Source organism: Hevea brasiliensis, chromosome 11 (genome assembly GCF_030052815.1).
Source record: "Hevea brasiliensis isolate MT/VB/25A 57/8 chromosome 11, ASM3005281v1, whole genome shotgun sequence".
NCBI lineage: Eukaryota > Viridiplantae > Streptophyta > Magnoliopsida > Malpighiales > Euphorbiaceae > Hevea > Hevea brasiliensis.
Window position 1 is genome coordinate 73524212 of NC_079503.1, and position 72089 is coordinate 73596300.

Consider the following 72089-nt stretch of genomic DNA (forward strand, 5'->3'; position numbering starts at 1 on the left):
TAAGTATTTATATAAATGAATTTAAATAGCAAATACCTAATATATATCAAACTCGAATTCGTTCTAAATCTGATTCTATATTACTCAAAGTTGTCATATTAAAATTTGATTAGATTAAATACTTATAAAAATTAGACCCATTATCATTTTATATAAGATTAAGAGGGTGTTTGGTTTATCTGTTGGGTTCAGCTGATAGCTGATAGACACCCAAACAGGTAAATTGTGGTGTTGTGATTTAAAAAATAGAGTGATAGGCGATGGGCAAGCGATATGATACCCATCAGTGCGGTTTGTATCGACTCTATTTTTAGAGTTTGTTTCTCATCGGTGATAAATGATCTGGTTTTATTTTTTTATTTTGACCATATTATCCTTTTTTATTTAACTTGAAAATTAATATTATTAATATTTTTATTTTTTTATTTATAATTTTAATATTTTAATTAATGTATTTCAACTTTGTTAAAATATTTTTTATTAATAACATAAAACATAAAATATAAAATATTTATTTATATCTAAAAACTTAAAATTAATTATAAATTTTTCTATTAACAATAATAATTATTTTATTATTTTACCTATATTTTTAAAATTATTTAATTATCTTAAAAAAATAATTATTTTTGTCACGACCCAACCTATGGGCCGGACCGGCACTAGGACCTGGGCCAGCCTAAAGCCCCCGAGGCCCGTAGTAAGCCTAACTGTTCATTAACCCAACTGTAAGGCCCATTTGGGCCCAATTTCAAGAAAACAAACGGACAGAGTCCGGCCATAAAATGGACTTACCAACGGGGAGTTTTCGACTCACCCGACCTGTAAACACAATATATAGTCAATTGGGGAGCTCAGCTCACCCTCCACATACTCATCAATATAATAATAAATGGGAGCTCAACTCCCTCATCAAATCCATCAAACATACTTAGCATATTAAGTTTACAGGTCCCAAAATAATAATTTAGTTTACAGACCTAAATCAAATAAACATTTCTAACACATGTGAAAATTCTAAGATTTAACAAGATTATATAAACATTAATAATCGACCTGCGAGGAAGAAAGCAGGTTAACCTCAAAATATCCTCCTGTGGCCTGAAAAAATATTGAACAGGAGTGAGCGTTCGACTCAGAGAGTAAAATATCAATTTTAACCATAATCTCTATAACTATCTAAAACTAATGCAACCTGTGGAATGAAGTGCAACATCAGCAATAAATTCACATCATAGCATCAAAAAGGTAATTTGGAGCACTCACACACCCTGTAGTATCAATCATAACATATGGGGTGATCCCTATCTGACTCTCTTAAATCCAACCAGTGCGGCCGAATTACTCAAGCTCGGACTTCCACTTAATAACCAAATCGAGGTCCCATGAATTACTCAAGCCGTGACTACCCCTCGAAGGATCGGGTCCCAAATTACTCAAGCGTGACTACCCGTCCTATCCATAGTCCACACCACATCACACGCGCACGCCAACGCACGCACCTGCTGCTCCAAATTACCACAACAACATCCATGGCACATCAACAGTTATGAATGCAACATAAATCGTGCCTAGAGTTTAACTACATAAATATATGCATATAAGTGATGCATGGGCATGCTTGAACATATAATAATATCGAAATTACAATTAAAATTAATATTCTACTCACAGACTTGACGATGGTCACTGAGGCGGCTGGGCGGAGGAAGAAGGCTGTCCCGGCTCACCTGACAATTTTATTACAATCATTTAATAAATTTGACTCAATACAAACAAAGAAAAAGACCAATAGGTGCTATGTCGTGCTGAAAATCCGGCTGAGTCTCTCCTATAGCTAGGACCTACCCAACCTGCAAAATGGTTCAAAACACACTTCTATATTCACAATCCATATATCCACAGTTCAATCATATCACACAACCTCTCCTGGGCTCATCAAATCAGTCATCCATCACAATACGCAAAATTTCAATTTAGTCCTTATTATTGATCATTTTTGGCAAAAACTGCCCAAACAAGCTCTAAAAATTATAAAACTTTGCCCCGCGGTCTTTAGCAATATTACTAAGCTATTGCAAAAAGAATCGTAATTTTCTAAGCTACCACGAATATTTTATGGATTTTTAATCATATTTAAGCACTAGAAAATTACGAAAAAGCAAGGTTCGGGTTTACCTTTGCCGATTCCGACTTTGGGGGCCTTTCGGGCGTCGACAATGGGGGCTAGCCAAAACCTCGGTCCAATTCGGAGACTTTTCCAGAACAGTGCATGCGGCGAAATTTGCAGACCTGGTCAACTGTCGAATTTCCGCAAATCGAGGATACCTACACGAAGCCCATAACACGGGGGTTAGTACATAAATTTTTCAGAATTTTCTAAGCTCATTAAATGCTCGGAAAAATACTGCAAAGTTTCGTGGGACCCACCGAAAAACGGTGTCGGAAAAATTCGAAATTTATGTCGTTGCGAAGCTCTCGACGAGTGGAGCGTGCTGGTAGCCTCGGTTTTCTCGTGGGATTCACGGTTTTCGAGAAATCTAGCCCAAAAGTCGAAATGGGCTAAAAACTTCCCGAGCAAAAATTGGACAAACCGCTTGATAGATTTCGGCGTTCTTGGTGTCTATGGAAAGTTCTCGCCGAGTAGATGATTTTAGACACAAGACCCAGTCCAATTGGTGGCCGGATCGGCCGGATTTTGGCCGGGTAAGCCGAAACGTCGTGCGCGCAGGGGAGGGGCATTCGCGCGCGTTTCCGGCCGTTTGGGGCGGCGGCCGGTCGGCTGGGACAGCTGGGAGGTGGCGCCGGCGTGGGGGGGGGACGCTGGGGAGGCGGCTGGCCGACGGCTGGGGAGGGGAGGAGAGTGAAAAGAGAGAGAATAGGGAGAGGGAACGACGCGCGCGGGGAAGAAAAAGGGAAGTAGGAAAAGGCCGGTCCGATTCGACAGGTTCGATCCGGTCCGGTTTGATTCGGCCGGTTCGATTCAGAATACAAAATTTTGAATTTTTACTCTGCCTCGGGACCGAAAACGAGGTCCAAAAATTCCGAAAAAATTTCAGAAAACTCAGAAAAATACATAGACTCCAAATATATTTTTAGTTTTGCCACGTGGTCTTTAAATTAATTTTTAAAAATCATCAAAATTTATATATTCGGAAAATCGAACCCGATTTTTAAAATCCAAAAAATCTCAAAAAAATTCCTAAAATTTAAATAAAATTAAAATACCAAAAATGCTCATAAAATTTAAAATTTTGGGGTGTTACAATTTTCTTATTTCAATAATAAAATAAATAATATAATATAAAAGATTAATAATTATATATTTATTTAAATAATATAATATATTAATTTAATAATTATATATTTTATTTAATAATAAAATAAATAATATAATGTAATAAATTTATAATTTTATATTTATTTAAATAATAAAATAAATTATATGATATATACCCTTATTAGTCATTTCACATATTAACAGCAACAGCTAAATATAATTTTACCAAACACTTAATATAAAACAGCTATCATTAGCTATCAGTTATCAGCTATCAGCTAACAGTAACAACTATCAGCTAACAGCTATCAGTTGTATTCAACAGTTAATCCAAACAGCCCGTAAGTTTATATTAAATATGCCCATAATTGAAATATTGCTATAATTACTACCTAACAATATTCTATTCTATTTTCATATCCCATATTATTTAATTATTATTATTATTATTATTAATAAACTTTAATTTAATTATATCGAGATTGGGTTTAGAAATATGAGATTTTAGTTAAAAAAATTAGTAGATTTTAAATTTAAATTCAAATTAAATTTAATTATATAAAAAATAATAATTAAATAAACAAAATCGTTTCCAATTCGATAACCTTCTAGAAACAATTCTTATCTTGTGAATAAGAAAATAAAGTAAAACTTTTAACTTGTGAGTAAGGAAACAAAATAAAATTTTAAACAAATAAATTAAATATAATATCCCTCTTTTCACTTTTTAACATCTCTCCTCGTAAATTAAATAAAAATAAATAAATAATTAATTAAACAATAAAATTTCAAATGGAATTGAGTTCAACCAAAAAGAATTTTAAAGAATAGTATTATAAATAAATGAATATTTTAATTTAGTAAATTTTATTTCTTTATTAAAAATATTTGATTTATTCATGGTTAAATGTTTAATTTCATCTTATTAATAATGTTTTATTTAGGGCCTGTTTGGCATTTATTTAGCGCTCGTTTGGTATTGCTATTAAAACTGCAATTAAAAAAATTATTTTTTTTAGATATATTAGTTAGAGAGTATTAAAAAATAATTTAAAATTAAATAAAAAATAATTTAAAATTAAATTTAATAAATTTTAGTCATAAAAATACTAAAATAATAAAATAATTTTTTTCAAACTGTTCTTTTTAACAACAAATGATGCTTTTATTCAGAAAAGTAATTTCAAACATTCAAATGCAATGCTAAATAGGTATTTAAAGGATATTTATCTTAACTTATAAGCTGGTCAAAATCACCTTCTAAGATTTAAACATAAGCCAACTTTTTTATTTATTGTAATTTTTGAACTTATAAGTCGCTTATAAACTAAAAAAATTTAACCTTTTTATTTTAGTATTTATAAGTTCTGTACTTAAAAACTAGTTTCATAAAATATTTTATTATATTATTCTCATTTAATTTTTAAAATTTTATTATAAATTTTATTTAATATCATTTTAGTTATTTTAATAATAAATGTAATTATAAGTTATTTTTTATAAAACACACTAATTGTTTATCAATTACTTAAAGTATATTTTTACTAAATATATAACTGTTTAAAATTTTAAATACTTATAAATTCAAATTAACTTATAAGCGTTAGCTGATTTTCTTAAGTTAAGCCAAATATTTTCTTAGTTCATTTTTAATTTTTAGTCCAAATTAATCTCAAAAAATTTAAGCTCAGTTAAGCCTGAAAATTAAAATTTCTAGATTAACTTTCTTATTTTCTTGATTTAAATCAAAAATTAAGAATTTCACTTTCTTTATTGTTTAGCTAAATTTATTCATTTAGTTCAAAAATTAAAAAACTCATTTTCTTAATTTTTTTTATGTTAAATTGAATTTAAATTAATTTATATAAAAATTAAAAATAAACCAAATTCAGCATTACCAATAAATACAAGAATGAAAATTAAGCATTGTTCATATCTGCACAATGAGTGAGTTATTACATTATATTTTATAAAATATAAATAAATAAATTATTAAAAATAAAATGAAATAGAATAGAAATTCAACAAGCAAAATCTTACAAATTTCTATTAATAAGAAAATAATCATTACATTAATTTTTATACAAATAAAATTAAATTCAAATTAACTAAATTTCAATTCATTAAATTAGAGTTGAAATTTTTAATTTAATGAGATGAAAATGGCTAACACCTTCTTCTGCTTTGAAATTATTATTATTATTATTACTATTGATATTGTTATTGTTATTATTTTTATTGTAATTGTGGCTATTATTATTGCTATTATAAGATAAATCAAAATATAACTTATCTATCAGTGATTTATTGCTTTTTTTTTCCTCTTGATGCTTTCAAATTAATGGGAAGTAAAATAAATGGGAAAATAGAAAGAAATAGAAATTAGAAAAATAAAATATGATCATCTTTAGTTGTGGGAAATTATTTTATTTTTATTTTTTAGTTTTATTCTTTATTTTTAATTTCCAATTAGCCATCCACCCACATATTTTGTGATAATAATTTAAATTTTTATTTTTAATTTTTATTTAACTTATATTAAGTAAACTTTAATTAACCATTTAAATTATTTATTTTTTCTATATATTAATAAAAAATTAGTTATTATATTAATATATATATATAATTTATTCACATACCTAATAAATTATTAAATATTATCTAATACCAATAATTAAATTTATAATTATTAAAAGATAGGTTAAAAAATTTTAAATAAAATTATTAGTTTTTAATTATTCCAAATGTCTATTAATGGTATACATAAGTGTCAAATTTTGATTAATAAGTTTTTGGTTATATATATAACAAATGTTTTATATTCATTTATATATTGAAAAATGTCAAAATCCAAAAACTTTTGAGGTATGTAATAAATATAATTTTGATTCATATTAATCATATCTTACATTTACTATATATAAATTAAATTATTTATTTCCTTTAAAAGATATATAATTCTTAAATTTTAATTAATATATATATATATATATTTTTTAAATAAACTTTAATTACATTTATATTAAATATATTATTTTATATTTTTTCATATATTTCAAATTTAAATAATGATATTAATTATTAGGTTAAGCATTATTTAAATAAATAATTAAATTTTTAATTAAAAAAATAAATTAAAATGAATTTTTTATAAAAATTATTATTTTTAATTATGTAATATGTCAAATAATGGTAGATACAAGTATCAAAATTTTAGTTATTAAATAGTCTTTATATATATATATAAAGCTTTTGTAATATTTAATGAATATAATTTTTATAATTTTTTGAAATTAAAATTGATATTTATAGTAATTATATCTTATATGTACTTATTAAATAAATTATTAATTTCTTATATATATAAAATGAAATTATATTTATATTATAAATATTACCTTTCATTTTTATCGTATATTTTAAATTTAAATAATTATATATTTTAAAATAAAATTATTAAATTAGCTATTATCTAAACTAATATTAAATTTATAAAGAAGATAAATTAAAAAAAATAAATATTTTGAAATTTATAAATTCTAAATATTTTATATTTATTATTTTTAATTTTTCTATTTGTCAATTACAGATGAATGCAAGTGTCAATTTTTTATTAACCATATTTGAATTTTTAGCTTTCATATAAATATATTATATTAAATTATATTTTTTGTTATATAAATCTATATGTTTAATTTTATAAATTTTTATTTTCCAATTCATTTTATGTAATATTTTATTTAGACTTTATAAATTAAATATTTATATATAAATAATATAAAAAATTTCGTATTATAATCATATATAATAGTCTTTTGTTTAATCAGAAGTTATAAGGTATTAAAAAAATTAATAAAAAACAAAAATTTACATTTATTTTTTTTTTCAAGAGATATAAATTCTATAAAACTGTACAAATTTTAAAAATAAAAAAAAAACTAAGTGGAATATAACTATTAGTTTTGTGTTTTCTTCTGTTAGAAATACTAACTATTAGTTTAGACTACATTTATTAATAGAGGAATATATAAAGTATTAAATGAGAGTGAGCACTATTTAATTTGAATCAAATAAATTAAATCTAATTGTGTCACGACCCAACCTATGGGCCGGACCGGCACTAGGACCTGGGCCAGCCTAAAGCCCCCGAGGCCCGTAGTAAGCCTTAACTATTCATTTACCCAACTCTAAGGCCCATTTGGGCCCAATATCAAGAAAACAAACGGACAGAGTCCGGCCATAAAATGGACTTTCCAACGGGGAGTTTTCGACTCACCCGACCTGTAAACATAATAAATACTCAATTGGGGAGCTCAGCTCACCCTCCACATACTCATATCCTCATAAAATAAATGGGAGCTCAGCTCCCTCATCCAATCCATCAAACATGCATATCATTATACGTTTACAGGTCCAACATGATAATAATATTACAGACCATAATCAAATAAATACTTCTAACACATGCGGAAATTCTAGGAGTAAATAAAATTACAAAATTATCGATAAACAACCTGCGAAGGAGAAAAGCAGGTTAACCAAAATAAAATCCTCCTGTAGCCTGAAAAATATTGAACAGGAGTGAGCGTTAGCTTCGAGAGTAAAATATCAATTTTAACCATAATCTCTATAACTATCTAAAACTAATGCACTCGTAGAGTGAAATGCAACATCAACAACATTTTCACATCATAACATCAAAAAGGTAATTTGGAGCACTCACGCACCCTGTAGCATCAATCATAACATATGGGAGCTGATCCCCTATACAGCTCTCTTAAATCCAACCTGGTGCCAGCGAAGAACTCAAGCCGGACTTTCGCTTAATAAACCAAATCGAGGGTCCCAGCAAAGAACTCAAGCCGTGACTACCCCTCGAAGGATCGGGTCCCAGCGAAGAACTCAAGCCGTGACTACCCGTCCTATCCATAGTCCACACCACATCACACGCACGCCAACGCACGCACACTGCTCCAAATTACCACAACAACATCCATGGCACTTTAACAGTTATCAATGCAACATAAATCGTGCCTAGAGTTTAACTACATAAATATATGCATATAAGTGATGCATGGGCATGCTTGAACATATAATAATAGTGAAATTACAATTAAAATTAATATTTTACTCACAGACTTGACGATGGTCACTGAGGCGGCTGGGCGGAGGAAGAAGGCATCGGCTCACCTGACAATTATATTACAATTATTTAATACAAATGACCCAATACAGATCAAGAAAAGACCCAATACGTCCTAAGTCGTGCCGAAAATCCGGCAGAGTCTCCCCTATACCTAGGACCTACCCAACCTGCAAAAGAGCTCAAAACACACTTCTATATCTACAATCCATATATCCACAACTCAATCACATCACACAGCCCCTCCTGGGCCCATCAAATCAATCATTCATCACAATATGTAAAATTTCAATTTAGTCCTTATAATTGATCATTTTTGCAAAACCGCTCAAATAAGCTCTAAAAATTATAAAACTCGCCTTGCGGTCCTTAGAAATATTACTAAGCTATTGCAAAAGAATCATAATTTTCTAAGCTACCACGAATATTTTATGGATTTTTAATCCTATTTAAGCACTAGAAAATTACGAAAAAGCAAGGTTCGGTTTACTTTGCCGATTCCGACTTCGAACGCGCTCGGGATGCTGACAATGGTGGGGTAGCCAAAACCTCGATCCAATTCGGAGACTTTTCCGAGTCGGTTCATGCGCCGTAAATTCACGATCCGACAACCGTTGAATTTCCGCGAATTGAGGATACCTACACGAAGCCCAATAATAATATATAAAAATCAGGGTGTTACATTCTTCCCTCTTACGTAAAATTCGTCCTCGAATTTTTCACAAGGCGTAATAAAGTACATGATTACACATTGAATGTATATGGTACTTGCTACGCATGTCCCGCTCGACTCCAGTGCACTCTTCCACCGATCGCTCCTCCACAAAACCTTAACTATAGGGATCTGCTTTGATCTTAATCGTCTCACTTGGTAGTCCACTATGGCTACAGGTTGCTCCTCAAATGTCAAGTTCTCCTTTAGTTCTATTACATCCGATCGTAGTACATGAGAAGGATCGAGAATGTATTTCCGAGCATGGAGATGTGAAACACGGATGAACGTGAGAAAGGTTGGGTGGTAGCTCCAACCGGTAGGCAATCGCTCCAACTCTATCAAGAACCTCAAAAGGTCCAATATACCGAGGTGCCAACTTGCCCTTCTTTCCAAATCTCATAACTCCTTCATTGGAGAAACCTTCAGAATACATAGTAGCCCATCGCAAACTCCACATCCTCCGTCTGGGTCCGTGATAACTCTTACGCCATCTTGAAAGTCAGTTTCTGCTCCTCGATTAAAGGAACTATCTCTCAAGTGTATTGCACTAGGTCTACATCATGCACCTTCGCTTCCCATTTTCATCCAACACAGAGGAGACCTACACTTTCTTCCATATAGTGCCTCATAGGGTGGCATCCCTATGCCGGAGTGATAATCGTTGTTGTAGGCAAACTCCACCAAAGCTAGCCGCTCATCCCATTGACCTCCAAAATCCAAAACACTCATGCGAAGCATGTCTTCCGATGTTTGGATTGTCCTTTCGACTGTCCATGCATGCGAGGGTGGAAAGCCGCATCAAGTTCAATCAGGTGCCAAGTGCCTCCTGCAACTTTCTCCAAAACCGAAGTGAATCAGCCCTCTGCCGAGATATTATGAAAGCCGAACTCCATGCAATCGACTATTTCTCGAATGTAGAGCCGCGCATCTTGTGCCACGTAATATGTAGTCTTCACAGGCAAGAAGTGAGCTGATTTGGTTAGGCGGTCTACAATTACCCATATCGAATCATATCCTCGAGTGGTACGAGGCAACCCAGTCACAAAATCTATAGAAATCATTTCCCACTTTCATTCTGGGATAGGGAGCTCTTGCAACTTCCCTGACGGACTCTGGTGTTCAAACTTCACCTTCTGACAAGTCAAGCACTTGGACACAAAGTCTGCTATGTCTCTCTTCATGCCATTCCACCAATAGCTATCTTTCACATCATGGTACATCTTGGTGGAACCTGGGTGGACATTGTACAGTGTATAGTGTGCCTCTCGCATGATTTCATCTCTGAGATTGTCCACATCGGGCACATACATCCTAGAACCTTGCACTAGGGCACCATCATTGGCAAATCCAACTCACCACCTTCACCTTGCTGTACTCTTTCTATGATCTTCATTAATTGTTGGTCTCTGTATTGGGAAACTCTAACTCTATCTCGCAAGTCCGCCTCACCAAAAATGAGCCAACAAGACTCCTCATCCGAAAGATCTAGGATTAAACCTTGATCCATTAACTCATGTACTTCCGAATCAACGGTCTCTTCTCTCACGAAATGTGCGCCAAACCGCGTAAGATTTTCTGCTTAAAGCATCTGCTACTACATTGGCCTTCCCAGGGTGGTACTGGATGGTGCAATCATAGTTTTCCAGAAGCTCCATCCATCTCCTCTGTCTCAAGTTTAAATCCCTCTGTTGGAAGATGTACTTCAAACTCTTATGGTCGGTGTATATCTCACACACTTCACCATACAAGTAGTGTCTCCAGATTTTTAGTGCAAAGACTACAGTCGCCATTTCCAAATCATGGGTGGGATAGTTCTGCTCATGCCTCTTCAGCTGCCTTGAAGCATAAGCCACTATTTTTCCATTCTGCATCAAACACACCCTAGGCCAACTCAAGGCGTCACAAGACACCGGTGTATCCTTCACCGCTCATAGGTAGTGTTAACACAGGGGCAGTGGTTAGACACTCCTTATCCTCATCATTATAACTGACTCTATCGAGCTCTCTTCCTGTCCTTTGGATCTTATCCACTTCCCTTTTCCTATTTTTAGTATTGTTGGTATCTTTTCAACCTGCTGTACTTATTCCTTAAATTTAGTCCTATCTCATCCTTACACCTTTTCCTTCAAAGATGTCTATCCCATCATCAACTTTAACTTTCTTTTTATTTCTTAGTCTTATCTTGATTACTAGTTTCATTACTTCGAGAATTCTAACCCTATGATTTACTCCTATCAGCACATTCTTCACCTTATGTAACACTTATAATTACCCATAGAGAATTTTTTTTTTTGTACCCCCTTTTTTCCAACTTAACTATCAGAACATTATCATTCCCTACCAGCCTTAGTAGGAAATTGCTTATCCTGGATGAATATGAGCCCCATAAACTATAAGTTCCATCTGAACTAACACGGCTGTAGGAAATATGTGTCATGCCTTAATTCCAAACAAGATACTTCACGTGTTCATTCTCCTTAATATAATCATATATACTGCCCATAGCTTTCTAAACTTCAACCTCAAATTACCCATCAGCAACAATTTCATCTATTGAAACTCATCCATAAATAGTACTTCATCTAGCTCATAGTTTAAAACAGTCGCAAGCCTTAGTAGCTAACTCAATTTAACTCCTGTCATTACTCTGATCGTCCTCTCATACTTAACACTAGGTATGCACTTACTGTCATTCTCATATCAGGAAATTGTATATGAATTGGTGCCTATCAAAATCTCAAATAACTAGGTCTCCTTGCCTCAGTCTCTGCTACTTATATAATGCTCTGGAATCAAAAACACGAGCTAAACTTGAAAAGAAAGAAAAATATCCTTTATATTCAACTACGCCCGATTGTCCATATAATAACGTTTAACCTATGTTTCTTAGTCTTTCTTTTCAAATTTCATCATCTCCTAGCACAATTGTGCTCTACCTATAAGGTATCAACTGCATGAACCCTTTACTGTACCATCGTCCTTCCTGACATAATATTTTATAATTTATTAACTTTACTTATACTCGACCTATGATTCATATCTATCATCGTTTATATTGTGCCCTTAACCCTTGTTGAATCCTGAAAGATTTCTCTCGCTAATAGATTCTTCCAACACTAATTCCACCCTTATCTATGGTCATTAATTTGATCCTTAAACTTTCTAGTGATTTATTACCATCCATACTTGTCATTTTTTATTCTACCCCTACTGCTGTTCACTGCTATTGCTTCACTGCAAAGTGATTCTGTTGATCACACTAAAAATGTTTGCCTGACATTCATAACAAACCTCTAACTACCTTCTCACTATCTCAAAAGTCTAACCTAAAACCTATGTGTCATTATCTATCATTCTTTTCCTCTCATCATACCTATTTGATCCCTTAGACTGACTTTTATTCAACTTACTGCTTACTAACTTCTCTTTCTCTACCTATTTAGGTAGTCCGCAATACCATCGCACACCTTCTAACATTTACTCATTATTATTGTATTCCATACCTCCATCACTTTTCTCACTAATGTGGTCCCATTTTGGGTTTTCCATCCTTGTCATTCTCCTTGCCAAGAATAACACTTAGCCTATCCTATATCTTAACTTTGTTCCTTTTATTATGCGCTCTTTAGGTTGTCCTTTCATTTATTTCCTTTGTCTTACCCAAAATAGAACTTGACTATTCTATCCCTGGTTCCATTCTTCTTCCTAACATAATAGTCAGATTTGCTAACTATATCTTCGAGTCTCTATCGCGTTATCATATGTCTGTGCTACTCAGATTTGGTCCTTTGACCACTCTAGCTAGTACTTCCACTAGCATTTAGATTATATTGCATCTGCAATCAATTGTCCAAACTTTCATTCTGCACTTTCTTTATCTATTGGCATTATGTGATTTATCTTCGCTAATTTATTACTCTTAACACTATTATAATTAGATTATACTATTGTTTTGAATAATTTGAAATTAGAAAGGAACTCAGCAAATTACAGTCATACTTTTATTGTATGATCTCTATTCTTATCCTTTAGCTTACATAATACCCTTACCACCTCGAGAACTGATTCTGTAGTAATTTTATTTATTTGTTATTATTATTATTATCCATGTTTACTCAATTAGCCAAAACTTAAGGTTCCGGGCACCCAAACCCGTCATCCAATTCAAAGGATTTACATCCATCGTGATCTGATTATATATGATTCCTATAATAGAACTTGCATCCTCCGCAGGATACCTGAGCCAACTTCTCTCTACCACACTCTACAGTCCCATCTGGGGCACTATTTTGTTGGTCACCATTATTAGTAATAACTTTCGATCCCTTCTGAAAAGATAGGACTATACCCTAACTTGCTGCAACAAAAATACTACATTTACCACCTTGCCCAAAACCATGTCAAATTAATGACTCTCCTATCATATTATAGCTCTGTGAATCATCAATTCATAGTTCCGACTTTCCCTAGGTAGTAGGGTTGTACTTTATTTCATACTGATACACACAAGGTATACTATTCTCACTAAGTTCTAACCAAATGTTTGTCATCTTGCAAATACCATCCAAAATTCCATACTGAATACTAGATAATCTCACTCTATAGGTGTCACCTTTACTTTGCAACTAATCCGAAACCTCTGGTCTGATGGCAATTCTTATTGTAACTCTAGCTCATGCTAGGGTAACTGAGTCACTGACTCTAGTTATCACCCCACTGTGACCTTCGATATTCTAGCTCTAGATCCCTAACCAGGAGTTCCCAACTCCTTTGCAGATATAGAACTGCTCGCTCGCATTATCAGTACCAAAACAGTAGACCGCCGCAACATCCTCATCATAAGCACTACAGGAAGTACGCACTATACACAATAATCTCATGCCTGCATCAGAACTGCAGCTTACGATGCAGGACATCGAGAATATTGTATAGTTACTACGATACGTCCTGGCAGACTAGGTCTCTTAATCTCTTATCTAGGGCAACTGTACTTTCAAGACTCACTTTTATGTACTCGTGCCTTGCACGAAATGGGCACACCATTTAAACCCATACTGACGAAAATATAGTATTTATTGGAGTACGTGTTTCCAACGTAGACCTCAATAAGTTTGCTAAATCTATTTCATGTTTCTATGTACTCCACGAAAATCAAGACACTAACTGAGGTAATCTTATATTTCCCGAGGTATAACGTAGAATCTAGAAACAAAGAATTACAGAAAAGACGAAATGTAATCTTATACTCCGCATGTGACTCTAGTAGACTCTTCCCAACACTTAGATAATTTTTCCTATGAATCTGAGCCTAAGCTCTGATACCACATTTGTCACGACCCAACCTATGGGCCGGACCGGCACTAGGACCTGGGCCAGCCTAAAGCCCCCGAGGCCCGTAGTAAGCCTTAACTATTCATTTATCCAACTCTAAGGCCCATTTGGGCCCAATATCAAGAAAACAAATGGACAAAGTCTAGCCATAAAATGGACTTTCCAACGGAGAGTTTTCGACTCACCCGACCTGTAAACATAATAAATACTCAATTGGGGAGCTCAGCTCACCCTCCACATACTCATATCCTCATAAAATAAATGGGAGCTCCTCATCCAATCCATCAAACATGCATATCATTATACGTTTACGTGTCCAACATGATAATAATATTACAGACCATAATCAAATAAATACTTCTAACACATGCGGAAATTCTAGGAGTAAATAAAATTACACAAATATCGATAATCAACTGCGAAGGAGAAAAGCGAGTTAACCAAAATAAAATCCTCCTGTGCTGAAAAATATTGAACAGAGTGAGCGTCGACTCAGAGAGTAAAATATCAATTTTAACCATAATCTCTATAACTATCTAAAACTAATGCACTCGTAGAGTGAAATGCAACATCAACAACATTTTCACATCATAACATCAAAAAGGTAATTTGGAGCACTCACGCACCCTGTAGCATCAATCATAACATATGGGAGCTGATCCCCTATACAGCTCTCTTAAATCCAACCTGGTGCCAGCGAAGAACTCAAGCCGGACTTTCGCTTAATAAACCAAATCGAGGGTCCCAAATAAGAACTCAAGCCGTGACTACCCTCGAAGGATTGGGTCCCAATGAAGAACTCAAGCCGTGACTACCCGCCCTATCCATAGTCCACACCACATCACACGCACGCCAACGCACGCACCGCTCCAAATTACCACATCAAGATCAATGGCACTTGAAGTGTTGTCAATGCAAGATAAATCTTGCCTAGATTTTAACTACATATATATATGCATATAAGTGATGCATGGGCATGCTTGAACATATAATAATAGTGAAATTACAATTAAAATTAATATTTTACTCACAGACTTGACGATGGTCACTGAGGCGGCTGGGCGGAGGAAGAAGGCTGTCCCGGCTCACCTGACAATTATATTACAATTATTTAATACAAATGACCCAATACAGATCAAGAAAAGACCCAATACGTCCTAAGTCGTGTAAAATCCAGCAGAGTCTCCCTATACCTAGGACCTACCCAACTCGCAAAAGAGCTCAAAACACACTTCTATATCTACAATCCATATATCCACAACTCAATCACATCACACAGCTCCCGGGCCCATCAAATCAATCATTCATCACAATATGTAAAATTTCAATTTAGTCCTTATAATTGATCATTTTTGCAAAACTGCTCAAATAAGCTCTAAAAATTATAAAACTCGCCTGCGGTCCTTAGAAATATTACTAAGCTATTGCAAAAAGAATCGTAATTTTCTAAGCTACCACGAATATTTTATGGATTTTTAATCCTATTTAAGCACTAGAAAATTACGAAAAAGCAAGGTTCGGGTTTACCTTTGCCGATTCCGACTTCGGGAACGCGCTCGGGATGCCTGACAATGGTGGGGTAGCCAAAACCTTGATCCAATTCGAAGACTTTTCCGATAGTCGGTTCATGCGCCGTAAATTCACGCATCCGGACAACTGTTGAATTTCCGCGAATTGAGGATACCTACACGAAGCCCAATAATAATATATAAAAAATCAGGGGTGTTACAAATTGCCTAAATTTGATTTGGTTTTTAAGATAAATCATTTCGGTTCGGTTTTGCATTTTAAAAATTTCGATCATTTTGATTCAGTTTGATTTTGGAGAGGAAAAAAATTAATTGAATTGAATTGGACTAAATTACTTTATTAATTTTTAAATTGATTTATTTTTATAGGGAATTTATAAATTATATGTAATTTTATATATATAAATTATTTAATTTTATTGATTAATGGTTATTAGGTTTAAAACAAGATTAAATCTAGATCAAATAACTTGAAAATCAAGTTTTAATTAAAAAATTCATCAAAACTCAAAAACTGATCTGTTCAAATCAAATTGAACAAAAATAAAACTATTCGGTTTCATTTGATTTTTTATTCATTTTAGTTAGGTGCGATCTCTAAAACATGATAATTTGATTTTAATTGTTCGATTTGGTTTAATTCAATTTTAATTGCTCAGCCCTAATATTAAATTGACAAAAATTAAACATGATCTCTCATGTATTAAAGCAGGAAACTACAGGACATTTTTTTTTTATTTTTCCCATTTAATTAAGCTATCAAATTAATAAAAGAAATTAAAATAATAGAAACGACTCATCTCCCCCTATTTCCATCTCTTTTCCAATTTCTATAAAATACATAAATAGTAAAAAATAATTAATTAATTATTTAATCAATTAATTGTTAAAAAATTGTAATAAAGCTAATATGCCTCATTTATTTGTAGAAAAGTGAAAGTGTAACTTACGTTTAATATAGCGTAATGTAACACAATTTAATTAATTATGTAATGCAATCAAAGTTATAATGTAATATAAAATAATAATTATTATTTTATATATTTAATTATAAAATAAAAATATAAATAATATAATATAATGATAATTTTAATTTTAATATTTAATTTATTTATAGTATTAGTAATAAGTTGTAGTGATTGCAATAATTAATAATTTAGTGATAGTAGTGATTAAGTAGTAACCGTAGTGGCAATAACGATAGTTAAGTGGTGGTGATAGTGACAAGGTGAGAGATTGTAGTTAGGTGGTGGTAGTAGTGACAATAGCTAAGTAGTGATACCTGTGATCAAGTTGTAGTGGTAATAATAATAGTAATAATGGCAACCAAGAGGTGGTGATAGTGGTGGCAATGATGATAGTGGTGGTAATCACAGTGGTAGTCAGGTAATAATGATAGTGGTAGTGTTGAGAATAAATTAAAAAAAATAAAATAAGTAATTATAATTATATATATTTTTTAAGTACAATGATCATTATGTTATAATTAATTATATTATCATATTAATTTTTTTTATCAAATAATATAATCAAATATATAATATTACATTACAATTTTAATTACGTGTTACCAAAGATGGCTTTAGAATATTTCCCAACGAAATCAAATCCTAACTAATAAAAAAAGAAATTCCATTTTTAACTACTAAACTAATCCTGTTGAATTCATATAACATTTTTTTCAACTTTAAAGTTATGATTTTTTAGCATGACATTATTTTAAAAAGTATACATATAATGTCAAAATATAAGCCCTACTAAAATAAAATAATTAAAAAAAAATAGTTAATAAAAATAAAACAACCAATGCTCTTAGAGTTGGTATCATCAATTATGAACAAAAATCATTCCTCAAACACATGCAACAATTAAGGATTAAAAACTAGACTAGTTAACAACTAATCATGACAATTAAGCAATTTTCACTTGAATATCATTAAAAAATCATATAAATTTCAAATTAACAATATCCATAAGCCTAATCATTGAGTTCTCTCATTAAGATAGCTTCTTAAAACTCAACAGAGTTAATCCAATTAATAAGAATATAATTTTTTTTTAATTATTAAAGATTAAGGAAGTTTAAAGTGAACTTTCCAGGAAGTAACTTACTCTCACAGGAGTACGTAAATTACTTCCTGAAAGTATAGGAAATGGTTTCCTTAATTTCCCAAGAAGTTGAGATAAAATGTCAATCAAACAAACATAATTTTTAACACTCGTTGAGAATTTGATCAAGTTCCCTAAAATTATCCCAACCAAACATGTTTGTCTCATCCACCTCTAGTTTCAACACTCTCCACTTATAAACTTGTCTTACATTCTCAAATCTACCTAAACACACAAAACCCATTTTTCTTCCACAACATCAACACTGCTATAGCTCTTTTTTTTTAATTTTTAATTAATTAGCCCAAGAGAAAAAGAAAAATCAAAAGACAGTTTAACAACCTATAGAAACCCACCAATGAGAAAACTACACAATAAAGCAAAGCTGAAGGGAAAGAAGCAACATTTCAACCAGCACAAAAAGTATCTCCTACCCATCTCTTTATTAATCATTGTCTCTTACTTTTCTTTAATCTCAAGCATTCTTTTTCCTTACTAAGTTGGTGGTTTAACCGCAATTTTTAAAGCCTTATTTGACATTGAGTTCCAGAATCTGAAACTGTTTTTCTGAATAAAAGTACAATTTTAGATACTGTTCAGAAAAATAGTTTGAAAAAAAGTATTTTGTTATTTTAGTGTTCTTATGACTAAAACTGATCAAATTTAATTTTTAATTATTTTTTAACACTTTCTAACTAATATATTTAAAAAAATAATTTTCTCAACAGCAGTTTCAACAGAAATGCTAAACAGACCCTAAATTAATAGCCCTTAAACTCTATTTTTTAGCTAAATAGTCCCTAAATAGATTGATAGAAATGTAATGTTTTCCTTATGATTACACTAGACTTAGTGTGTTGATCATTGAAAAATAACGTGTTCATCATTGAAAGCTATGTTTAATCTGTTTACATTTCAGAATATATTCAATTTATAACATACACTATCTCTTGAGTCTTCACCTCTTTCTTATACAGTGTTCATCAATTGATTTCCAACTATGTATATAGTTTCAAATCTCTACTAATTTAGTTCTGCAGGTATAATGAGCAGCGGATGAAATGATGAGAACTTCAAAGATTTCATTGGGGACTTCAGATTATCGTCTATGGATTCTTGCTTTGGCAATCCTGAGTGTTGTGTTATTGATGGCTGTGAGGCGATCATGGTTTCAAGATGAGTTGTTTTCTGCTCCAATAAGGGAAGATTTTCACCTCCCATTGAGCTTGCCTTCAAAAGGGTATGGCTACCCTCCGATTCTTGCTTACTGGATTTGTGGGACTAGTGGAGATAGCAAGAGAATGCTACGATTGTTGAAAGCTATTTATCATCCAAGAAACCAGTATCTGCTGCAACTTGATGCTGATTCATCTGATTATGAAAGGGTAGATTTAGTAGTTTCGATTCAATCCCAGAATTTGTTTAGAAGTTTTGGAAATGTTAATGTTGTTGGAAAAAGTTATGGTGTTAACAGGATTGGATCATCAGCACTTGCTGCCACACTTCATGCTGCTGCACTGCTTCTCAAGCTAAATCAAGATTGGGATTGGTTCATCAATTTAAGCCCTGCTGATTATCCCATAATGAGTCAAGATGGTAACGTTTAGTTTCTACGATAAATCATAATTCATAGCATCTAATTATTTCATACCGGCTTAATGCTCAATTTCACCTGTATACTTATTAGAGATGTTCAAGCTTATTTTATTATAAAAATTTTAACTTAAGCTCAATTTAACTCAAAAATTAAAAAAATTAAGAAAATAAACTTTTTAATTTTTTGGGCAAAATCAAGAATCAATTTAGCCCAAAAATCAAGAAATTAAACATATTGATTTTGGTCTAAATCAAGAAATTTTGTTCAAAAATTAAAAATTTTGAACTAAATTTTGCTTAAATTAAAACTTCTATATTAATTGGATAAAAAATTAAAAATTGATTAAATTAAACATTCTTAATAAATACAATGATGAAATTGGACAACATTTAGTCATTTTATATTTACTCTACTAAAAATCATAATTCTAATTTTTTTTAATTGGGAATTAATTGAAATTTGAATATGAAATTTTACGGCCTTAAATGCAAATGTCAATATTTAAAAAAGTGTCAATAAATATTTAAGAACGCTAATTAGTGTTCTTAAATTAAATTGTTAGTGTTGCTAATAGCATATTTTCTTGTAGTTAATGCTGACTTCTTCTGTGTGTAGATCTTCTCCATGTCTTCACTTCCTTACCAAGGGAGCTCAACTTCATACATTTTTCAAATGAAAGTGAATGGAAAGAGTAAGCTTGAACCCCCTATTTTATTCAGATGTTATGAGGAAGTTCAAGGTGCCTAATTATTCCACATCAAATAAGAGTACCTTAAATTGTTTTGGCAAAATGTTCATTTAAGCCCTTATATTTATTGGAGAAATTCAATTTAGTTCATTTTTAACTTTTGCTTCAAATTCGTCAAAAATTTTAATTTAAGTTCAATTTAGCTCAAAAATTAAAATTTATTAGATAAATTTCTTGATTTAAATCAAAAATTAAGAAGTTTGATTTTATATTTTTAAGACTAAATTTTTTGATTTCTTGATTTAAGCTCGAAAATTAAGAAGTTTAATTTTTTTAATTTTTTTTTATTTTTTGGATAAATTGAGTTTAAATTAAAATTTTTGGACTAAACTAAATAAAAAGTTAAAAATGAACTAAATTGAACTTCTTCGATAATTATAACGGTGTAATTAAAGCCCTTAAATTTCACATTCTAAAAGCATTTTTTTTATTTTAATTTATCAATTTGATCTCGTGCAGGAAACGAAGGATAGAACAAATTGTTATAGATCCCAGCTTGTATCTTCAAAAGAGTAGTGACCTTTTCTATACCGTAGAGACACGAACTCCAGATGCTTTCAAGATCTTTGAAGGTCAGTATCACTATACGTGTGACCCCATATGCAAAATAAATGGTCATACCATGCATCATGTGATAAAATTTAAAAAAAAAAATTATTATTTAATCTTTACATTTTAATGAAATTAATTACTTAATTTTCTTATTTTAAAAAATATATTAATTAATTTTTATATTTTTGTTTCGTTTACTCTTTAATCCCTCTAGTCATTTTAGACATTAGTTTGAATTTCATTCAGTCCTTACAATTTGAAAAATACAACTATATACTACTTTTTTTAAATCTTAAACTATTTAATTCCAATAACGGTAATTTCTCTTTCCTTTAAATATATTAACTAATAGAAAACTTATTTAAATTGGATAAAAGGATTAAAGAATAAATAAAACAAAAATATATGGGCTAATTATTATATTTTTTAAAAATAAAAGGGACTAATTAGTTGATTTTATTAATATAGAGGGATTAAATAATAATTTTTTAAATAAATTATAGGATTTCAAAATTTTAGCTAGAGTTATTCATTTGTGATATAGAGATCATGGGTTTGAGCCGTGAAAACGTACTCTGTACTAACATCTATGCGTGGGGTGACTTGTGCACTAGGGCTAATATTTGAATTTTCAGTCTCCTGCCCTAGAAGGCATGAACTCGAGTCAATGGCTAAAGTAATATTAAACTAACATACAGGTTCACCCTGGCTGATTCTTACAAGAGATTTGATGGAGTATTGTGTCAAAGGATGGGACAACCTTCCAAGAAAACTGATAATGTATTTCAGCAATGTAGCATACCCAATTGAATTCTACTTCCACACAGTCATTTGCAACTCTCCAGAGTTTCAGAACACAACAGTAAACACTGAATTAAGGTACAATATTTTGGAAGATCCAAACTTTAACAAGATACTAGATGGTGGAGCAGCAGCAGCATTTGCAAGACCATTTAAGGAAGGGGATTCAGAGCTTAACAGGATTGATAAGATGATCTTAAACCGCCTGCCTGATGGAGTGGTGCCTGGAAATTGGTGCTTAAGCCAAGGTATGAATGTGAATTACAGAGAGTCTAAGAATTGGAAGTTATGCTTAACTTGGAGCAATATTGATTATGTAAAGCCAGGGCCTTTTGCTTTGAAGCTTGCATTGTCTTTTTCAGAGCTACAAATTGATGGCAAAATAAGAACGAACCATCACTGCCACCAGTAGTTTAGTATCTGTAATATTACCTCAAACATTAATACATTACGTTAGTGGAAAGTTTTTATACAAATTAAAAACACAAATTTATTTTTTTTTTATTGTATATAAAGTGCGATCGAGTTCATATAAATATAGGCTTAAGGTAACTATTTACATCTAGATGTGTAGATTCATTTCATACAATTTAATTAATTTTACTCAAATTTTGATATTTATATTTAATTTTATAATTATCAAGATACAAGTTTTTATCCTTACATGAAATCGGATTTATACACGATACACTATTAACTTTCATAATTGATTAAATATGAAAGAGATTTGAGTCAGAAATCATTATAATAAAACCATTGTAAACAACGATTGCATCAAGGAACTTGAAGCCATGTTTGAATATTATTTCTAATTTGAATACTAGTAGTGTAGCCGTTGGCAATTTTGATTTATAAAAATAATTCGAATTGACAATTTAATTGACCAGATGGCAAAACTAAGAGATTTAAAAACACCGGAATAAGATCCTTGAATAATATGATTTCCTAGTAAGAACAAATTCTAAATTATTTTGAGACATGATAAATTCAAATGAAAATTTTAACGTCATATAAATAACTAAATAATTCATTGACCTTGTGCCTGTCTATCCCAACAGGAACATAATCATCACCAAAGTTGTTCTCCCTGGATTAAAACAATAGGGACGAAGCTAACCCTAATCAAAACGTTGCAGAACTAAAGCTGAGCTTGACTGGCAAAATAGGATATAAAATTCACTCTGGTAGCCAAATTTCCTTCACTATCACTACTATCAACCAACATAAATCCCCAGCAACACAGTATTTGATTAACAAAAACTGAAAACCATGCTAAAATACCCAGAAAGATGCTCATGCTTCAGGAACTTGCCCTTCTGCAGCCTCTGGATTCACCAGCTCAGGCACCGCACTCTCACCCGCCGGTAGCCCCTCCACTCCTGAAAATGCATTACCATGCGTACCTGGGGACATAGGAGACATCCCTGATTTGGGAGCTTCAAATTCTGGAGCTGTAACATCCTTCTTGTCAAAATTGCTTTCATGTGGCCTCTCCAATCTGTCATAGCTTTGACTGCGACTGCGGCTACAGCTGCGAGTACGTCGAGGGCTACGGCTGTAGCTGCGGCTATGTCGAGGACTGCGGCTGTAACTGCGACTACGGTCTCGGGACCAACTCCGACTCCTACTGCAGCTCCGGCTCCGGCTCCGGCTCCAGCTCTTACTTCTACTTCGACTGCGGCTATAACCCCACGTTCGAACCCTCTCAGGGCTACGACTATAACTTCTATCCCTAACCCTATCAACAATCTCTCTTCTACCATCAAATCTTCCCCGTCCACGACCACGTCCTCGACCATCCATATTGTTGTGGCGATCATGTAGGCCACGTTCATTCCTACCCCAACCAGCATGACCACTGTATCCACGTCCTCTATTTCCACGCCCAGAAAACGAGTCATTTCTCCCACCATATCCACCAAAAGGGCCATCCCTAACACCCCCACGGAAACCAAAGCCTCCATCCCTCATCCCACCACGTCCACCAAAGTTGCCATCCCTCATTCCACCACGACCACCAAAACCACCATCCCTCATTCCACCACGGCCACCAAAGCCACCATCCCTCATCCCACCACGGCCCCCAGAATCCCAACGCCTACCAGCACCATTACCACTATTTGAATCAAAACGGTTCATCCCACCTCGATCCTTGCCAACACTAGGCCCACCACGCAAAGCCATCTCTCGCACCTCTGGGGGAACATGCTGGTTAGCTCCCTCCAGAACTTTAACCAAATCGGCTGCATATTTCCAATCCTGCTCAGAGAAAAAGGTGTAAGACACACCAGTTGCACCAGCCCTTCCAGTTCTACCAATTCGGTGGACATAATCCTCAATTCCAGTAGGAAAATCATAGTTTATCACTACCCTGTAACATGAAAATACAAAATGAGATTAAAAAAAGCATTTCGACCTCAGATACTATTAGCCAGACAACATTCAAGCTCTTTGTATGAAAGTTTCTCCCATTACCTGTGCCCATAAATCTACATAAAATCTATTTGTAAAAACAGAGAAATGACACTTACCTTATATCTTTGATATCAAGACCTCGGGCAGCAACATCAGTAGCAACTAAAATTGGTGACTTTCCATTCCTGAACTGATTTAAAACCCAATCTCTTTCCCCTTGTGACTTGTCTCCATGAATCACTGCAGCCCCAAAGTTGCGCCCAATACTACGTGCAAGCTGGTCACATAATCTCTTAGTGGAACAGAAAATAATAACCTTTGAACCTCTCTCTTGTGCCCTAAGGATCTGCTCCAAGCGTCTCTCCTTCTCCATTTGTGGGACCACTTCAACATACTGCAGATTCAATTCATATAATCTACTTTTGGCACAAGAACAGGGAAAGACAACCAAAATGCAAAATAAAAATGCAGTGTCCATATATAGATTTAAGAAACATGTAGAAAATCAACAATCATTTATCAAAATAAGGAAATTTCAACAAGTTTCTAAGTGTTCTATAATACAGTATAATTACATGTATTCGCACAAGCAACAAAAATGTACTAGTTTTACCTGTGTGATGGACTTGTTTGCGGCAAGTTCATCAACACTGCCAATGTTCACCTGAACAGGATTAACAAGAAGATCACTCGCTATTTTTCTTACTTCTTTTGGCCAGGTTGCAGTGTACATAAGCGTCTGTCTCCGAGGAGGTATCTCATTCACAATTTTACGAATTTGAGGTTCAAAACCCATATCAAGCATTCGATCAGCCTCATCAAGCACAAGAAGTGAAACTTGCCCAAAGTTGATCTTCTTCATTTCAAGGATATCATTGAGTCGACCAGGAGTGGCTACAACAATATCTGCACCTCGATCAAGCTCTTTTAGTTGAGGGCCCTTGGGAGCTCCACCATACAAGCACTGCAATAAGGGATTGAGTTGCATGATAGTGAATATTCCAAAGAAAAATGATCAGTTTTAGAAATTGTTATGGTGATGAAAAAACATGACCCACCGTGCAAGAGACCCTTGATGATCGGCCAAATTTTATCACCTCGTCTTGTATTTGTGTGGCAAGCTCCCTTGTTGGAGCTAAAACCAGTACAGTAGGACCATTCTGAGGATTATTATGGCATTGTCTAAGAAGAATGAAGGCAGGGATCAGGTAGCCCAATGTTTTACCAGAACCAGTTTTGGCAATTGCCACAGTATCCCGATTTTGTAGTGCAATTGGCCAAGTTTGTGCCTGGATAGGAGTAGGAGATAAGAACCCAGCGGCATGGATCTGAAATAGAAGAATAATTATAGATAATGAGAACCAAGAAATTAAATGCATAACATTTATCCATACTCCAAAAAAAATGGCAGCAATAAGGTGTCATGACAACAAAATAACTAAAAATCCACAGTATACTGTTGCTTACACAAGCAACTCGAGGCAACTAAATAGGGCAATAAAGACATATGAGGCAGAGCCAAAAAGCAAGAAATCCCAGTCACATCAGGTGTGAATTGGACAAATGGCCAACCACCTTTCTAGAAGATGCACAAGAAAGGCTCCAACTGTCCATTTTGCAGCCTCCAAAAATCAGAATAGTTGTTGCATGTATAAGTGTGCCAATAACAGAGCAGCGTACGACATTTGCTCCTCGTCTGGAGCAGATATCGCACCTGCGACAAGTGAGAACTAATGAGTTTAAAACAATTCAAAAAGCAAAAATACTTCAAAAACCAAAAGAAGCAGAACTCATATATGATTTTCTAAAGCCAGTACATAGAACCTAAATCACAGAAAGGAGTACAACTTACATCTCTTAATATCTCAGGAGGAAAACCAGTGGCTTCAAATGTGATGAATGGAGCAGGAACATTGTCACCCTATGCAATGAAACAGGAATACAAAAGTCACATGCAACCCAAAATCAGTAAACACACCAGCATGTAATAGATACGAGGAACAAAGCACTGAAACCATAAAATACAAAACCCCTTCCATAAGAAATAAGAATGACAACTTTCAAGGGAGGAGGAAAGGGAACATCTGCACAAACAGAATATGAGATCCTCCAGAAGTATCCTCTGGCCATAATAATGCAAAGCCCTCAAATAAACCAGGAAATAGAAAATGTTACACGTTCCTACACCTACAATGACTACCAAAATCTTCCATGCATATTTAGAAACATAGTATAGCATTCTTATGAAAACATAACAGGTCTCGAGGACCAGAAAAATGCCTGGAAGAAGAATGGGTCCCCAGTTAATAGCAGCAATGTATATTATGGATTAAAGAGTTGCATCACACAAAATCTTCAATTCATTTTAGTACTAAGTAATACACATGCATGGTTGAGCACTGCCTACTAATTGCCCTAGCACTGGAGTGGCTTTAAGCTATGAAGATTCCAAGAGTCTTTTGATTCAATCTGCTTTTGATTTCTTAGAAGATTAATCAGCACTCATTACTCAAGGAATAGTCATCATTATCTGCAATATTACTAGCCATATGTATGTATGCATAGCTTGTTCAACTACATAAAGAATGATTACAGAATAGCTCAACTTCAGCAACATTAGAAATGAATTAATATGTATTATTAGATCACAGAAAAATAGCAAGAATATATAGAAAATACAATCAGATTAACAAACAGACCGTAGCTGTGACTTCATGCTCCCGTCGATAAACCTCTGCAGGTGAGAGGTTAGTGACATCTGAAGTTCCAACAAAAGGGGGCCTAATCAAAGCATTGTTTGGAAATGGACCACCGCCAATTGCATGATTATACATATTATGCATGGTATGCCCAGCTGCATTAAATCCACCAGCATAACCAGTTGTAACATTCTGAAATGTTACACCACCCATCCTCGACTCCTGAGCACAGTAAATCCTTTGTTAGGTAAATCAGAAGAGAGGATTTCTGATACATATCAAAGCATCACTGATGCTCACTTGCTAAACCCCAATTATTTAGGCAGGGGATTGAAGATTGATGTTTTATAATCAACCAAATATTTTTCACCAAAATCAGTAAAATAACATATAAATACCTGTTGATTTATTCCCTTCGGCATGGCTGCAAGGTTAGGCTGACCAGGACTAACTATGGGCCCTTCCACTTTAGGATTGAAATAGTAATCACTGCCAGCCCTACCATGTATATTCATCTCAGAACCGACTGTTAATCCAACAGGAGGAACATTAGACTGCTGATTATGCATCATTGATGGACTGAAATGATTTTGAAATGGAGGACCATGCTGCTGATGAACTAAATCAGCCCCACTTTGCTGCAACTGAGCCACGGAGCTAGACTGTTGCATATTAACAGCAGAGCCACTGAACTGTTGAGGTTGACCCACATGAGCAACTGCCTGGGGTGTTAAAACTGAATCACCTCCAGCATACAGGTTTTGAGAAGATGGTGTAGCAGTCTGCTGAAAATGAGATGGAGAAAAACCTGTTTGATTTCCCTGTTGAAAATCAACTTCTTCCCTTTTAGGGAATGCTGCTATATAATCAGGTTGATTAGCAAACTGCTGCGGTAAGCCATGTTGGTTCTGTGGAGGCATGTTTTGCTGATATCTCATATAATGCTGATATGCATATTGCTGACCTTGTGGTTGTTGCATTTGCAAGTTTTGATGCTGCAACATGTGCTGTCCTACTTGATGAGAACTCTGTTGAATGGCTTGCTGCTGCTGAACTCCCTGCTGAGAAATTTGCTGCCCCATGTTAGATAACATCTGCTGACCTGGATGCTGCATCATTTGGGTTCTCAAGTGCACAGGCTGTTGCACACCCTGCCCCAGTTGTGAACCTTGCTGCGCAACCTGTTGATTAGAAACTTGTGCCACAGGGAGAACCTGCTGCTGTGGCATTAGTTGTCCATGCTGCTGAGGCAACGGGCTGCTCTGTTGCCCCTGCTGTTGTGTTGCTTGAGCCTGTTGAGGTAATTGACTGCTCTGTTGCCCCTGCTGTAATGTAGTTTGAGCCACCAACCCACTTGGTTGTACTGAATGAGCCATTGGTATCTGAGCCAACTTTGGTGTAGAAGTAGGAGGTGGACCAGGAGGCAAAGGTGGAGGCAAAGAGGCTGGCTTTTCATACTGTGTAACATTGGTTTCAGGGTTCCAATAGTATAAAAGTCCAGTACTTCCATCAATCAGTCCCATCCAAGGTTTAGGAAGAGTAGGGTCCTCTGGAGCATAACGAGGCCCAAGGGAAACTGAAGCTGGCTCTGCTGTTGCCATAAATGATATTTATCTGCAAGAGTAAAAGCACATTAATCATCACATAAAAAGAGTGATATTGCAAATCCTAGATGGTGTAACCTATTTCAAGTTTAGCAAGTTCAGTTAGTAGATAGAGAGTAAATAATATTAGCTCATACATCAAATTAACAGCTCTGTTTTTCTCAACCATTATTTAAAAAACCTCCAGCAGAAATTAGAAAGATACTGCAAGACCTTAGTTAACCAAAACTGAAGTAACGTTCAGTAGGTCTTTGTGGGGTTCTCAGAGAAAACTATTTTACAAAAAAAATTACTAGATACTAAGCCCAATCCTTAAGAGTCCACCCATATTAAAAATATAAATGAATATAGAGCAGAAATGTTTAATTTGTCGACTGCATATCATATCATATTACCATGTCAAAACAAATACTCAAAATGCACATTAAAACTCATTTAAAATGATTGACATCATCTACAATGATGTTTTGGAAGCATCTGATATAAGATATATTCAATCTCAAGAATCTTACTAAGTTTTGCAATCTTATGTTCAAGTCATTTTGCATTTAAGTACCCAGTTTGATATTTACCTAGCATTAGTACTAAGTGCATGTGCTAGCTTCTTATGCCCCAATGGGTGAAAGCGTGAACTCCATATTTCAATTTGATACGTCCTTGAGGAAGGGAACAGCAACCACTAGGGTTTCCACAAAATTGCTTTACCAATTCCCAAATGAGTCTATCATCATGCCTAATAGCGGAACTCGTCTCAAACCCAGCTATTATATGTTCCTTATTACCCATACCGCTCCCAAATCCAATTTATACTTAAAAAAATATATATATCAAATAATTGATAAAAGATACCCAATCAGAACATAACGCGATATCTCAAAATTAAGGCTTACCTAACTCAAAATGCTCTAGGTTGAAGAATATCACAGAGAAATCAAATCAAGTTGATGTAGACTCACGAGCCGTCGACGTTCACGGGTGGTTGATTGAGCTTCCCCTCCGTCCGCAGATTACAGAACTTACCACGATGTGCCGGAAACCAACTAATTTTGAACAGAGGACAGTGAGAAGTTTCAGCCCTATGCTTCTCCGATCCCCTACTATTATGTAAAGGATGCTAGACGTTGAGCGGCACGTTACAAACTCTAGGGTTTTCACCTTTTTGGAAGTTTTCCGGAGAAATCACGTCACCGGAGGTATATCGAGACCGGAGTCCGTGACTGATCGTTTCAACAGCTACAGGTAACCGGAGATTCGCCGATGCCGCTTCCCCTTCTCTCTCTCTCTCTCTCTCCTTGGCGCACGTTTTTTACTGGCCCCTCAAGGGCGAGAAGCGATTTAGAATTTTTAGCTCTGTTTTCGTCGTGTAGAAAGCACCCTGACTTGCAGGTTATAACATTTCTCAATAAATAAATAAATTAATAAAAAAAATACATATATATATATATATATATATATATATATATATATATATATATATATATATATATATATATATATTATTACTCAACAACATAATTTAACAAAATTTTATAATTTTGTATTAAAAAAATTTTAATTTATCAAAATTTTTATTAAATAATTATTTTCCTATAAAATAATTAATTATAAAAAATTATTAACTTAGAAAAAATAAAACTTTCTCATATAAAAAAAATTAATATATAAATTATATAGGGTTAATTTTAATTTATATATTAACTTTTTTTAAAAAATTATAAATATAAAATCATATTTATTTACATTAATGGGTTATCTACTAAAATAATTAAAATATTACTAATATCATATATACTCGTACACTTTATTAAAAAGTATAATTTTATAAAAATAATATAAAATGACTAGTAAAGTTATTTTCAATCATTCAAAATTTTAAAAGTTTTTATAAAATTAAAATTCTAGATTTTAAATGTAATGTGCTATATTTTACACATTATTCGATTTACCTTAACTAATAATTTTTTATAATATTGCAAAAAAAGATGTTAAATTTGTTTCTTTAAGAAAGCAACTTATTTTTTTAATGTTAAGTTAATAAATTTTTCATAATTAATTATTTTATATAAAAGAATATTATTTTTATAAAAATATTATGAGATGAGTTATAAAATTATGTTAAAATATTATAGTTTTTTATAATATTTTAAAATTTTTTTATAAAAGTTACAATTTTAATTAAAATTATATATTTTAAAGGTGATATGTTGAATAGTTTATATCTTATTTGATTTATCTTTAACTTATATTTTATTTTATAATTTTATTTAGAAGGCATATTACATTTTTTTGTGAAGTATTTTTTTTTAATAAATTAAAAAAATTTTAGTAATAAATTACTTTATAAAAAAAATATCATTTTAAAAAATATTGTAAAGTGAACTGTAAATTTGTATTAAACTATTATATTTGTTGTAATATCTTAAATTTTAATTAAAATCATGCATGTGAAATACAATATGAATATATCTTATTTAGTGCCTTCTTTAATTAATATTACTAAAAAAATATTATATGTGTTTTTTACAAAGTTTTTTTTATTAAATTGATAATTTTTTTGCAATTAACTGTTTTACGAAAGAAAATATCATTTTATAAAAAATTTTATGAGATAAGTGGTAAATTTATGTTAAATCAACTTATTTTTTCAATAAATTAATTTTATTTTGTATAAACCAAGTAATTATGTATGCAAATATAATTTTATATTTTATTCAATAATTTTCATCCTTATTATCATTAAATTAAAATTTATATAAATAAATTATTAATTTTACGATAACGACCCTTTATAATAAATCAATTTTGAATTTTTAAGATTTGATTTTTTTTTATTAATATGTTACCATTATGCTCCATTATGTTTTTATTTTTCTAATATTTTTTTAACTCATTATGTAGCATTTTCAATCCAAATATTAGAGACATTTTCTTTAACATTAAAAAGAAAAAATATTTAAGAAAATATTTCAATTTCATTCATACTAGAAAATTCAAAAATATTGTATCCAAAAACTAATTTATTAATCGAAATAGTAAAAGGCAATGGAGAATGGGAATAGATTAGTCATTAGATATAAAATGTCAAAAATATATTTTAATATAATATTAATTTAATTCAATTTTCTATGTGCCAGCTAAATATTTTTAAAATCCATTTTTTACACTTAAAAAATGCCTATGGAATGACATTGAATATATATATATATATATATATATATATATATATATATATATATATCCCTATGCTGTCACTTAATATTCTAAAACTATTATATTTATGCGACGTGTCAATATTTAAAACATTCAAATTTTCTTCAGTGTTGTCACACAAGATTCTAAAATTGTTATATTTATGACACAAGTGATAATATTAAATTGAATTTATTACTAGTAATTTTTTTCCTTGTCACATATGCTAATTTCATTGATAGCAATTTTTTAAAAAAAGCAAGCTGAATTGAATTTATTAATATTTATTAAATTTTATATAGTATTTGTGGAATATTAATTTTTCATAATTTTAACCTTTAATATTAATTTAATATCCTATATAATTGTAATATATAATTACTATTTATTATTTTGTATGATAATAATAATAATAATAATATTATTAAATCATTTTAAAATAATAAAAATAAAATAATATTAAAGTAAATTAAAATTTATTAAATGTATAAAATGGAGAGAGAAAATTTTTAAACATTAAATTTTCTTCAAAGTAAATATTAATCTTGATTTTACTGTGATTAATATTTTTAAATTAAAAATTAGAGAATATGATAACGTGTGATAAATATATTCAGTAATTATAAACTATAATTGTTTAAAAAATATAGAAAAAAAAAACTTAATATTAACTTTTCTCTCTTTAAAAAAACTAAAAATTAATGGATATATCACAACCCAATTTATGGGCCAAACCGGTACTAGGACCTAGACCGGCATAAAGCCCTCGAAGCCCGTAGTAAGTTTTACTATTCTCAAACCCATGACCAGGCCAGCAATTTAGGCCCAATATGCATATAAAATAATTAAAATTAAACTGTTATAATTTTATTTCGGGCCAATTTAGCCCAGTAATTATCAGAAACTAAAATTAGAGAGCCCAGCTCAACCCTGTTACATCATTTACAAACTAATTAAAACTCATAAAAATTTTTCATTTGTTAATACAAAAACTTAAATTCATGCAGTCCCTGACAGGATTAATGTTACTACTAGTACATGCGGAGTTCTAAATTTCAAATTTAGAGAAAAATAATACAATTAAATAATTATTGATAACCTGCGAGAAAAGAAGCAAGTTATTCTGAAAAATGTCTCCTCCTGTAGCCTGAAAAAATAGGGTGAACAGGAGTGAGCGTTCAACTTAGAGAGTAAAATACCAATTTCAATCATAATCTCTATAGCTATCTAAAGCTAATGCATTATGTAGAGTGATATGCAACATCCTCATAATTTTTCATACAATTCATATCACAATCAGCAAAAAGGCAATTTGGAGCACTCACACACCCAACACTGTCAAACAATACATATATGGGAGCTATTCTTCTATACAGCCCTCTTAATCCAACCTCTGCCAGCGAGTGTCTCTCAAGCCGGACTTTCACTTAATAAACCAAATGCAGGGTCCCAGCGAGTGTCTCTCAAGCTGTGTCTACCCGTCCTATCCATATCCCACACCACACACACGCCAATACACACACACTGCTCTAAATTACCACAAACAACATCCATGGCACTTCAACAATTATTGATGTAATATAAAATGTGTCTAGTGTTTAACTACATAGATACATATTTATAAGAGATGCATGGGCATGTCTGAATATATAATAATATTGAAATTATAATTAAAATTAATATTTTACTCACAGTATACCGAGAACTATTGTGGCTACTGGATGGAGGAAAATAGCTGACCTTGATCACCTAATAATTATATTATAAATTTATTAGTATTAAGTCAAAATAAAACTCTAAAGAGACAACAGACAGTCAAATTCATGCCGGAAATCCGGCAGAATTTTCCCTATACCTTGAACCTACCCAACCTGCAAAAGGCTTTAAAATATACTTCTATATCTGCCAATCATACAATCACAACTCAATCACATCACAAGACCCCTCCTGGGCCCATCCAACAATCAACAATCACAATGTGAAAAATTATAGTTTAGTCCTTATAATTAACCCATTTTGCAAAAACTACTCATATAAGCTCTAAAAATTTTAAAATTTTTTTCAGCAGTCCTTAACAATATTATAAGGCTATTACAAAAGGAATCGTAATTTTCTGATCATCTACGAATATTTTATAAATTTTATTCTAAATCAGTATTAGCCGGAAAATGAGTAACTTGGAGTTCGGGTTTACCTATGCCAATTCTGACACCTGGAACACGTCCAGAACGTTTGAAAATGCTAGGATTGACTATAATATCGATCACGTTCTGAGATGGGCTGCCGGGCAGCCGAATCTGGCTGAAAATGCGGTCCTAATGCCGGTGAGCTATCTTCGATCCGATTGTACCTAATTTAAGTCCAAATTGTTTAATAATTATCATAAAATTATTTTTAAATTTTGGAAATCGTAAAAGTGCGAAAATCTCACAAAGCGATCTGGATCGTTCGATTATCGCCTTTTTCAAATGATGTCCGATCGGAGCGGGATTGGTCCTATCTCGAAGATCTCATCGTCCCGAGTCCATCGGTGGTCTCGGATTTCCGATCCGATAGTCGGATCACCGGGAAAATGGCCGAAAAGCCACTGCCCAATTTTTTCTTTCTCCTCTTTCTCTCTCTTCAAAACTCGTCGGAAACCTCCATGGAACGGAGCACCGTTGGTCGGGATGGGAAGCCTGTGGTCTCAGGAGTCGAGGGCCACCCCTCCCATGCCGGTAGGCCACTGAAAACGGCCGAAAATGGCCTTGGAAGTCCTCGCCGTCGCTCTCTCTCTCTCTTCAATTCTCGTTGCCGCTGCCTTCTTCCGTCATTGTTTTCTATCCACTGGTGGTCGCCCGGTCACACTGAAGCTGCTAGGGCGGTCACCGGGAGCGGATCTCTTGCCGGCAAGAAGAAAAATAGGAGGGAGGAGGAGAGGGAGTCGGGGAGAAAGGAAAGTGAGGGGGGGGGGGGGGTGCTGTGCACTGCGTTTTAGGGTTTTTTTTTTTTTTTTACTTCTAATTATACAATTAGTCCCTTAACTTTTTAGAGGTTTACGACTAGGTCCAAAATTACTTTATTATGTTAAAGTTAATTAAAACTCTGGTAATGATAAAAATAAATATAATCTAGAAAATTTTAATTATTTTATTCTTATTTACTAAATTAACTTTAATTAAATTATTTATTATTAATTAATTTATTTATTATTATCTTCCTTTATTTTAAAATCAATTCAAATAAATCATATAATATTAATAATATAATATTTTCTTTTTATTTTATTTATAATTTAAAAATTTTGGGTTATTACATTCTTCCCCCCTTAAGAAAAATTCATCTTCGAATTTTCGAATAAACAAAAGATAAGGAAAAGAGGGCTATTGGGATAGGTGCGAGCATTTACGCCTTCATTTGAAACTAAGCCATTATATTTGAGTACTCGTTGATCTTTTTCTGATATCTCTTGTACATACGATTGCTCCCACTGCACTCAGATATGGTATGTAGCAATACTAGTTTTGGTTCCTTTCTATTACCAATTTCGGGGGCAAATATGTGACTCTGCCTGCTTTACCAAGTCTCATAAAGTGCTCATATGAAATAACTACTTTTTCACGTATCTTACTCGAGATCATTACTCATTTTGTTGGTCCTTGAAACTTTAGCTAGATCCCTTCAATACTTAAAACGTTCGCACCGTCTTAACTGTATGATACGACAAGCTTCCAATTTACTTTGTGTCATTACTAAGGTCCTCAGATCAACTTCTGTCCATCTTATATAACTGGTTATGTAGAGCTCCATCCAAGTGTTAAGCGTACCCTACTCCATTTATCAATATTGGAAAGTGAACTGGGTCTCTTTTCTTATAGGATAAATGTATTTGTATTCCCTAACAACCCAGTTAATGCAACTTTATCGTTTCTCACTCCTTCTCTGGAATGAAAATATCTAGACTTCTTCCTAAAGCTTCTTATTATGTGGCCTACTTCTGATACATTGGCACTTGGATCTAGGCTCCACTACTCCTTTAATCTATCATCTCATAATAACTTGTTTTAGTGTGTTCCTAGCATACCTATTCCTTCTTATCCTCATCATTATAACTAGTTCTACGGAGCTTTCTTCCTGTCCTTTGGATCTTATCCACTTCCTTTTCCTATTTATGCTATTGTTGATATCTTTTTAACCTGTTGTACTTATTCCTTAATCTTAGTCCTGCCTCACCCTTACACCTTTTCCTTTAAGGATGTCTATCCCATCATCAACTTTAACTTTCTTTTTATTTTTTAGTCTTATTTTGATTACTAGTTCCATTACTTCGAGAATTCTAATCTTACGATTTACTCCTACCAGCACATTCTTCACCTTATGTGACACTTGTAATTAACCATAGAAAATTCTTTTTGTATCCCCTTTTCCAACTTAACTATCAGAACATTATCATTCCCTGCCAGCCTTAGTAGGAAATTGCTCATCCTAGATGGATAGGAGCCCCAGAAACTATAAGTTTCGTCTGAAATAACACGGCGGTGGGAAATGTGTACCATGCCTTAATTCCAAACAAGTTACTTCACGTGTTCATTCTCCTTAATATAATCACATATACTTCCCATAGCTTCCCAAACTTTAGCCTCAACTTTTCCCATTAGCAATAATTTCTTTTACTGTAACTCATTAGCAAATAGCACTTCCTCCAGCTTATAGTTCAAAAGGGATGTAAGCCCTAGTAACTAGCTTGATTTAACTCCTATCGCCTCTCTGATCATTCTTTCATACTTAACATTAGGTACACCATTATCATCATTTTCGCCTCAAAAGATTGGATATGTACTAACGCCCATCAAATTTTCAATTAATTGGGTCACTTTGACACGATCTCTCTTCTTAATATAATCTCCTAGAATCGAAACATGAGCCAATTTGAAAAGAAGGAGAAATGTTCTCCCACCATTTATGGTATACCATTGTTTGATGAATAAGATATAGCTCATACCCCTTAGTCTCCCTTTTTAGTTTCATTTTTTCTTTGTAATTATTGTGTTTTATTATAAGATATCAGTTGTATCTACCATTTGTTATACTGTTGTCCTGCCTGACATATCATCTTAGAATTTGCTATTTCCTTTTTACTTTCCATTTATCTTCCATACTTATAATTATTTGTCCAATACTCCTTATACTTGGTTATATTCTAGAAGATAAAAGTACTCACAGATTCTTTCAGATCTACTCCAATCTTATCAATAATCACTCCTTTAATCCATGTACTTCTCAATATCTTATAATTATACCTATACCTATCTTGTCCTATTCTAACCTTTATTAGTATTTTGCTACATATTATCATATTATTATTTATTTATTTATTTATTATTACTCTTTTTTTTCTTACATAATTATTCTATCGATCACACTGAAAATATATGTCTAACTCCAATTTTTGACTCTATGTCTCACCACTCTAAATTTTAATGTCAAGCCTTTGTGATATTATCCCTCATCTTGCATATTTATATCCCTTATGTTGACTTTTATCCAACTTAATCCTACTGATCTTGCTTTTTTATCTGATAATACAATTCAATTTACCACAGCACGCTCAACAGTTACTGTCTACTTTGGTCGCACACCTCACCAAGTTTCCATTATATTGTCAACAACCAAAAGGGTTCTTATGTCGTTGCCCCATTATCCTACCTTGGGGGTAGAAAACAGATAAGGTCTAATCCAGATCTTGTAACTCTAAGCTCTAGGCTTAGGCTCCTAACACTACATCAATTATGACGTGCTCTAAGTCCTGTACTTCTGGGTTCCATAACTTAACAATGTTCTTCCTAATGCCATCCTTTTCTATGCTTTTTATCCTTTTTTTTTTTTGTTTATCTCGTTTACCCTTCCTAGAACCACATTCACCTCCTTAGTATCTTAGCTCTATTCTTCCTAATTTTATCCTAATCTGTTTTTCTAGTTTATTCTTTAGCCAACTCTTTTTATCTTACCCAAATCCAAACTTTCACTTTTCCACTCTTTAGCTCTATTTTCTTTTTGAACCTGATTGTCATGTCAGAAACTTATACCTTTCCACTATCCCTACCACGTCATCTTATACCTCAATGTTACTCAGAATTGATCCTCTAACTACCCTAGCTAAACTTCTACTGGCATTCAGGCTATCTCTCCTACTGCATTTGAACCGCACTCCATCTATATATATATATACATACATATTCTATGATTTATCGATGCTAACTTTTGTCCTTTTTCTTTTACTTTATTTGGAGTATACTTTTGTCTTAAGCATTAAGAAGTTAAGGAAGAACTTAGGGAATAACAGTCATACTTCTCCTTCGTGATCTCTGTTCTTACCCTTTTGGACTACATACTACCCCCTACTACCTTAGGTAGGGGATCTGTAGCAACTCTAATTTCTCATATCCATTTAATTATCTGAAACTTAAAATACTAGGTTTCTAAACCCGTCATTCAATTTAAAGGCTTACATACATCTTGATCTTACATCTTATGATTCCTACAAGGAACTTGTACCCTCTCCAGAACACATGAGCTAACAACTCTCTATCTCTCACAACAGTCCCATCTAGGATACTATTCCATAAGTCATCATTATCAGTAATAACCTTTTATCTCTTCTGAAAAGATAGGACTATACCCTAACTTACTGCAATAAAGGTACTACATTTACCACCTTGCCAAGACCATGTCAAATTAATGACTCCCTTATCATATCATAGCTCTGTAAATCATCAATTCATAGTTTTGACCTTCTCTAGGTAGTAGGTTGCACTTTACACCTTGCTGATACGCACAAGGTATACTATTCTCACTAAGCTCTAAGCAAAATGTTTTGTCGTACTGCAAAAACCATCCAAAATTCCATAACGAAGACCAGATGGTCTCACTCTATAGATGTCACTTTTACTTTGCAACTAATCTACAACTTTTGGTCTGATGGCAACTCTTGATGTAACTCTAGCTCTAGATCCCTAATCAGGAGTTCTCAACTCCTTTGTAGATATAGAACTCTGTTCTGGCATAATTGTACCAAAATAGAGGCCATCCGCGAACACCCTCATTATGGAGCACTACGGGGATGCATGCAGCTCTACACAATAATCTCATGTCGGTACTGTAATCTGCAACTTACAGAGAAGACATCGAGAATATTGTATAGTTACTACGATACGTCCTGATAGACTAGGTCTCCTAATCTCTTATCTCTCTTTAATCTACTATTATGATAAACTTACTCTGACTGAGTCATCCACTGATGACTACCAACAGTAGTATCCTCACCCTTATAACTCACCTTTATGTACTCATGCCTGGCACTAGATAGGCACACCACTTAAACCCATACTGACAAAAAAACATAACATTTCTTGGAGTATGTATTCTCATAACAGACCTCAACATGTCTGCTAACTCTATTTCATATTTCTATGTACTCCACGAAAATTAAGACACTAACTGAAGTACTCTTATATTTCCCAAGGTATAACGCAGACTCTGGAAACAAAGAATTACAGAAAAAGACAAAACAGAATCCTATACTCCGCATGTAACATCCTAACAAGACTCCTTTTACACTCCCAAGTATATTATTTCCCATGAATCTAGAGCTTAAGCTCTGATACCACTCTTGTCACGACCCAATCTATGGGCCGGGTCGACACTAGAACCTGAGCCGGCATAAAGCCCCCGAGACCCGTAGTAAGCCTTACTGTTCTCAAACCCATGACCAAGCCCACAATTTAGGCCCAATATGCATATAAAATAATTTAAATTAAACTGTTATAATTTTATTTCGGGCCAACTTAGCCCAGTAATTATCAGAAACTAATGTTAGGGGAGCCCAGCTTAACCCTGTTACATCATTTACAAACTATTTAAAACTCATAAAAATTTTTCATTTGTTAATACCAAAACTTAAATTCATGCAGTCCCTGATAGGATTAATGCTACTACTAGTACATGCGGAGTTCTAAATTTCAAATTTAGGGAATAATAATACAATTAAATAATTATTGATAACCTACGAGAAAAGAAGTAAGTTATTCTGAAAAAAGTCTCCTCCAATAGCCTAGAAAAATAGGGTGAACAAGAGTGAGCATTCGACTCAGAGAGTAAAATACCAATTTCAATCATAATCTCTATAGCTATCTAAAGCTAATGCACCCTGTAGAGTGATATTCTACATCCTCATAAATTTTTCATACAATTCTTATCACAATCAGTAAAAAGGCAATTTGGAGCACTCACACACCCAACACTCTCAAACAATACATATATGGGAGCCGATCCCCTATATAGCCCTCTTAATCCAACCTCTGTCAGCGAGTGTCTCTCAAGCCAGACTTTCGCTTAATAAATCAAATGCGGGGTCCCAGTGAGTGTCTCTCAAGCTGTGTCTACTCCGAAGGACCGGGTTCCAGCGAGTGTCTCTCAAGCCATGTCTACCTGTCATGTCCATATCCCACACCACACACATGCCAACGCACACACACTGCTCTAAATTACCATAAACAACATCCATGGCACTTCAACAATTATGAATGCAATATAAAATGTGCCTAGTGTTTAACTACATAGATACATATTTATAAGTGATGCATGGGCATGCCTGAATATATAATACTATTGAAATTATAATTAAAATTAATATTTTACTCACAGTACACCGAGGACTATTGTGGCTGCTGGATGGAGGAAAATAGCTAACCTTGATCACCTAATAATTATATTATAAATTTAGTAGTACTAAGTCAAAATAAAACTCTAAAAAGACAACAGATAGCCTAATTCATATCAGAAATTCGACAGAGTTTTCCTTATACCTAGACCTACCCAACCTGTAAAAGGCTTCAAAATACACTTCTATATCTGCCAATCACACAATCACAACTCAATCACATCACAAGGCCCCTCTTAGGCCCATCCAACAATCAACAATCACAATGTGAAAAATTACAGTTTAGTCCTTATAATTAACCCCTTTTGCAAAAATTACCCATATGAGCTCTAAAAATTCTAAAATTTTTTCCTGCAGTCCTTAACAATATTATAAGGCTATTGCAAAAGGAATCGTAATTTTATGATCATCTACGAATATTTTATGAATTTTATTCTAAATCAGTATTAGCCGAAAATGAGCAATTTAGAGTTCGGGTTTACCTATGCCAATTCTGACACCTGGAATGCTTCCAGAATGTTTGAAAATACTAGGATTGACTATAATATCGATCACGTTCTGAGACGGACTACCGGACAGCCGGATCTGGCTGAAAATGCAATCCCGACGTCGGTGAGCTATCTTCGATCCGATTGCACCTAATTTAAGTCCAAATTGTGTTAATAATTATCATAAAATTATTTTTAATTTTTAGGAATAAAAAAAGTGTGAAAATCTCACCAAGCGATCTGGACCGTTCGATTATCGCCTTTTTTCAAACGATATCAAATCGGAGCGGGACTAGTCCTATCTCGAAGATCTCGTTGTCCCAAGTCCATCAATGGTCTCGGATTTCTGATTCGACGGTCAGATCGCCGAGAAAATAGCCGAAAAGCCATTGCCCAATTTTTTCTCTCTCCTCTTTCTCTCTCTTCGAAACTCGTCGGAAACCTCCATGGAACGGAGCACCGCTGGTTGGGATGGAAAGGCCGTGGTCCCAGGAGTCGAGCGCCACCCCTCCCATGCTGGTAGGCCGCCGAAAACGACTGAAAATGGCCTTGGAAGTCCTCGCCGTCGCTCTCTCTCTCTCTCTCTTCAATTCTCATCGCCGCCGCCGCCGCCTTCTTCCGTCATCGTTTCCTTTCCACTGGTGGTCGCCCGGTCACGCTGAAGCCTCTAGGGTGGTCACCAGTAGCGGAACTCTTGCCGGCAAGAAGAAAAACGGGAGGGAGGAGTAGAGGGAGTCGGGGAGAAAGGAGAGTTGGGGGGGGGGGGGGCGGGTTGGGGCTATGCACTGCGTTTTGGGTTTTTTTTTTTATTATTTTACTTCTAATTACACAATTAGTTCCTCAACTTCTTAGAGGTTTACGATTAGGTCCAAAATTATTTTATTATGTTAAAGTTTAATAAAACTTTGGTAATGATAAAAATAAATATAATCTAGAAAAATTTAATTATTTTATTCTCATTTACTAAATTAAATTTAATTAAATTATTTATTATTAATTAATTTATTTATTATTATCTTCCTTTATTTTAAAATCAATTCAAATAAATCCTATAATATTAATAACATAATATTTCTTTTTTATTTTATTTATAATTTAAAATTTTTGGGTTGTTATAGGATAAGTATTATCTTTAATAATTAGAGATGTTTAAAAAAAATTCAATAATTAATTTTTCATAAAAATTTAAATATGCTTAGTTTTAATTTGGAGCAGATATTTTAAAAGAAATTAAACTTTTAGTTGTGATAGTAATTAGATAGTCATGATAATATTCGTTGAATTTTAAAATTAAATACCTTAAGTTGCCAAATTTAAATACTAAATTATTAATAATTAAACACTAAATTCAATTGTAGTAAATGTGTTTAAAAAGATTTCATTTTCCTTCAAAGTAACTGTTATTGACGTTTTTAAATTAAAAATTAGGAAACCTTATAAATTATAATGAATGACAATTATATTTAGTATTCAATATTTTTCTATTATTTAAATTTGAAAGATCAAAATAATTAAAGATTGTGTTTAGAAAATTAAATTATATAATAATTGTATATTACAACTGTTTAAGAAATATAGAAAAAATTGTCATCATTAAATTCAATTAAAAATTACTACTTATATTATAGACATATAATCCTATTTTCCTCTTAAATTTATTTTATAAAAATATAGACTGCCTCTTCATCAGGAAGTAAATGAAAAAAAAATATATATATATATATATATATATATATATATATAATTAATATTAGTGTTTATTGAGTATAATTAATAAATTAATTTAATTAACTCTTAATTTTTATCTACCTCTAATCAAATAGAGCTTTCTAGGCATTTTTAATAATTAAATAACAATAATAACTTATTATAATATTAAAAATAATAATAATAACTTATTATAATATTAAAGTGTAATAATTAAATATTTTATAACTTATATATATAATTGGAAATTAATAACTTAATCATAATTTAAAGAATTTGTATAATTAATTAATAAAAAATAGAGAGAATTTAATGAAATTACTTCACGCATATATATAATTTAAAAAATATTAATTATAATATAAAAAATATAAAAAAATAAAAATTAAATATTAATATAAATTTCTTATTTATCATAACTACAAAAATAAAATTTTATTCCATTTTTTTATAATTCATATATATATATCATTCAATATATCATTAAAAATATGTCTTTATTAAATATATAATAAAATAAGATAAATAAAAAATAAAATAACATTAAAGTAAATTAAAATTTATTAAATATATAAAAAAAGAAGGTAAAGTATTTAATTTCATGTGATTATTTTTATAGTATAATTTTAAATTATTTTATTAATCTTAAGATATATAATTTTTAAATTTTTATAATTAAATGAAATAATTAAAAATTTAAAAATCATTAAATGGGAAATTTATAAAATTATTGAAATATATCTAATATTTTTAATTAGTTAGCTATAAAAAGTTGGTAACAATAATAATAGTAAAAATACTTAATGATAATAGTAATAGTAATAATTACTTATATTAATTATTATAATTATTAAATATAATAATTTTTATACAGTAAATATTAAATATCACGTGGCATCACTAAAATTTAGATTGCTATGTGACAGTAGTAAGAGGAAACCTTTTACTTTATAATGCCATGTAACAATATTAAAATTCAGAATACTGAGTGGCAACAGTAGGAAAAAATCAACATGCTTTATATATATATTTTAATTATTTTTTGAATAAAATATTTTTATTATATTTTAAATGAAATAATTATAGAAACTACTATTAATATATATATAAAAAGAATCAAATAAATATTTTAATTAATTATATCATAAATAAATTAAAAATCTATTATTATAATAAGTAAAAATTATTCAAATTAAATAAAATAAAAAAGAAATTTTAATTTAAAATTAACTTCTTAATAATAATAATTTATCTTATTTAAAATATAATTAAAAATAAAATTCAAAAATAAAAATTATAAATGACCGATGCATAATATGGGTATTATGCTAGTTAATGATAAATTAAATAATTATATGTAAAATTAATAATATATATAAATTGTGATATTACTCGTATTTATCTCATTTTTATTTTTTATTTCAAAATTCCTTTTTAATTATAAAATTATCAAAATTTTGGTTCTTAATTTTCAATAGTTATAAATATATATATGAAAAGTTAATACAATGTCATTTCATTTTTTTTATGTATATATAGCTAACAAGTTTTTGACATTATGAATAAATAAATGATATTTAAAATAATATTAATTTATAATTAATTTTTCTTACCTAATTATTAATTTACCATTAATGAGTTGGATCACGTTACCATTATTAGTTTTTAATAATAAATTAATTTTTTTATCCATACTCACCCATTAAGATGTGCATTGAGTTCATGTGTTCTATAGCGATTCGTGAGGAGAAAAAAAAATACATGATAATTATTTTCGAACTTATTCAAATCCTCCTCATGCATGATTAATTTTTTTCTTTTTATCTTAATAATGTGCAAGGCGAAGATGAGGAGAAAGTTTTGTCGCCATGAACTCTCATAGCCAGCGCTGATATTTATATGTTATTATTTTTTATTTAAAAATATTTTTATGCATTTTAATATTATATATATATATATATATATATATATATATATATATATATATATATATATATATATATATGAGCAGGCCAGAATATTACGTTAGTAGAATCAAAAAAATTTTATTTAACTCAATTTAAATGAATTATTTACTAATAAATTTTATTTAACTCAGCTCAAAAAAAATTTATTATATACAATAATAAATTATTTACTAATAAAAAACAAAAATATAAAAATAAATATAAATTTTCATTATATAACAATAATTGAATAAAATGATAAAAAATTTATAAAATAGTAAATTATAACTATAATATTAAATTTATGATTTTCCTTGATGAGTTTTTATTTTTTAGAATCATTATAGAAAATACACTTTTAATACTTGCAATTGCGATAATTAATATCAATACCAATTTCATGAATAAGTAAATTAATGGATACATTAGATTTTTGATATACATGTCAATTATTAAAATAATAAGTTTCGTAATTATTAATATATTAAATATAAAATAAAATATTTAAATAATAAAAGTTTATATTAAAATAATAAGTGTTTAAATTGAAGTATTCAATAAATTTAAATTTATTAAATATAACAATATTTTAAAAATTTTAACAAATTACAAAAATTATAATAACCCAAATTTTTTAAATATAAATTTTATATTTTATTACATTATTCAAATGTTATTTTAATGTTATCTAACTCAATTATAATTTTTGCAACACAGTCATTTATATGTTTCTAATGTTATTTTTTTTAAACATATTTTATAAAATTATTTAAAGTTTCAATTTTAAATTTAAAAGATTAGTTTTAAAGTTTAACGTTATACTAAGTAATAAAGTATTAATATTTTGATGCTTTTATCTATACTTATATTTTTATTTATACTTAATCTAGTAAAATAATTTAAATATTTAGTATAGTATCTAAATTATTAATTAGTTATATTTTAAAGGAATTTAATTAAAATTTATTTGTTTATTTATTTATTGATTTTGGTGAGATAATAATAATAATAATAATAATAATAATAATAATAATAATAATAATAAGAAACATTCCCCATCCCCTCCAATTCACCTTCTTCATCTCGCCTTCTCTCACCTCTCCCTCTCTCTTTCCCTCTTTTTCAGGTGAACCACCATCGTTGGTCATACCCTCCAGCACGGCACAGCTTCGGTGACCCTCCAGGCGACCTCCAGCGGTGGCCAAAACCACCAGAAGCGGCTGCAAGAGAGGGAGAAGAGAGAGAAATGCGTGCAAGTGGTCCAACTTTCAAGCCCGATTCTGACTTCATCTGAGGTCCGATCGAGGCGATTCAGGAGGTGTTGGAAAACTTATTCTGAGAGTTTTCTTTTGATATTAATTTTGCAGCAAATGGAGGTCGGATGAATGAGATATGGATGAGAAAAGCTTCAGATTTTTCAATCTTTTCGGTCTAATATAGGAAGATCCGACTATTGGATTGACAATCCGAGATCACCTATTGACTTAGGAGGAGGAGAAAAACATTTTGGTGTAACCAGTTCCTGCAGATATCGCCAACAACTGGCGAACAGCCACCGTGCGCAGTGGTTCCGGCGGTGGCTCCGGTGAGCTTTGGGGATGATTCAACTTCCAAAGGCTTCCTCATAAATTTTTGAAATTTTCGAGACACAGATAAATTTCGGGTAAGATTATTTTCCTTATTTCTCAGTCTGTGATACTTAAATGCAGTGTTTATTAAATAGAAAAAATTGAAAAAAAATTCTAAGAAAAATATATAATGAAAGTAAAATTGTTTGGAGATATTCTATGATGTTCGTTTAATTTTTAAGTAATTGTGGAATATTTTTGAAAAATATATATGGGTTTTAGTTAGATTTTTAGCATATGGGCAAATAAGATTATCTGAATTTGTGGTATTTAAATTTTATATAATTGGTTGAAGTTTTAGAATGGAGAGTTAAATATGTGAATGTTGATTTGGGTTGAATTAAGAACATATTAGCTATCGAAAACTTATGGAATTAAGTAATATTCTTTAATAAAAATTCATAAAATATTGGGGGTTTATTAGAAAATTATAATTCCTTTTGCAATAGCCTTATAATATTGTTAAGGACCACGACGCAAAGTTTTAGAATTTTTAGAGTCTGTTTGAGTAATTTTTACAAAATATCAGTTTTAGGGGCAAAAATGTAATTTTTAATTTTTGCTTGGATTGGAGGGCCCAGGAGGGGTCATGTGTAGTTGATGAGATGTGGAGATGGGATGTGTGATTTGAACTACTTTGCAGGTTGGGTAGGTCCTAGGTACAGAAGAAACTCTACCGAAATTTTGGCAAAATCTTATGAACTATTTTGATTTTATGGTTTAAATCAATTATTTAATTTTGTCAGTCTTTTGATAGAAGTCAGTGTGTATGTTTAGGCAGTCTTCTCCTTTTAGCCGGACCAGTTGCAGTCTAATCGATTAATCTATGAGTAGATATTGATTTTATTTATAATTTTAATATTATTATGTATTCAAAGTATGCTCATGCATCACATATAAATTATATGTATGTAGCTAATTGCTAGGCACGATCTATGTTGCATTTTCTTGAGTGCATAATGGATGTGGATGTCGTCTTAGGTTTGTAGTTGTGTGTGTGTGTGTGTGGTGTGATAAATATACATAGGACGGGCAGATCGGCTTGAGCAAGTCTCATTTGAGGCCCAATCCTTTTTGTGATAAGTCAGAGTGAGTGCGGCTTTGAGTTGATCTCGCTGACCCTTGCATTTGGATTATAAGAGAAAGTCTGGCTCGAGTTGATCTCATTGGCAAGTGTTGGAGTAAGAGGACTGTATAGGGGATCAACTCTCATATATGTATATTGGTTGATGTGACATACGGGTGTGTGTGTACTCCAAATTACTCTTTATGCGAATATTGTTTGAATGGGATGAATTTGATAATCTATGTTGTATTCCATCCATATGGATGCATTAATGCTAGATAGTTATAGAAATTATATTTAAAATCAATATCTTACTCTATGAGTCGAATGCTCACTCATTTTTACCCTATTTTTTCAGGATACAAGGGGCTTTTTTTCAAAGTAACATGTTTTCTTCCTCGCAAGTTTATTAATAGTTATTTATTTGTAATATTATTTTCTAAATTTATAATCTAGAACTTCGTATGTGTTAGCAGTATTATAGATTTTGTAAGAGACAGTGTTAAATTGGGTTATTGGTTTTTACTGAACGAAATTTTTATGACATATAAATAATTTGTAAATGGTGGTAATGGGGTTGAACTGGGCTCCCCTCGCTTTAGTAGCTGATAATCATCGGGTTGAGTTGACCTAAATTAAAATAAAATATTTTATTTTTATTTTATTTGCATGTTGGGCCTTAGTTGTAGATTTGGGAACAGTAAGGCTTACTACGGGCCTCAGGGACTTTATACTGGCCCAGGTCCTAGTGCTTGTCTGGCCCATGGGATCGGGCCATGACAGTAATGGTATTAGAGCTTAAGCTCTAGATTCATGGGAATGAGTATACTTGGGAGTGTAAAAGGAGTCTTGTTAGGATGTTACATGCGGAGTATAGGATCCTATTTTGTCTTCTTCTATAATTCCTTATTTCTAGAATCTGCATTATTTCTTGGGTATTGTACGAATGCTTCAGTTTAGTGTATTAGATTTCATGGAGTACATGGTGAGGTGAACTAGAGCTAGCAGACATGTTAAGGTCTGCCATGGGAATACGTACTCCATAGAAATATTGTGTTTATATCATAAGGGGGCTAAATGGTGTGCCTATCTAGTGCAAGGCATGAGGACCTAAAGATGATTTTTAGCAGTATAGCTGTACTAAATGGAAGTGAGGATATTGTTGCTGGCGGTCATTAGTGAATAGCCACCCAGAGTAAGTTCATGGTATTAGTGGATTCAGGAGAGATAAAGGAGTGGAAAACCCGGTCTGTTGAGATGTACTGTAGTAACTATGCAATGTTCTCTATGTTTGTGCTGTAAGCTGCAGATTACAGTATCGACATGAGATTATTATGTAGAGTTGCATGCTTCCCTGTAATGCTCCATGATGAGGATGTTTGCAGATGGCCTCTGCTTTGGTATAGTTATGCTAGAACATAGTTCTATTTCTGCAGAAAAGTTTGGAACTCCCAATTAGGAGTTTAAACCCTTGCGTTAGAATATCGAAGGTCACAGTTGGATAGTAACTAGAGTCAGTAACTCAGTTACCCCAACATGAGCTAGAGTTATATTAGGAGTTGCCATAGGACTAGAGATTTTAATTTAGTTGCAAGTAAAGGTAATGACTACAGAGTGGGACCATTTGGTCGTTAATATGGGGCCTTGGACAGCGTTGGCATTACCAGAGGCATTTTGCCTAAAGCTTAGTGAGAATAGTATACCCTGCATGTGTAGCAAGGTGCAAAGTATAATCCTACTACCTAGAGAAGGTCGAAATTGTGAAATGATGATTTACAGAGTTATGATATGATAAGAGAGTAATTAATCTGAAATAGTTTTGGCTAATTGAGTTGATATTGGAAAATAGAATCTCTGTAGACCCCCTCCTCTAGGTAGTAGAGGGTAGTATGTAGTCTAATGGATAGAAACAAAGATAACACATTGAATGTACGACTGCTCTTCCCTGAGTTCCTCCTTAATTTCTTATTGCCTAAGACAAAAGTATATTCTAAGCAAATGAAAGGAAAAGGACAGTAGTTAACATAGATAGATCATAGAATATGTGTGTATATAGAATAAGTACAGAAAGGAAAGATAAAATAGTTGGATCAAATGCAGCAAGAGAGGTAATCTAAATACTAGTAAAAGTACTAGCTGGAGTGGTTAGAGGACTAATTCTGGGTAACATCAAGGTGTTGATGACTTTATGGAGATAGTATAACGGGCTATAGGTTTCTGACATGACAGTCAGGTGAAGAAGAGAGTAGAACTAAGAATAAAATAGTCAAGTTCTATTTTTGGTAAGATAAAAAAAAAGGGGAAATTGGTTAAAGAACAAATTGAAAAGCCTTGATTATGATAAGATTTGAAAGAGTAGAGTAAAGTTATAGAGGAGGCAAATGCAGATCTAAGAATGGAAAGCTAGGTAAACAGAAAAGTAAGGATAGAGAGCTTAGAAAAGGATGACATTAGGGAGAACATTTATCAAGGTATAGAACTCTGAAGGGCATAACTCAAAGTAGGTTATAATTGGTACAGTGTTAGGAGCCTGAACCTAAAGCTTAGAGTTGTAGGAGCTGGATTAGACCTTATCTGCTTTCCGTCCCCAAGGTAGACTAAGGAGGTGGGTAGTAGCTATAGCACATTAGGGTAACAGGAATTGTCTTATTAGACAAAGAATCAAAGTCAGTAGGAGTAAGCTGAATAGGAGTCAACATAAGTAATTCAAATATGCTTGATGAGAGAAAGGAATGAAGGATTATGACATCAAGACTTAATGTTAGAATTCTGAATGGTGAGACAGCAATCATAAAGTCTATATTTGGAGTTATGCAGGTTTTTTCGGTGTGACCAACAAGATAATTATATAAGAAAATATAAATAATAGTATGACAATATGTAGCAGAGTGCTAGAAAAGGGCAGGATAGGATAAGATAGGTATAGATGTAATTACAAGTCACTGAGAAGTGCAAGGATAAGAGTTACGACAGTAAGTATGATTGGAAGTAATTCCGGAAGGGTCCATTAGTGAGAGATATCTTCTAGAATATGGTAAGATAAAAGAATGCAAAAGAGAAAGGGTAGGCATAAAAAGGTCGAAAAGGAGTACAAGTGGAGATAGAGAATCCTAAGATAATGTGTCAGGCAAATTGGTGGTACAACAGAAGGATTGTTGTAGTTGATATCTTATAGAAAGAGATGATCAAATTTTAGGGAGAAGACCAAGAGACATGAATAGGGTGCTAATGTCTGTAGGAGGAGATTTCTCATTCTCTTCAAGTTTATATTGTACTTTTGGCTCTGGAAGTCTACACAAGCAAAGGAAATAATGTTGAGATGACCTAGTATTTAAGAACTTGATATGCACCAGTCTATAAACATTCTTCTTAAAAGGAAATGATGGTAAGTAAGTACCTGATATTATGTATTAAAGGACGATCAGAGTAGTGACAGGAGTTAAAATGAGTTAGTTACCAAGGCTCGCAATCCTTCTGAACTATAAGCCGGAGGAAGTACTATTGGTGAATGAGTTTAAGTGGATGAAATTATTGCTGATGGGTAAATTTGATGTTAGAGTTTGGAGAGCCATGGGTAGTATATGTGGTTATATTAAGGAGAATGAACACATGAAGTATCTTGTCTGGAATTATAGCATAGCACACATTTCCCATAGCCATGTTAGTTCAGGTGAAACTTGTAGTTTCAGGGGGCTCCTATCTAACCATAATGAGCAATTGCCTATAAAGGGTAGTAGGGAATGATAATGTTCTGATGGTCAAGTTAGGGAAAGGAGATACAAGGAGAATTTTCCATAGTAAATTACAAGTGTCACATAATGTGAAGGATGTATTGGTAGGAGCCAATCGTCAGATTAGAATTTCAAAAGTAAGGGAATTAGTAATCAAGATAGAACTAAGAAATAAAAAGAAGGTTAAAGTTGATGATGGGATGGAACTCTGCATAGCTGATTTCCTATAAGGTGGGTAAAAATGGGTACAAGAACCTAGTTAGTGATATGGAGTAAACGGGAAGTTCACAATATCATGGAAAAAAGTAGTAAAGGTGCTTTAACACAAAAAAGTTTTTCTAAAGTTTCTGAGGCCAACCAGATTAGCAGTGATCTCAGGTAGGTGCCTATAAAAGAATTACATTATAAAGAGGGCACTTCACAAGACAATGCAAAATGAAAAGTATGAGTCGCATCTTTCACTGTAGAGTGGTAATAGAATGAAACAAAGATTAATATTACAAGTTATTACATTAGAATGCAGGAGGAAGCATAGAGGGTACTAAAGATGTTAGATAAAGTCATCGAGCACTAAAGCTATGAGTTTCACTACGAAGTGACAATAACAGGCAGGACACTACGGTAGAGTCAGGGAACAGTAGAATGTATTCTATAGCTTACAAAGAGTTTGAAGAATAAATGTCTGCACCTATCCCAATAGCCTTCTTTTTCTTTACCTCCTGTTTGTTTGAAAATTCAGGGATGAAGTTTTCTTAAGGGGGGGAAGATTGTAATAACCCAAATTTTTGAAATAAAATTTTATATTTTATTACATTATTCAAATGTTATTTTAATAGTATCTAACTCAATTATAATTTTTGCAACACAGTCATTTATATGTTTCTAATGTTTTTTTTTAAACATATTTTGTAAAATTATTTAAAGTTTCAATTGTAAATTTAAAAGATTAGTTTTAAAGTTTAACGTTATACTAAGTAATAAAGTATTAATATTTTGATGCTTTTATCTATACTTATATTTTTATTTGTACTTAATCAAGTAAAATAATTTAAATATTTTGTAGTAGGATTTAAATTATTAATTAGTTATATTTTAAGGGAATTTAATTAAAATTTGTTTGTTTATTTATTAATTGATTTTGGTGAGATAGTAATAATAATAATAATAATTAAAAAAAGAAAGAAAAAAAGAAAAAGAACCCAGAATTTGCAACAACCTCCCCTCCCTTTCACCTTCTTCATCTCACCTTCTCTCACCTCTCCCTCTCTCTTTCCCTCTTTTTCCGATGAACCACCATCGCTGGCGACACCCTCCAAAGACGGCCACGACTTGGCGACCTCGGTGATGGCCAAAACCACCAGAAGCAGCGGCAAGAGAGGGAGAAGAGAGAGAAATGAGCGTACAGGTGGTCCAACTTTCAAGCCCGATTCCAGCTTCATCCAACTTCCGATCGAGGCGATTCAAGTGGCGTTGGAAAGCTTGTTCCGAGAGCTTTCTTTTGATATCAATTTTGTAGTAAATGGAGATCGGATGAGTGAGATTTAAAAGAGAGAAGTTTTGGGTTTTTCAAGCTTTTCGGTCCAATCTAGGATGATCTAACCTTTGGATCGACGATCCAAGATCACTTAAGGACTAAGGAGGAGGAGAGGAACATTTTAGTGTGACTAGTTCCAACAGATGTCACAGGTCACCGTGCACTGTGGTTCCAGCAGTGGCTCTGGCGGTGGCTCCGGCAAGCTTTGGGGATGATTAAACTTTTAGAGGCTTTCTCATAAATTTTTAGAATTTTCGAGACATAAATAAGTTTTGGGTAAGATGTCTGTAGTACTTAAATGCGATGTTTCTTAAACAAGAAAAATTAGAGAAAAATTCTAAGAAAAATATATGATGAAAGTAAAATTGTTTGGAGATATTCTATGAGGTTCGTATAATTTTAAGTAATTGTGGAATATTTTTGAAAAATATATATGAGTTTTAGTTAGATTTTTAGCATATGGACATATAAGATTATATGAATTTATGGTATTTAAATTTTATATGATTGGTTGAATCTTTAGAATGGAGAGTTAAATATGTGAATGTTGATTTGAGTTGAATTAATAACATGTTAGCTATCGAAAACTTATGGAATTGAGTAATATTCTTAATTAAAAATTCATAAAATATTCAGGGGTTATTAGAAAATTATAATTCCTTTTGTAATAACCTTATAATATTATTAAGGGCCGCGGGGTACAGTTTTAGAATTTTTAGAGCCCGTTTGAGTAATTTTTATAGAATATCAGTTTTAGGGGCAAAAACGTAATTTTTGATTTTTGCTTGGATTGGATGGCCTAGGAGGGGCCATATGTTGTTGATGAGATGTGGAGATAGGATGTGTGATTTTAGAAGTATAATATGAACTACTTTGCAGGTTGGATAGGTCCTAGATACAGGGAAAACTATGTCGAAATTTCGGTAAGATCTTAGGAACTATTTTGAGTTTATGGGTTAAATCAATTATTTAATTTTATTAGTCTTTTGATAGAGGTCAGTGTGTATGTTTAGGTGGTCGGTGCCGACCGTCTTCTCCTTTCAGCTGGACCAGCTGCAGTCCAGTCGACTAATCTGTGAGTAGATGTTAATTTTATTTATAATTTTAATATTATTATGTATTCAAGACATGTTCGTGTATCACATATATATATATATATATATATATATATATATATATATATATATATATATATATATAAATTGCTAGGCACTATCTATGTTGCATTTTCTTGTGTGCATAATGGATGTGGATGTAGCCTTAGGGTGGTTAGGAGCTGTGTGTGTGTGTGTGTGTGTGTATGTGGTGTGATGGATATAGATAGGACGGCAGATTAGCTTGAGCAAGTCTCATTTAGGGCTCGGTCCTTTTAGTGATAAGTCAGAGTGAGTATGGCTTTGAGTTGATCTCGTTGGCCCTCGCATTTGGATTATAAGAGAAAGTCCGGCTCGAGTTGATCTCGCTGGCAGGTGTTGGATTAAAAGAGTTGTATAAGGGATCAACTCTCATATATGTATATTGATTGATGTGATATACGGGTGTGTGTGTGCTCTTCAAATTACTCTTTGTGCGAATATTATTTGAATGGGATGAATTTGATGATCTATGTTGCCTTCCATCCATAGGGATGCATTAGTGCTAGATAGTTATAGAAATTGTATTTAAAATCAATATCTTACTCTATAAGTCGAACGCTCACTCATGTTCATCCTATTTTTCCAGGATACAGGAGGAGTTCTTTTTCAGAGTAACATGTTTTCTTCCTTGCAGGTTTATTAACAGTTGTTTATTTACAATATTATTTTTTAAATTTATAATATAAAACTCCGCATGTGTTAGCAGTATTATGGATCTTATAAGAGACAATGTTAAATTGGGTTATTGGTTTTTGCTGAATGAAAATTTTTATGACATATAAATAATTTGTAAATGATGGTAATAGGGTTGAGCTGGGCTCCCCTTGCTTTAGTAGCTGATAATCATCGAGTTGAAATGATCCAATTAAAATAAAATATTTTATTTTTATTTTATTTGCACGTTGAATCTCAGTTTTTGGGTTTTGGTTATGAATTTGAGAATAGTAAGGCTTACTATGGTCCTCATGGACTTTATGTTCGGCCAAATCTTAGTGTCAATCAGGCTCATGAGATCGGATTTGTGATACCCCTTACCCTTCTACAGTATATCCGAGTAAGATATGTTACATGGTGTACCGGAACACTCTATTTTATCTTAATCATTTTTATTCTTCCTTAATTAATTTTTATCATAGTTTTGAATATAATTTATGAAATATAATTCATTTAAGTCATTTATTGAAATTATAATTTATTTGAGGTTCCAAAAATTTTATAGAAAATCCGTGATCTGGCTAAAAATGGAGAAAACAGTTCTTCGAAACTTGTGAAAAACACTTCCAATATTTTCAATCAATCCCAAACTCCATTTCATCAACAAAATCTCAATATGTTTTTCAACAACATTTCCATTTCTCAATCATTCATCTCATATGATAATCATGTAAAAGTCATAAATAAATGTTCAATTTTTCATTCATAAACACAATTTCTACTATTTACATTAATACCAAAATACATTACATAAGTTTCAATTACATATGAGAAAATAAAAGTTAATTACAAAATATCAAAATAAAACCTAGTGTCCTACCAATGCACTGATGACGGTGAGGTGACACGGACACTATGCAGAGCTGCGGGAGGTCTCACCCAGTCTGTGGTCTACTGGGTTCTCGTCAGTATCTCCAGAACCTACGCGTGGCAAAAGCAACGCGCTAAGCAATAATACTTAGTGGTGCCAATAATAAAATAAAAAGAAATAACAGAAAATAAATATGCAGTGAATGTATTGATGTCTTATTGTAAATAAATTTTCGATGAGTATTTGTAGTCTTACTTATTTTGTACTGGTTATGTTCATTATTTCATTAAATTTATCCACTTTCATTTTTGGTTGCCCAAGTAACCTATACTAGACGACTGGACTGGAAAAACGGGTAAACTGACACTGGGTATCAAGTACCTCGGGTCGTCACACCATCGATCACATATGTATCTCCCGGTGTGCAACAGAACAGCTAATAAGCTGTAATAACATCAGGCACAAGGCCAAATCTCAACACAATATCAGAATGGCTAAAAGCCATGAAATCACAGAATGGCACAATGCCATGTGCAGTACTGCTAACTGAACCCTATTGGCATGCCAAACTATCCAAACCAATCTTGTTAGGTATACTAGGGCATTTGACACTTTTGAATTTTACAATTTTTGAATTTTAAGTTTTGGTGTTACTATTCCCTTCCTTAGTCAACAAAAATGTTGACTTTTGCATAGAAAATAGGTACATTAGTTTTAACACTCCCAACATACCACATTTTGCATTCAAAATTTGTTGGTATTGGTTACCAATACCATTTCTAAGCTTAAAATTAATGGAGCAGAATTTTCAGTTTTCATACCCTATTTTTACTGTTCCATTAGTTACTGTTACAGTGGGAATTTGGAAAACTGATAAACATGAAAGTTATTCCTTATTTTGTCTAGTTGAATTTCTTTTTTTGAATCACTCCATTTGGAGTTTTGTAGCTCAAGTTATGGTCCAAAAATCACAACTGGCTGGATTGGGATTTTTCTAGACTGACTATATCTACAGTGCAATGAACAGTGACTGCAACTCCCTTGTTGGATAGGTTATGGTCATAATTTGGGGTGGGTTTCTTTATGAAAGTTGTTGGTCTATATCTTAGCTTGTTGCTGGTAAAATTTCAGGTCAATTGGACCATTCTACACTGAGTTATGGCCAAATGAACAATCACTGTTCATTTGGTCATTCTGCAGAAACAGATTGCAGGTCACCCGGATTGGGGCAAGCTTTTGGTCCACTTGGTTTGGTCTTATGGGCATGGTTTCTTCACCAAAGTTGTGCCATTATGTGTCTAGTTTCATGTCCAATTGGCCAAACACCAATTGAACCTCTACAATTTAAGTTATGACTGCCCAAACCTGCTGGACTCATGTCCAATTCTGCAGGTCACCTAGGGCAGCCACACTAAACCTAAATCCCATCACTAAACACACTTCATTTCTTGTTTACCAATAACCAAATGGTCACTAATTGACCATTAAAACTCACTTTCATCATTACATGAGCAAACCCTATTGTTGTTAATTGTCCACATTTTCCATGTTCATACATGCTTAAATTTTGTATTTCACTTACACAATTTGGTTCAATTAATCATTTAATACCAAGGGCAGCCTATGAACCACTTTGCTTAAAGCAAACTCATCAACCCTAATCAACCCTAAGCTGCCAAAATTCTAGGAAATAAATATACATAATTTTTATTTTGTTTTTCTCACATTTTCTACTTATCTCATGGCATTAAGCATGAATTAAGTAAAAGTAGTAAGAGTTTGGACACTAACCTTATTAAAGCTCCCACTTGAGCTTGTCAATCTTTAAGATTTCTCCCTCTAATGGCTGTCTAAATATGATTTAGGGTGTGAGGATAAATTTTAGTGAAGTGAGGATGAGGTTTTATGGTGTAAAGGGTGAGGTTTTAGCAAGAAAAAGAGAAAGTTTTAATGGAGATAGTGAGGGAAAAAGGGGCTGCCGAAAATGGAAGAAGATGAGCAGAAAAATTTTTCAATTTTTAACTCCTTTTTGTCCTTTTTAATTGATTTAAAAGTGCTTGTTAAAAGATGATTGGTGGAGCTCTTTTTAAAGACATCATATGATGTCATAATTAAGTATTTTCTTTCATTTTCTTTTTTTCTTTTCTCAACTCATTTTCAATTCAATTTTTATCAATATTTATTCACATTTTATGTCATAATAATTATTTACTTAACTGGACAAGTCGGCCAAAAATTACCTCTGAAGGCGAAATGACTAAAATGCCCTTCGTTTGGCTTAACAGACCAAAATTGTCTGTACCAATTGAAAAATTTTCCTAAGTATTTTCTTGACATTCTAATGCCATAGAAACCTCAATGACCCTTCTCTGGAGTCCCAAAAATTATTTTATGAATTTTTCCCCTGGTCTAGGGCTCCTAGTTGCGAGAACCGCAATTTCTCACTAGGTTACCTATCGCTAGAGAATCGGCTCATTTAGCTTGGTTGTATTTTATTTCTAAAATTTTTCTTAAATTTTTCTTATTAATATTTGAGTTAATTATGGTTCCTCACTTTAGTTTAAATATTTTTCCAAACGTTCTAGCTGTCCAGTCCGACACTGGTCACCGAAACAGTAGAATGTGCGGAGTTGCTACAGGGAGTGTGGAAATCCATATACATTTATTATTTATTATTATTTTATTTTAATTAACTAATAATAATTGAACATATTTATAAAAAATATATATATTTTATTGGATGGTCTGCTTATTTATTTCTCGATATATATAAATATTATTTTTGAAATTAAATATATATCTGTAATCTGAACAACCCAGTTCAATAATAACTCTTATCCCATCCTACACCTAATAGAACTCTTGAAATATATATATACCCTAATCATCTCTTCTGCTAAACTTTGCTCTCAAAACCTATTTGTCACCTCCTTTTTCTATCAAATACTCTCAACAGAGAAATCCTAAATTTTTACTTCTCTAATCATCACTTTCGAATTTGTTTTCAAGGTAAGAATTCTCATTCCTTATTCAATAATGGGTGAATCTAATTTTATTTTATTTTCTTAATCTGTTACAACTACTCCATAAAATTATTTTTGATCATTGGTATTAAATTGTGTTCATCATAATTATTATTGGATAATAATATATATATATATATATATATATATATATATATATATATATATATATATATATATATATATATATGTAAAGCTATAACTATTCGTCCATCGTCCGTCCATCGTCCTATTCATCATGTAATCGTCCGTCCATCGTCCCATTCATCATGTATATATATATGTAAAGCTATAACTATTCGTCCATCGTCCGTCCATCGTCCCATTCATCATGTATATATATATATATGTAAAGCTTCCATTCCTCCCACGTGCACACCGCAAATCCACAAAACCATTCCTCCCACGTTATATATATATATAAACAAGAGTTATTATATTTTATTATTATTTGATATTTTTCTCTTATATTTTGGGTATGTAGGAGATTCAAATATTCAATCAGTCAGTTGAAATTGTCTCTCTTCCATTGAAAATAACTATTGTTTTGGAGGTTCCAGGTGAGTGGTAATTATAGTACATCGCACCATTTTAGTCCCTTTTAAAATTTCTTAGCATTAAGTTTGTTATTAAATGAAATTTTAAATTAATATTTTAACAATTATTTTATATGTGATTTTCTACAGTTTTATTTTATTATTGAATTTTATTTCGATTTTGATTAAATAATTGATTTTGTCAACTATCTCTGCATTAGACCCATTAGGATTCCGGGAACAGGCCTTTAATGTATTTATATTGATTGATATTTGACTATAAAATTTATTGATGTATTACTGAATTGATTTGAGATTGATTTGATTTTACTGAATTGATTTGAGATTGATTTGATTTTATTGAATTGATTTGAGATTGATTTGGTTTTATTGACTGTTTGAAACTATTGAAATACACTATTGGAATTGCACTATCAGTTATTATTTGCTATCTGAAATTTTTTATTGATTTTGATTAATTTGTACAAATTGATTTTCTATTTTGAATTGGTACCTGTGCCCAGTATCTGTTTCTCTGTTATTTGGCCCCGCCGTGTGGACTATCACGGTATTAGGTTGCATTGTCGAGTCATGCATCATTGCAGTTTATGGTTTGCATTAGTATCATATGCATTGATATCTGTGAAGGAGGAGGAAGGTATCTGATATCTGGTAGCGCGCTTACCATCTAGCCTTTGGTGATGTGGGGTATCATCACCCCGGTGCACTGTACCATAAAATTTTTATTGAATGAATTTCTTTTATATTTATGTTTTTATGAAGTTATTTTATAAATGATTTTGACAGCATGAGCGTGATTTTATTGAATAGAAAATTTATTGTGAAATTAATCAAGCGTCTGCCTGTTCCTATTCCGTTGTGTGCTATAATTATCATTCACTGAGCATCTAGCTCAAATCACGTTTTCTCATGCATTATCTGTTTGGATCGGTAGAATTGCGGTGATCCAAATATTCAGTCTATTTTCTGGAGAGGGACAACTTTGATTTGTTCTCATGGTATGCTCGAATTCATGTTTTCTCGGGCTAATAATTAGTTTAGTTTATTGAACAGTTTAAGTTTTTATTTAAATCTATAGAGACTCCGCAGTTTACTTATGGGATATTTATGATGTTTATTCAGCATTTTATTTATTTGGATTTTGTCTACTTTTGGGATTAGTAAGTGACAATATATTTATTCAAGATACTCTGATAAGGCTTGCATGATTTAAGAATACTCAAATTATGCGCCGGTCATGGTTCAGAATTTTGGGTTGTGACAAAGTTGGTATCAGAGCTCGGTTGAGGTCTAGTAAACTTGCGGAGCATAGGATCCTTAACGTCTTTTTAGTTTATCATTGCTTCAGATATCTGCGTCCTTTGTACTTTTTCACCTGTCTTAATTTGGCTCACATTTTCAAATTTAATGCTTGTTTATTAAAATGAATAGGTGCCTGGGTCTATTAGACGTAAGAGGAGAACTAGGGCCAAGGGTCTTATGGGTGCAAACCTTGATCCAACAGGGGAGGTACCACCTCAAACTATTAATCAGACATCTGAACAAACGCCTATGGCTAAGACTGGGGCACAACCATTCCTTTGTTTCTCCATACTTTTCCACGATATTTAGTACACCACCTACTTTGTTAGAGTATCCTTTATCTGTATCAACACCCATGAGAAATGCAATAGACACTGATATGGTGTATAGGGGATGTATAGTTCACATTGGAGAAAGAAAATTATCTACAGATCTTGTTTCTTTAGATATATTTGAGTTTGATGTGATTTTAGGCATTGATTGATTAGCAACTTATCACGCTTCATTGGATTGTCATAATAAAGTTGTACTCTTTAAAATTTCTCGGGAGGAAGAATTTCAATTTCAGGGAGATCGCAGTATAGCCTCTAGTAATTTTATCTCAGTAGTGAGTGCTAGACGATTATTGCGAAAGAGGTGTAAGGGGTATCTAGCTTATGTTAGAGATGTTTAGGTAGAAGGTATAGGTTTGGAGAATGTTGCAGTGGTTAAGGAGTTTCCTGATGTGTTTCCAGAAGATTTATCAGGTTTACTCCCGGAGCGAGAGGTAGAGTTTGGTATAAACTTAGTTCCTGGAACTGAACCCATATCTATGCCACCTTATCGTATGGCACCCGCAGAACTTAAGGAGATGAAGGAGCAACTACAGGACCTACTAGATAAGGGGTTTATTCGCCCTAGTGTTTCTCCATGGGGTGCTCCTGTGTTATTGTACGGAAGAAGGATGGGTCTTTGAGAATGTGCATTGATTATAGGCAATTGAATAAGGTAACTGTGCGTAATAAGTATCCTCTTCCACGCATAGATGACCTATTTGACCAACTTCAAGGTGCAAAGTATTTTTCCAAGATTGATCTTCGATCTGGGTATCATCAATTGAGGGTCAAGAAAGAAGACATACTCAAGACGGCCTTTAGGACTAGGTATGGACACTATGAATTTTTTGTAATGTCTTTTGGTCTTACCAATGCTCCGGCCGTTTTTATGGATCTCATGAATAGAGTTTTCAAGCCTTTCTTAGATCAATTTGTTATAGTGTTCATCGATGACATTCTAGTGTACTCAAAGAGTAAGGAGGAGCATGAACAGCATTTGAGAATTGTCCTTCAGACCTTACGAGAACACAAGCTATATGCCAAGTTCTCAAAATGTGAGTTTTGGTTAGATAGTGTGGCTTTCCTAGGCCATACAGTATCTAAGGATGGGGTGTGCGTTGATAAGAAGAAAGTTGAGGCAGTGCTTCATTGGCCTAGACCCACAACTGTGTCAGAGATTCGTAGTTTCTTGGGTTTAGCAGGGTATTATAGACGGTTTGTTCAAGACTTCTCTCGTATTGCAGCACCTTTAACTAAGTTGACACGTAAGAATGTGAAATTTCGGTGGTCTAAGGCTTGTGAAAAAGTTTTGGGAGCTTAAGACTCGTTTAACTCTGACACGATGTTAGCCCTTCCATCCGGATCCGGGGGTTATGTAGTATATTGTGATGCTTCTAGGATTGGTTTAGGATGTGTTTTGATGCAGCATGGACGGGTTATTGCATATGCTTCTCGTCAGTTGAAAAGGCACGAGCAGAATTATCCAACTCATGATTTGGAAATGGCTACAGTAATTTTTGCTTTGAAAATCTGGAGGCACTATCTGTATGGTGAGACTTGTGAAATCTTCACTGACCACAAAAGTCTCAAATACATATTTGACCAACGTGATCTTAATCTTAGGCAAAGGAGATGGGTAGAATTGTTGAAGGATTATGATTGCACCATACAGTATCATCCTGGAAAAGCTAATGTAGTGGCTGATGCTCTAAGCAGGAAGTCTTCTCGTAGTTTAGCTCATATATCTACCAAGATGAGGCCTTTGATTGGTAAATTACATGAGTTGCTAGATCAGGGAGTAGAGTTTGAAATCATAGCTGGATCATTCTTAGCACATTTTCGAGTTAGGCCTATCTTGATTGATCGAATTAAGGCTGCTCAAAAGAGGGATTCTCAGCTGTGTGAGATTATAGATAATATTCATCAAGGCCAAGCTCAAGGATTCATGTTGAATGATGATGGAGTTCTTCGTTATGGCACTAGACTTTGTGTCCCCAATGTTGATGAGTTGAGAAGAGAAATCATGGGCACACCATTCTGCTTACACAGTACACCCAGGTTCAACTAAGATGTACCGTGATTTAAGGGAGCATTATTGGTGGGGTGGCATGAAGAGGGATGTTGCAGACTTTGTTGCTAAATGTTTGACTTGTCAGCAGGTTAAGGCAGAACATTAGAGACCATCTGGGTTACTTCAGCCGTTGCTTATCCATGAGTGGAAGTGGGAGCATATTGCCATGGACTTTGTTGTGGGTTTACCTAGTACACGAGGTGGTTATAATGCAATCTGGGTGATAGTGGACAGATTGACAAAATCTGCTCATTTCCTTCCTGTGAAGACTACATATGACTTTGCTAAACTCGCACAGTTGTATATAAACAAGATTGTTAGTCTTCATGGAGTTCCAGTTTCCATTGTCTCTGATCGTGGTACTCAATTTACTTCTCGATTTTGGAAGAAATTCCAAGAAGCTTTAGGAACACGAGTAGACTTTAGTACTGCTTTTCACCCTCAGACGGATGGACAGTCAGAAAGGACCATACAGACATTAGAGGACATGCTTCGTGCATGCGTTATGGATTTTGGTGGCTGTTGGGATCATCATTTGCCTTTAATGGAGTTTGCTTATAATAACAGTTATCAGGCAAGTATAGAGGTGGCTCCATATGAGGCATTATATGGTCAAAAGTGTATGTCACCGGTTTGTTGGGATGAAGTTGGAGAAAGAAGGCTTACTAGACCAGAGTTGATACAATTAACTTTAGAGAAGGTTCGACTAATTCTTGATCGGCTTTTGACTGCTCAAAGTCGACAGAGAAGTTATGCTGATCCTAAGCGTAAAGATGTAGAATTTATGATTGGTGATCATGTATTTCTGAGAGTTTCCCCTATGAAAGGAATCATGAGGTTTGGGAAGAAAGGGAAGCTTAGCCCTCGTTTTGTTGGTCCATTTGAAATTTTGGAGAGAATTGGAGCAGTTGCTTACCGTTTAGCCCTTCCACCTGGTTTTGCACATGTACATCCAGTTTTCCATATTTCTATGCTTAGGAAGTATGTACCAGATCTATCTCATGTTTTACAACCTCAAACCATGCAATTTAGGGATGATATGTCATATGAGGAGCAACCAGTAAAGATTTTAGATCGACAAATTAGGAAACTCCGATCTAAGGAAGTGGCTTTGATCAAAGTCTTGTGGCATAATCACTCAAGTAGTGAGGCTACATGGGAGGCAGAATCTGAAATGCGAGCCAAATATCCTCACTTATTTGATTCTTCAAGTTAGAATTTTGTCTATTCAAATTCGGGGACCGAATTTTTTTTTAAGGGGGGAAGTATGTGGAAATCCATATACATTTATTATTTATTATTATTTTATTTTAATTAACTAATAATAATTGAAAATATTTATAAAAAATATATATTTTTTATTGGATGGTTTGCTTATTTATTTCTAGATATATATAAATATTATTTTTGAAATTAAATATATATCTGTAATCTGAACAACCCAGTTCAATAATAACTCTTATCCCATCCTACACCTAATAGAACTCTTGAAATATATATATACCCTAATCATCTCTTCTGCTAAACTTTGCTCTCAAAACCTATTTGTCACCTCCTTTTTCTATCAAATACTCTCAACAGAGAAACCCTAAATTTTTACTTCTCTAATCATCACTTTCGATTCTGTTTTCAAGGTAAGAATTCTCATTCCTTATTAAATAATGGGTGAATCTAATTTTATTTTATTTTCTTAATCTGTTACAACTACTCCATAAAATTATTTTTGATCATTGGTATTAAATTGTGTTCATCATAATTATTATTGGATATATATATATATATATATATATATATAAACAAGAGTTATTATATTTTATTATTATTTGATATTTTTCTCTTATATTTTGGGTATGTAGGAGATTCAAATATTCAATCAGTTAGTTGAAATTGTCTCTCTTCCATTGAAAATAACTATTGTTTTGGAGGTTCCAGGTGAGTGGTAATTATAGTACATCACACCGTTTTAGTCCCTTTTAAAATTTCTTAGCATTAAGTTTGTTATTAAATGAAATTTTAAATTAATATTTTAACAATTATTTTATATGTGATTTTCTACAGTTTTATTTTATTATTGAATTTTATTTCGATTTTGATTAAATAATTGATTTTGTCAACTATCTCTGCATTAGACCCATTAGGATTCCGGGAACAGGCCTTTAATGTATTTATATTGATTGATATTTGACTATAAAATTTATTGATGTATTACTGAATTGATTTGAGATTGATTTGATTTTACTGAATTGATTTGAGATTGATTTGATTTTATTGAATTGATTTGAGATTGATTTGATTTTATTGAATTAATTTGTGATTGATTTGGTTTTATTGACTGTCTGAAACTATTGAAATACACTATTGGAATTGCACTATCAGTTATTATTTGCTATCTGAAATTTTTTATTGATTTTGATTGATTTGTACAAATTGATTTTCTATTTTGAATTGGTACCTGTGCCCAGTATCTGTTTCTGTTATTTGGCCCCGCCGTGTGGACTATCACGGTATTAGGTTGCATTGTCGAGTCATGCATCATTGCAGTTTATGGTTTGCATTAGTATCATATGCATTGATATCTGTGAAGGAGGAGGAAGGTATCTGATATCTGGTAGCGCGCTTACCATCTGGCCTTTGGTGATGTGGGGTATCATCACCCTGGTGCACTGTACCATAAAATTTTTATTGAATGAATTTCTTTTATATTTATGTTTTTATGAAGTTATTTTATAAATGATTTTGACAGCATGAGCATGATTTTATTGAATAGAAAATTTATTGTGAAATTAATCAAGCGTCTGCCTGTTCCTATTCCGTTGTGTGCTATAATTATCATTCACTGAGCATCTAGCTCAAATCACGTTTTCTCTGTCTGTTATCTGTTTCAGATCAGTAGAATTCTGCAGCTGATCCAAATATTCAGTCCATTTTCTGGAGAGGGACAACTTTGATTTGTTCTCATGGTATGCCCGAATTCATGTTTTCTCGGGCTAATAATTAGTTTAGTTTATTGAACAGTTTAAGTTTTTATTTAAATCTGTAGAGACTCCGCAGTTTACTTATGGGATATTTATGATGTTTATTCAGCATTTTATTTATTTGGATTTTGTCTACTTTTGGGATTAGTAAGTGACTATATTTATTCAAGATACTCTGATAAGGCTTGCATGATTTAATAATACTTAAATTATGCGCCGGTCACGGTTCAGAATTTTGGATCGTGACAGGGAGGGTGTTACAGGATTGTGATAAAAATTATTTTCTAACTAGTAGTTTGTCATTTAAATAATTTAATTATATATATATATATATATATATATATATATATATATATATATATATTGTTTTTGAATAAATAAACTTATAATATATTGGTATTTGAAGCACGTGCTTTCACGTACATCAAATAGTTTTTATAATAAATAATATATTTTATTTTTACATCAAATAATTTTGAAGCACGTGAAATGCATGTGCTTCAAATGCTAATATATTATTTGTTTATTAAAAAAATATAAATAATAATAGTACCTAAGTTAAAATAGTAAGTTTTTACAATAATTAATATTATTATAATTTAATTAGTGTAATATAATATGTGTTTGAAATATATTTATGTTATTGTTGTTAGAAAAGTTTTCCACATCTATGGTAAAATTGTAAAATGAAAAATTTTAAAATATGTTAATTTTATTTTCTTTAAAAATTATATACTATGAGTATTAATTTAAATTTTTATGTATATTACTATATTTAGTATTTAATAATTTAATTACATCTTTTTGTAATAACTTTATTGAAATATATACTCGCGTAATAATGACACGTGATAAAGATATGTAATTGATATTATTACAAACTGATAATCGAAATGAAAGAATTAAATTTTATTATTTAATATTATATTTTATTATTTATATGTGATAATCAAAATGAAAGAATTAAATTTTAGTTTTATACACACTTATTAATTTGACACGTGCATTTTATACACTCTAATATTATATTTTATTATTCATAATTTTAATTTATAATAAAAAACTTTTATATATTGATTTATAAACAATAAAATCTTATTAATTTAATTTTTTTTAATTTTTTTTATTAGGCCTAATATTATAAAAAAATTTAAAATTTTACATGTTTTTATAATTATAATTTAATATTTTGTAATTAGTGTTGTTATTGACATCACAAGCTTCAAACCTTGCGTTTTGTTGCGGATATTATAATAAAAAATAAAATATAATCATATTATTTTAAAATAATTTTATTTATTTAAAATGCAATAGAATTAAAGAGAAAATTAAATTTATATATGAAATTTTACTTAAAAATTAAATTTGTATTTACACATTTAATAAATGACTAATTCTTAATAGATATTTTGACCAAGTTTATATATTTTATTTTTTAATATTTTTAAGATAATAATGTAATAATAATAATAAAATAATAATAAAAACAACAATTTTATGAAAAAAAATTAATATCAATCAAAACCTTACTATTTTAAGATAGTGTTTCTGGAAAAAAATAATAAATAAAATGTAAAAAAAATATTGCTAAAATAAATTAATAATTTTTTGTTATTATAATTTTCTTATAATGAGTTGAAAGTATGATATTTTGTAACGATCGGGCTCCAACCATTAGAGGAATTGTCCGCTTTGGCTATAAGCTTCACGGTTTTATCCCATAGGTGGAATGGATAACTTCCCAGGAGGTCACCCATCCTAGGATTTCTCTTAAGCGAGCACGCTTACCCCTAGAGTTTTTCTAACTCTCTAAGCCATTCCACCAAAAGGCGCCTCTAGTGATTAGTTCCCCATCTTATATATCATTACTTTTTGAACCCAAGACCATCTCCGTGCTTTGCCGATGTGGGATTTGCCTAAGGGACCTTTCTCTCCCCCTTTCGGAACTAAGCATTCTCGCTGAGGTTTGCCCCACCATCGCCTAAGAAGACACGCAAGCAGCTCTGATACCAATTGTAACGATCGGGCTTCAACCACTAGAGGAATTGTCCGCTTTGGCTATAAGCCTCACGGTTATGTCCCATAGGTGGAATGAAGAACTTCCCAGGAGATCACCCATCCTAAAATTTCTCTTAAGCTAGCACGCTTAACCCTGGAGTTCTTCCAACTGTCCAGGCCATTCCACCAAAAGGCGCCTCTAGTGATTAGTTCTCCCATCTTATATATCATTACTTTTTGAACCCAATACCATCTCCGTGCTTTGCTAATGTGAGATTTGCCAAAGGGACCTTTCTCCCCCCCCCCCTTTCGAGACTCAGCATCCTCGCTGAGGTTTGCCCCACCATCGCCCAAGACGATACGCGAGTGAATAAATTTGTTCATAATTAATTTACTACTTAAGACTTTTTAGTGAATAAATTTGTTCACATTAAGACATATTTCTTTTTCAATTAATTTATTACTAATTATAATAATAATTATTATTATATTTTAAAGATTTAGGATTTAAAAAAAGAAAAAATGACCATGAGTAATTCAATTTTATGATTTCAACTTCTATATGGTGGATTATTAAGAAATATGTAAAGCTAATAAGAATATAAAACTTAATCTCTATTTTGATAACTAATAAAAATAGTTACAATATATGATCATAATTTTTTAATAATGTTAAATTTTGTAACTATTTATATATATTATGGATAAGAAAATCTAATAAAAGGTGAATTTATGATCAATTAGGCAAATCTTCATTAAAGATTTTATTCTTGGTATTAATTACATTTTTCTTTTCAATCCATTCAATAAGAAGGCACAAACCTGAGTTTTGATATTGGTATGTGAATATCTTTATATACAATGTGTCTCTATTATTTTCAAGTTATGAATATTTTTTGAAATTATAACAATTTATCTAATTTTATGATGTAATTATAAAAAAAATTAAAAAATTTCATAATATCTAAATTCTATTGTAAAAAATTAAGTTATACTAAAATTTCATTAAATAACTTTAAAAAATTATAGATAAATGTTTTTAATAGGCAATATATATATATATTTTTAAACCATTTAATAAATGGACATAAAGCTCAGTTTTGACATTGATCTATAAATCTCATCGTATATCATCTTTATTATTTTTAATTTATGATTAATTTTATAAATTTGTATTTTTTAATCTAAAATATAAATATATTTAATTTATTTAATTTTATGATATAATTATAAAACACTATTCTAGAATTTATAAGAATATTTAAATTATATTATATAAAATAAGTTATATTAATATTTTATTAGAAAATGTAACTTTTCTAATCCTAATCAAATCCAATGACAAAAACATCAATTAAATTTTAAAATTTGCTCTCCACAAAACTCAAAGTTGATAATTTGTGAATAATCATTATTTTTAATTTTTTTTAAACCAATGTACAATAATATACATTAAAATAATGTCAATGTAAACATAAGTAGGAGGTAGAATTCCTATTGAGAATGGGTGACTTATTAAAATTATAAGTATATTACAATTGCATGTCGAACTAACAAACAACGCCGGAATTATATAAAATTATTATTTAAAAAACTTTTATTAATAATTATAAATTATTAAAAATTTAATATTGTAAATATTATAAAAAAATTAAAGAGATTTTTATCTGTTGGAAGTTTGCCCTCCTTATTTATACATTTATATACATTATAGATAGATTATAGATAGATATTTTCTTTTCAAATAAATTATTCTTCAAATGTAAAGTTATTTGATAATGGTATGTTTTTTGAATTGAAGTAATAAAAATATACAATTCAAGCTCTGAATTATTGACGAGAATAGAAACGGCATGAACTCTCATTAAAAAAGAAGTTAATAGGATAAAGTGAAACTTTTACTGCTCTTAAGAATAATGAAAAACCAACTCTTTTAGTAATATATACTAAAGACAAATTAGTAACATGTTCAATTTTTTACTAAAATGATATTTTTTATTATCAAAATCTTAATAGAAGGGAGTTCAACATAAAGAAAAAAATTAAAATAAAAAAAAATTAGAATGCATTGTTTTAAAAGAATTTTTTTTAGCCCAACTTCATCTTCCTCGTCACAAATTTTTTTTTAGCCCAACTCACTCTCTACTAGCTAATGAACAAAAAAAAAAAAAAATTGAAATAGATAACTAATGGCACTTCATTACCAATTACTTATTTCTCTAGTAATTAAACTCAACTCAACTCAACTAAGCCTTTATCCCAAAAATTTGGAGTCGGCTATATGGATTCGCTTTCTCCACTCTAAACGATTTTGGGTTAAATCATTAGAAATGTGTAATACTTCTAGGTCATATTGTACTACTTTCCTCCAAGTCAATTGAGGTCTACCCCTTTTTTTCTTTCTATCCTCTAACCTAATGTGCTCTACTTGTCTAACTGAAGCCTCTATATGTCTACGCTTCACATGACTAAACTACCTCAATCTCCCTTCTCTCAACTTATCCTCAATTGGCACTACTCCCACTTTTTCTCTAATACTCTCATTACGAACTTTATCTAGTCTAGTATTATAACGCCCTCACATTGGACACTCTGTATAGTCTACTATTCCGGCGCCTGATGTCTGCCTGGACAATCAAGATATCTGGAGTTACATCTATGACATCCAGAAAAATCACAGATAAAAATAAATAACAATTATAATAAGGGAAAATGGAAATGAAGAAATCCAAGCATAATGGTTAAATGAGTTGGGGGTCACAGTGATGGGTGACATTACCGGGAAGTGACTGCGAAGTCAACTGTAACCCTAAATTCGCACGGGACATTGTGATACCACAGTCCTAGAAAAAATTGCGAAGCTAGAAAAAATGTGAAAATCAAAGAAAAAAGTATAGAACTATATCAAATAATTAGGTCAGGGTTCCAGAAGAAATACAGTGGTAATGGAAAATTGAATCAGACCGGTGAAGAGAAAATTGATCAATTCACCCTTATAGGTGACTTATGGCCTAAATGTCCATTAAAATGGAGGAAATTAAAATTATAAAAATTAGATTTAAAGTGAAGAAGTTAGGGAAAGAAAAGAATCATGAGGTGTGCGTTATGCAATAATTTCTAATTTTCAAAATTTGATATTATGGGATAATTATCACATAAAAGACAATTAAAACAAAAAGAAAATCATTTTTTCCCTTGTCTTCTTCAAGTGTCATCCATGTCTCTCCCTCATTTCTTTATTTTCTTTTAATCCACCATGAAAGCTTATGATAAGCTTTTCTAAACCCTAAATTCCCTACTTTTCTTGAAGAAAATTAGTAATTAAGCCTTGGTAAGAAGTTTAGAAGAAAGAATTGGAGGAAAAAAAAATTGAAGAAGCAAGAAGTTAGGAAAGCTCCATATCAAGTAAGTTCTCTCTCTTAATTTAATTTAGTTTATAAGATTAGAATTGAGGTTGAATAAGTGAAATTGCTTGGGAAAATTGAAAGAATCATGTGGGAATGGTAAATCCTAAATTCGGCCAGCATGAGGAATGTTAGGGTCCATGATGTTTTAATGAAATTAATGGTGTAGATGAGCTTGAACAAGTTAGTTGATAAGATTTATACACTTTAATTTTGTGAAATGTAGCAAATTGTATGAATTAGGGTTAAGGGTAATTAGAAATTTAGAGAAAATTGGTAATTGATGTAATGGAACCTAATAGAGGTTTGAAATGGTCATTTGGAGTCATTTGGGATGTGTTTGAATTAGTGAAACTGAAGTGCAATTCGGATTAGTGAAGGGACCCAATCTGGCAGTTTGACCTAGGTCCCTTTGAGAGACCAAAATTGAAATTCTGCTAACCCAATTGGTGTGAGACTAATTGGGAATGAAATTAGACATATAAAGACACAATTTTCATTTAGAAACCATTCCCAGAAAATGACATTTAGATAGTGAACAATTAGGTCAAATCTGGGTAATGTGCACTGCCACTGTACCAAAATGACCAAATAAATAATATATTTGTTCATTTGGCCATAACTTGCGCTAGACAGGTCCAAATGACCTGATTTTTGTAGCATTAGAAAGGTATGATATAGCACTACAACTTTCTGAAGGAACGGAAGCGTGAAAAACACAAGTTTATACCATTGAATTCAAAAATTTTCACCTAGGGTCACATGCATCATGCAAGATTTATTTTTATCTATTTGATTTCAATGATAAACAACATATTAAAACTCTTTTAATATGTTTTTGGATCTGTATTTGCCATTTAAGATTTTAAAATTAATCAGATTAATTTTAGAACCCTAGATTAAATCAAGAACGATTACACTAACCTCTTGATGCACTGCAGCGTGTCTGCGCCTTTGAGATTCGTCTTCAGGACACCAGATGTTGTCCCTCTAGCTTGTCCACACCAAGAACACCTATGACAGCCCTTGAATAGCTTCTAAAGCTTTTTCTATTAATTAGAAAATCAAGTTCTGCCTTTTAAGAGATTAAAGATGTAAACAAGACACTAGAAACAATTTCTAGTGTTCTTAATTCAAGAGATTGATGGCTAATCTCTTTGAATTGATAAGAGATGAAGAAGAAGAGATAAAAACCCTCAAAGTGGCGTGACAAAGGAGTGTGGCTGCTAGTTGTGTTTTATTTTCTCATAACAACACTTAAATAGCTAGGTTAA

General features: G+C 32.1%; 2 protein-coding genes across 4 annotated transcripts; one reads left to right on the forward strand and one right to left on the reverse strand.

The window, feature by feature from the left end:
- Positions 1 to 18782: 18782 nt before the first annotated feature.
- On the forward strand, positions 18783 to 22301 carry LOC131170636 (beta-glucuronosyltransferase GlcAT14A-like). Its single transcript, XM_058130147.1, has 4 exons — positions 18783 to 19703; positions 20320 to 20395; positions 20912 to 21024; positions 21703 to 22301. Exons 1-4 carry the CDS (start codon positions 19169 to 19171, stop codon positions 22215 to 22217), a joined length of 1239 nt encoding a protein of 412 aa, XP_057986130.1. The 5' UTR covers positions 18783 to 19168; the 3' UTR covers positions 22218 to 22301.
- A 488-nt stretch (positions 22302 to 22789) lies between these two features.
- On the reverse strand, positions 22790 to 29900 carry LOC110667809 (DEAD-box ATP-dependent RNA helicase 46). 3 transcript variants are annotated; one of them, XM_058130145.1, is made up of 8 exons: positions 29480 to 29900; positions 27318 to 28533; positions 26920 to 27141; positions 26073 to 26141; positions 25279 to 25548; positions 24834 to 25184; positions 24337 to 24614; positions 22790 to 24176 (listed from the first exon to the last, which is right to left on the reverse strand). In XM_058130145.1, exons 2-8 carry the CDS (start codon positions 28518 to 28520, stop codon positions 23099 to 23101), a joined length of 3471 nt encoding a protein of 1156 aa, XP_057986128.1. In that variant the 5' UTR covers positions 28521 to 28533; positions 29480 to 29900; the 3' UTR covers positions 22790 to 23098. The 3 variants fall into 3 exon arrangements, with proteins under 3 accessions (XP_057986128.1, XP_057986129.1, XP_057986127.1); XM_058130146.1 differs by having other exon boundaries at positions 24927 to 25184; positions 29414 to 29900; XM_058130144.1 differs by having other exon boundaries at positions 29414 to 29900.
- Positions 29901 to 72089: the final 42189 nt, after the last annotated feature.

Excerpts from the sequence above, each read along its gene's own strand:
- LOC131170636 (XM_058130147.1), top strand. The coding sequence starts at position 19,169 with ATGATGAGAACTTCAAAGATTTCATTGGGGACTTCAGATTATCGTCTA. Across the intron at positions 19,704-20,319 it reads TCCCATAATGAGTCAAGATG|ATCTTCTCCATGTCTTCACT; the intron begins GTAACGTTTAGT and ends TTCTGTGTGTAG. Across the intron at positions 21,025-21,702 it reads TGCTTTCAAGATCTTTGAAG|GTTCACCCTGGCTGATTCTT; the intron begins GTCAGTATCACT and ends ACTAACATACAG.
- LOC110667809 (XM_058130145.1), bottom strand. The coding sequence starts at position 28,520 with ATGGCAACAGCAGAGCCAGCTTCAGTTTCCCTTGGGCCTCGTTATGCT. Across the intron at positions 27,142-27,317 it reads CGAAGGGAATAAATCAACAG|GAGTCGAGGATGGGTGGTGT; the intron begins GTATTTATATGT and ends TACTGTGCTCAG. Across the intron at positions 25,549-26,072 it reads CTCCTGAGATATTAAGAGAT|ATCCATGCCGCTGGGTTCTT; the intron begins GTAAGTTGTACT and ends CTTCTATTTCAG.